This window comes from Taudactylus pleione, unplaced genomic scaffold, assembly GCF_031769625.1.
Source record: "Taudactylus pleione unplaced genomic scaffold, aTauple2 ptg000260l, whole genome shotgun sequence".
Taxonomy (NCBI): Eukaryota; Metazoa; Chordata; class Amphibia; order Anura; family Myobatrachidae; genus Taudactylus; species Taudactylus pleione.
This window is the reverse complement of record NW_028284662.1, coordinates 535,486-607,574: the sequence shown is the minus strand read 5'-3', so window position 1 is coordinate 607,574 and position 72,089 is coordinate 535,486. Positions and strand designations below refer to the sequence as shown.

General features: G+C 44.3%; 1 protein-coding gene across 1 annotated transcript; it reads right to left on the bottom strand.

Annotated features, from left to right (window-relative positions):
* Positions 1-26,257: 26,257 nt before the first annotated feature.
* Positions 26,258-34,154, bottom strand: MYCL (MYCL proto-oncogene, bHLH transcription factor). Its single transcript, XM_088481020.1, has 3 exons — positions 34,055-34,154; positions 32,700-33,157; positions 26,258-29,616 (listed from the first exon to the last, which is right to left on the bottom strand). Exons 1-3 carry the CDS (start codon positions 34,123-34,125, stop codon positions 29,057-29,059), a joined length of 1,089 nt encoding a protein of 362 aa, XP_088337146.1. The 5' UTR covers positions 34,126-34,154; the 3' UTR covers positions 26,258-29,056.
* Between the last annotated feature and the right edge of the window lie 37,935 nt (positions 34,155-72,089).

Here is a 72,089-nt window from a genome sequence, read left to right as displayed (position 1 = left end):
GGTCACTGTTACGCTCTATGCATTATCTGGCAGTCACTGTTATGCTCTATGCATTATCTGGCGATCACTGCAATATTCTCTGCATTATCGTGCGGTCACTGCGATGTTTCCTGCATTATATGCTGATCACTTTTACGCTCAATGCATTATCTGTATTCATTATTTGGCGTCACTGTTATGCTGTATGCATTATTTGGCGTCACTGTTATGCTTTATGCATTATTTAGCAGTCACTGTTACACACTATGCATTATTTGGAAGTCACTGTTACGCTCTATGCATTATTTGGCGTCACTCTTACGCTCTATGCATTATTTGGTGTCACTATTATGCTCTATACATTATCTGGCGGTCACTGTTACGCTCTGTGCATTATTTGGCATTACTGTTATGCTCTATACATTATCTGGAGGTCACTGTTATGCTCTATGCATTATCTGGCGGTCACTGTTATGCTCTATGCATTATTTGGCGTCACTCTTACGCTCTATCCATTATTTGGCGTCACTGTTATGCTCTATGCATTATTTAGCGGTCACTGTTACACACTATGCATTATTTGTAAGTCACTGTTACGCTCTATGCATTATTTGGCGTCAATCTTACGCTCCATCCATTATTTGGCTTCACTGTTATGCTCTATGCATTATTTAGCGGTCACTGTTACACACTATGCATTATTTGGAAGTCACTGTTACGCTCTATGCATTATTTGGCGTCACTGTTATGCTCTATACATTATCTTGCGGTCACTGTTACGCTCTGTGTATTATTTGGCATTGCTGTTATGCTCTATACATTATCTGGTGGTCACTGTTATGCTCTGTGCATTTTTGGGCGGTCACTGTTACACTCTATGCATTATCTGGCGGTCATTGTTATGCTCTATGCATTATCTGGTAGTCACTGTTACGCTCTATGCATTATCTGGCAGTCATTGTTATGCTCTATGCATTATCTGGCAGTCACTCTTACGCTCTATGCATTATTTGACGTCACTGTTATGCTCTATACATTATCTTGCGGTCACTGTTACGCTCTGTGCATTATCTGGCGGTCACTGTTACGCTCTATGCATTATCTGGCGGTCACTGTTATGCTCTATGCATTATCTGGCGGTCACAGATATGCTCTATGCATTAGTTGGTGTCACTGTTATGCTCTATGCATTATCTGACGGTCACTGTTATGCTCTATCATTATTTCGCAGTCACTGTTATGTTCTATGCATTATTTGGCAGTCACTGTTATGTTCTATGCATTATATGGCAGTCACTGTAATGCTCTATGCATTATTTAAAGAACACTGTTACACGCTATGCATTATTTGGCAGTCACTGTTACGCTCTATGCATTATCTGGCGGTCACTGTTATGCTCTATGCATTATCTGGCGGTCACTGTTATGCTCTGTGCATTATCTGGCATCACTGTTACGCTCTATGCATTATCTGGCGGTCACTGTTACGCTCTATGGATTATATGGCGGTCACTGTTATGCTCTATGCATTATCTGGCGGTCACTGTTACGCTCTATGCATTATCTGGCGATCACTGCAATATTCTCTGCATTATCGTGCGGTCACTGTGATGTTTCCTGCATTATATGGTGATCACTGTTACGCTCAATGCATTATTTGTATTCATTATTTGGCGTCACTGTTATGCTGTATGCATTATTTGGCGTCACTCTTACGTTCTATGCATTATCTGGCGGTCACTGTTACGCTCTATGCATTATTTGGCATTACTGTTATGCTCTATGCATTATCTGGCGGTCACTGTTATGCTTTATGCATTATTTAGCGGTCACTGTTACACACTATGCATTATTTGGAAGTCACTGTTACGCTCTATGCATTATTTGGCGTCACTCTTATGCTCTATGCATTATTTGGCGTCACTGTTATGCTCTATACTTTATCTGGCGGTCACTGTTACGCGCTATGCATTATCTGGCGGTCACTGTTACGCTCTGTGCATTATCTGGCGGTCACTGTTACGCTCTATGCATTATCTGGCGGTCACTGTTACGCTCTGTGCATTATTTGGCGTCACTGTTATGCTCTATGCATTATCTGGCGGTCAATGTTATGCTCTATGCATTATTTAGCGGTCACTGTTACACACTATGCATTATTTGGAAGTCACTGTTACGCTCTATGCATTATTTGGCATCACTCTTACGCTCTATGCATTATCTGGCGGTCACTGTTATGCTCTATGCATTATCTGGCGGTCACTGTTATGCTCTATGCATTATTTGGCATCATTGTTACGCTCTATGCATTATCTGGCGGTCACTGTTATGCTCTATGCATTATCTGGCGGTCACTGTTACGCTCTATGCATTATATGGCGGTCACTGTTATGCTCTATGCATTATCTGGCGGTCACTGTTACGCTCTATGCATTATCTGGCGATCACTGCAATATTCTCTGCATTATCGTGCGGTCACTGTGATGTTTCCTGCATTATATGGTGATCACTGTTACGCTCAATGCATTATCTGTATTCATTATTTGGCGTCACTGTTATGCTGTATGCATTATTTGGCGTCACTGTTACATTCTCTATGCATTATCTGGCGGTCACTGTTACGCTCTGTGCATTATTTGGCATTACTGTTATGCTGTATGCATTATCTGGCGGTCACTGCATTATTTGGCGTCACTGTTATGCTCTATACTTTATCTGGCGGTCACTGTTACGCTCTATGCATTATCTGGCGGTCACTGTTACGCGCTATGCATTATCTGGCGGTCACTGTTATGCTCTGTGCATTATCTGGCGGTCACTGTTAAGCTCTGTGCATTATTTGGCGTCACTGTTACGCTCTATGCATTATCTGGCGGTCACTGTTACGCTCTATGCATTATCTGGCGGTCAATGTTATGCTCTATGCATTATTTAGCGGTCACTGTTACACACTATGCATTATTTGGAAGTCACTGTTACGCTCTATGTATTATTTGGCAGTCACTCTTACGCTCTATGCATTATCTGGCGGTCACTGTTATGCTCTATGCATTATCTGGCGGTCACTGTTATGCTCTATGCATTATTTGGCGTCACTGTTATGCTCTATGCATTATCTGGCGGTCCCTGTTACGCTCTATGCATTATCTGGCGGTCACTGTTACGCTCTATGCATTATCTGGCGGTCACTGTTATGCTCTATGCATTATTTAGCGGTCACTGTTATACACTATGCATTATTTGGAAGTCACTGTTACGCTCTATGCATTATTTGGCGTCACTGTTACGCTCTATGCATTATCTGGCGGTCACTGTTACGCTCTATGCATTATTTGGCATCATTGTTACGCTCTATGTATTATCTGGCAGTCACTGTTATGCTCTATGCATTATCTGGCGGTCCCTGTTACGCTCTATGCATTATCTGGCGGTCACTGTTACGCTCTATGCATTATCTGGCGGTCACTGTTATGCTCTATGCATTATTTAGCGGTCACTGTTACACACTATGCATTATTTGGAAGTCACTGTTACGCTCTATGCATTATTTGGCGTCACTGTTACGCTCTATGCATTATTTGGCGTCACAGTGACTGCTCTATACATTATCTGGCGGTCACTGTTACGCTCTGTGCATTATTTGGCATTACTGTTACGCTCTATGCATTATCTGGCAGTCACTGTTACGCTCTATTCATTATCTGGCGGTCACTGTTACGCTCTATGCATTATCTGGCGGTCACTGTTATGCTCTGTGCATTTTTGGTGGTCACTGTTACGCTCTATGCATTATCTGGCGGTCACTGTTACTCTCTATGCATTATCTGGCGATCACTGTTTTGCTCTATGCATTATCTGGCGGTCACTGTTACGCTCTATGCATTATCTGGCAGTCACTGTTCTGCTCTATGCATTATCTGGCGATCACTGCAATATTCTCTGCATTATCGTGCGGTCACTGTGATGTTTCCTGCATTATATGCTGATCACTTTTACGCTCAATGCATTATCTGTATTCATTATTTGGCGTCACTGTTATGCTGTATGCATTATTTGGCGTCACTGTTATGCTTTATGCATTATTTAGCAGTCACTGTTACACACTATGCATTATTTGGAAGTCACTGTTACGCTCTATGCATTATTTGGCGTCACTCTTACGCTCTATGTATTACTTGGTGTCACTATTATGCTCTATACATTATCTGGCGGTCACTGTTACGCTCTGTGCATTATTTGGCATTACTGTTATGCTCTATACATTATCTGGAGGTCACTGTTATGCTCTATGCATTATCTGGCGGTCACTGTTATGCTCTATGCATTATTTGGCGTCACTCTTACGCTCTATCCATTATTTGGAGGTCACTGTTATGCTCTATGCATTATTTAGCGGTCACTGTTACACACTATGCATTATTTGTAAGTCACTGTTACGCTCTATGCATTATTTGGCGTCAATCTTACGCTCTATCCATTATTTGGCGTCACTGTTATGCTCTATGCATTATTTAGCGGTCACTGTTACACACTATGCATTATTTGTAAGTCACTGTTACACTCTATACATTATTTGGCGTCAATCTTACGCTCTATGCATTATTTGGCGTCACTGTTATGCTCTATACATTATCTTGCGGTCACTGTTACGCTCTGTGTATTATTTGGCATTACTGTTATGCTCTATACATTATCTGGTGGTCACTGTTATGCTCTGTGCATTTTTGGGCGGTCACTGTTACACTCTATGCATTATCTGGCGGTCATTGTTATGCTCTATGCATTATCTGGTAGTCACTGTTATGCTCTATGCATTATCTGGCAGTCACTCTTACGCTCTATGCATTATTTGACGTCACTGTTATGCTCTATACATTATCTTGCGGTCACTGTTACGCTCTGTGCATTATCTGGCGGTCACTGTTACGCTCTATGCATTATCTGGCGGTCACTGTTATGCTCTATGCATTATCTGGCGTTCACTGTTACGCTATATGCATTATTTTGTTACGCTCTGTGCATTATTTGGCATTACTGTTATGCTCTATACATTATCTGGCGGTCACTGTTACGCTCTATGCATTATCTGGCGGTCACTGTTATGCTCTATGCATTATTTGGCAGTCACTGTTACGCTCTATGCATTTTCTGGCAGTCACTGTTACGCTCTGTGCATTATTTGGCGTCACTGTTATGCTCTATACATTATTTGCCGGTCACTGTTATGCTCTACGCATTATCTGGAGGTCACTGTTACGCTCTGTGCATTATTTGGCATCACTGTTATGCTCTATGCATTATCTGGAGGTCACTGTTATGCTATATGCATTATCTGGCGGTCACTGTTATGCTCTATGCATTATCTGGCGTTCACTGTTACGCTCTATGCATTATTTGGCAGTCACTGTTATGCTCTATGCATTATCTGGAGGTCACTGTTATGCTCTATGCCTTATCTGGCGGTCACTTTTATGCTCTATGCATTATCTGGCGTTCACTGTTACGCTCTATGCATTATTTGGCATCACTGTTATGCTCTATGCATTATTTGGCAGTCACTGTTATGCTCTATGCATTATCTGGCGATCACTGTTATGTTCTATGCATTGTTTGGCAGTTACTGTTATGCTATATGCATTATTTGGCAGTTACTGTTATGGTATATGCATTATCTGGCGGTCACTGTTACACTCTATGCATTATCTTGCGGCCACTGCAATGTTTCCTGCATTATATGGTGGTCACTGGGATGTTCACTGTATTATCTGACGGTCACTTTGTTAAAAAATGCTTCTTTATTTGCTGCAAAATGCTAAATGGTTTCCAGCAAGTTGGTAGATGGAATAATAATGCAGCTATCATTATGTTATATTTTCTATGTGTTACTGATACAAATGTTCCTGATAGTTTGTGTTACTGTAGATAGCAGCCATCTGGATATGGATTGAAGGTTCTACAGTAAAAATGTAGACAATGTCTAAATACACACCAGATGTTAGACAGTCAATAGGTCAACAGGGACAAAAAATTGACACACTAAAGGTTGCCATGTAAGAAGGTTGACAGGTACAAATGGTCGACATGCATATGGTCAACACAAAAATGGTCAACACAATTTTTTATTTTTCTTCTAACCATAATCTTCACCCTAACTCTCCCCTTGGTGCCTAACCCTAACCCTCCCTCCTGGTGCCTAACCATAGCCGCCGGAGTAGGTGCCTGACCCTAACCGTCTCCTCTTGTGCCTAACCCTAACCCTCCGGTAAGTGCCTATCCCTAACCGTCGAGGTAAGTGCCTAATCCTAACCATTGGGGTAAGTGCCTAACCCTAACACTCCGGTAAGTGTCTAACCCTAACCCTAGAAAAAAAACAAAAAAAATATGTGTTGACCATTTCCGTGTTGTCAATTTTCACGTCGACCTTTTGACCCTGTTGACCATTTGTACCTGTCGACATTCCCACATGTTAACCGTTAGTGTGCCGACCTATTAACCATGTCGATCTTTTGTCCCTGTCGACCTATTGACTGTCTAACATCTGGTGTGTATCTAGACATGTGTATCTTTTTACTGTAGATCTTTAGACCGGATCCCCAGCCATCCCACCAAGCGGAAAGTAGGTGGAGGTCATGTTCTTATAGAAGATGGAGACTATCCTCCCATTACCGATTTGTAACCTATTTTAGTGATAATGGAAGAAGCTTTCTAAGGGTGTAAGTGGAGGTCTATGAGACCCAGTAAAACTCTACTAGACTGACCACCAAACACCCTGCTCGAACATTTTTATTACCGATTGCACATTCATTCTATTTTTATTTGGTAATCTAGACACCATGGGGAACAAACATGTAAATGGTAGGAAAACCTGCGATGCGGTGGAAGAACACCTGACTGAAAGCGTGAGTCACATGATTTGCTTAAATTCTGCCTTATAATGATGCTCCATTGACATCTAAGCCCTCTACAATTATTTGAATGCAGCTGAGAGTCCAGCTTCCTATCATTACTACTGTAACATGTATATAAGGGGCATTACTACTGTGGCATTATGTGTATAGGGGGCACTACTGTGTGGCGTAATGTAAATAAGGGACACTACTATGTGGTGTAATGTGAATCAGGGGCACTATGGTCCTGATTCACTACGGTACCTGCTGGGTGACCTGGAAACGTGAACTGTGTGGGCTCCTGAGTACCGAGTTTGAGAACCACTGTAATAGATTAATAACAGAGGTGACACACTGCAAAATGTGTGAAGACAGAGTTTAGTAATAATAGTAATAATAATAATAGTCAATATAAAGCAAGTGTGTAGAATTACCATGTGAAGTTGCAGGATGGTAGAATTGATAAGAAGTACCATGCAGGGATTGTAATGTTTGAGAACTTGTGATATTTTTGTGATTAGACATTAGAGCAGACAGGGGCGTATCTGTAATGGGTGCAGGGTGTGCGGGGCACACGGGCCCCTGGGTCCAAGGGGGCCTCGCACTGTACACCTTGCACCCATTGCATACTTACCTCTCCGGAGTCCCACCTCGGAGCGGAGGTTCGGCGCTGTAAAAACGACTGGAAAATGGCCGCCGCGGCCATTTTCCCGTCGTTTGCGCAGTTCAGAGAAAATGGCTGCCGCTGCCATTTTCCCGGTGATCTGTGCATACTCTATAGACTCTGGGCGCAGTCTAGTGCCCAGAGTCTATAACTCCAGCTGCCGGACAGAGAGGAGGGGGCCCGTGTCGGAGACTGCACATGGGCCCCCTCCTCTCTAGAAACGCCCCTGATAGCAGAGGTTCCCAAACGCGTTCCTCAAGGCTCCCCAACAGTTCAGGTTTTAGAAATATCCATGGTTAAGCACAGGTGGTTAAATTAAATTGACTGAGCCACCTGTGCTCAACCAATGATATCTCTAAAACCTGACCTGTTGGGGAGCCTTGAGGACTGCGTTTGGGAACCTCTGCATTAGAGAGTGGGGCAAAAGCCAGTCCAAATCCATTTCAAACTTCAGTTATAACACTGTATCCTTGAAATTACATCCTTCACAATGGCAGGCCAAAGCCAGGCTTGCCGACTTTCTGGCTGCTCCTTTCGGGAGGGGGCAGCCAGATCGGCATGACAGGGGGCGTGGCCAGCACAAGGAGGCTGGGTCAGTCAGACTACAAGTATTTGTGGGTGGGGCAGGGGCACACGGTCGCGTCATTTTAGCCCCACCCCCGCTACACAATGGAGATATTACAGGCATTGTGAAGCAGGGGGCGGGGCCAAAAGGACTGCCCCCCCCCATGCTGCGGGGGTTTCAAAAGTAATTGCAGAATAATTGCCTGCCTTCCCAGGAGGTCGGGGGCGGCACACGATTTTCGGGAGGCTCCCGACCAAATCGGGAGGGTAGGCAAGTATGGCCAAAGCCTGTTTATAAAAACATGCTTATTATAAACATATCAAATGTGATCTACAAACAGAATCACACAGGTGACTTGGGGCCTGATTCAGAGATAAACAGAATAGCAGAGCCGTACACAAGCGGTTGTGCAATTCCGGCCATCTAAAATGCTATTGCAGCTGGAGGAAACAGCTCTTTGCTGCACCTGTGACCCCAGTGCAGCGTCCGTAGACGCTGCCTCATTGCTTCTTTGACCAGGCTGCGTAAGCTGAGACTTACTCAGCCAGGTCGGTTCTGGGAGCATGTGAGGCCAGGAAATCTGCATCCACCGACGCAGACATGACCTCGTTCCCCAGAAAATACGCCCAGGGCCGTAGAGAGCTCTGCCGGGCCGAGGTAAAGAGGGGCGTGGCCTAATTGCGGGACGCGTGTGCTGAGCTGCTGTGTGCATAGGCAAACGCAGGCGGGGTTTCCGTCTGCTTGGAAACTCCCCTCCCCAGCACACACCACGACCACAATAGAAATAGTAATATAATAGAATTTTACTAGTGCTGCATGTTCTTCTCAGTATCACAAATGAAATGATTAGCACCAACTGTGGATCTTTTAAAATAAGTCAGCCAGTAATAAATATACCTGTGCACCAACTAGGAGATGTGGAAACATGCACTGTTAGGGGTTCACTGCTATAGACCATCAATAGGGTTAATAATTAATACTGTATAATAATACACTATCCAGTATATAAGGAGACCGATATGTACATATATGTCCAGGTCAGTGCTAGGTTCTTCTGCTGCTCCCTCAGACTCCCGGACTTGCTCCAATGCTCAGGAATGGTGCCCACATCTGAAAAAAAAACATTCTGCTCAGACAGGATGGACCTTCTGCCGCATCTAATGGATTACTGTGATCGCTGGTCCTGTATATGCTGGAATTATGCAACACAATATACTTTGTATGTAACATATTAAAGCTGGATAAGTGCTAACTATACCCTCTTTACGGACTGGCCACACTCACTCTAAAATCAAGCATTTGGAACACCCCCCCCCCCCTAGAAATCCTGCGTTTGCCACTGCTGTGGGAGAGAGAAGGGATGGGGGGCGGCGCTGGACCAGGGTCCCCGCCGGGCCCCTCAGGAACCCCGGGCCCGGGTAAACTGTACCCACTCCCCCCCCATCGGCGCCCCTGAATACGGAAGCGGTGGCCAGGAACGCCCCCACACTTCCAAAAGCTACAGCATGTCAATCAGTCTGTGGCTGGGAGGCACTGCGAGTGGACTAGCAGATGGAAGGCTGTACATACGCAATACACATCCTGCGTATGCGCAGTAATCTACCAATCAGAGATGCCCACTAACCATTGGGTTAGCGTACATCTCTGAATTAGGCCCTTCATTATAAAAAGAAAGGAAATGTGTACTGGGAATAAGAATTGTATAGAAAGCAGTTGCTAGGGAAGCTTCTCAGGGTCTTCTCAAATCACCAGGGAGGCAGCTAGGGCAAAGCTATGATGTTGTAAGTAGAAAATGTAATAGCTTAGGTGAAAGGAAACTTATATTTTCAGCATTCCATGTTGCAGTCAAGAAGAATGCATTGGCAGATTACCTATTCCGCAGGTCGGTATATCAGGAAGTCTTCCAACTGGAGATAGTACGGAATCTAAACAAACAAAGGTAATATATCCTTGCGCCAATTTTGCCAAAACAGTGGTGTTTATGTTCTTTGGTCCTGAACGTTCTTCCACATGTAAGTGTCTCTTTAATAGGATCAATAATGCTCAGCAGCAACAAGGTAAAAAAGAAACAGGACAGAACAATTTGTACTAGTGAAAATATACGATCATGCACTTAAATTTTGATAGTAGGTATAATGAAGAGCCAGGAGAATATATAGAGGGCACCAGTGTTCTTTATACATGGAAAACACCGTACCACCACTCCCAGTGTTCTCAAACAGGAATAGGATGATAATGCTCACATTTATGCTTACCTAGAAATATGTGGTATTCTTCCTATAAAGCTTGTGTAAGTGAATCATCATATACCCTTGGAAACAAAGTGTTAAACCATGTAATGGATATATAGATGCTCACACTGTGTCTTACATATAATTGTATGCTTGTACAGTACTCTTATAAAGATTTCTTTGGGACCTCTCCAAAAGTCCAAAGTCACAGGAAAACCATGTAAATACACATATAACTACTCTTCATGGCGCAGATTTTCCAAAAACAGCTTTAATTAATTCCAAATATTAAAACAAAGTAAGGGTTACTTTATACCAGATGATGAATGAAATGACCAGCATAGCCATAAACAGCTGGAACTTCATTATACCTACTATCAAAATTTAAGTGCATGATTGTATATATTCACTAGTACAAATTGTTCTGTCCTGTTTCTTTTTTATCTTGTTGCTGCTGAGCATTATTGATCTTATATTCACTAGTACAAATTGTTCTGTCCTGTTTCTTTTTTATCTGTTTGCTGCTGAGCATTATTGATCCTATTAAAGAGATACTTACATGTGGACCAATGTTCAGGACCAAAGAACATAAACACCACTGTTTGGAAACAATTGGTGCAAGGATATATTACCTCTGTTTGTTTATATTTCAAGTTGAGGTGATATGCTTAGAGGTTTGTTCGTGCTGACAGTTTGTTAGCACCTGGAGTGAATCTACCTTTATTTCATTATGCAGATAGTAAGGGTTCAGTCTTCCTCAGATGGACATAAAGGTAACAAACCAGAATGACAATATATCAGGGTTCTTCTCTCTACAAAAAGTTCCAGTTATCAAATGGGTAGATGCATTGACAATCCTATGAAGGTTTCAACTAGCCTAGGTCTTCCCTCAGCTCAGCTCTCTACTTGAATAAGTAAAATTTGCACCTTGGACAAAGTCTGCTATTGGTTGATAATCAATGTTCAAATATCCTCTGACACCCCTTTCACACTGAAAGTGAAAATCCTTGGTAATTCACTTTTGCCCAGTAATTTGCTAAACAACCCGGGATTTTTTCCTGTGTGAAAGGGTCATCCCGGGACTAAATTCCCAGGTCTCCGACCCTGTTTTTTTGCAGGGTCGTAGACCCGGGAATTAAGTCCCGGGTTGACCCTTTCACACAGGGAAAAACCCCAGATTGTTTAGCAGGTAAAAGTGAATTACCCGGGATTTTCATTTTCCTGTGTGAAAGGGGTATCAGGGAGAAAATGGCAAAAAACCTGGGACGCAAGATGCCAGGTAAAAGCTGGGTTTTTTGCCATTTTCTATCTGAAAATGGTATAAGAAGTTTTATTAGTCCAGGGTCAGTGCAACATAGCATTTCCAAACATTTCCTTAAAACCCATAAGGAGAACTGAAAGACAGTTGCTATGTGTGGTGTTTCCTTTCCTGTTACCTGGTTTTGACAGTTTTTGAGGAAGCATGCATTGTATTCATACACTAGGTACAGTATACCACAAGTACCGCTGAGTGTGAGCAGGTCATGTGGGACTTGCAATCAGCTGCAAGCTACCATGTGGCTGCCACAATGATATGCCTGATAACTTGTTTTGATTCCAGGAAGCCAACAGAGGGAAATCCACAAAGTTAAGATGAGGTCCCTTTATATCCTTCTAAAAGTGTGCAAATTTGTAATGTCATGTTTACTATGGGAACTGGGGAGCAACGCACTACAGACAAAAAAACCCATTAGTCCCAAGCACTCTGGATAATAATACCCATATCTATATAATACATATCTATGGGTCTTATTCAGAGTTGTACGCAAATGCCGTCGCTGCTGCGGGTGTGTACACAGATCCTCTGCGAAAATATGCAAATGTCACAGCCACCGGGAGATGTATTGAGACGCCCACCTGCCGCTTGCAAATCCAAACATCTGCATAAAATGTTGCAGCATCTGTGTACAAAGACGCAGCATTGGTCGCAGATCTTTAGATTATTACAATCCTGAGTGAGTCTATGATCCTGCAAAATGACTGTGAGAAATGAGGCGCAGGAGCCATATTTCTGGTCAACAGGATAGCAGATGCAGGATGTGACATGCCCCCGAAACGCACGTCAAACACCTGTTTTCTCTGTCACCACTCCCTGTTACCTCCATCAAATGCTCCCTGACTGTCAATCACACTGCGAGTAAGAGTTCACTGCGAGCATACCTTGCTGTATGCGCATTGTGACTTATACGCATGTGCGCTTTACTGATAATCACTCAACTCACATAAACATCGGAATAGCATACAACTCTGAATCTATATGTATAAAAATTTTTAAGCATGCCAACATTATAAATAGAACAAATAACTTTTCCCATATTACCCTTTTTAGTGGAGTGGTATGTACCAAATCGATTAGACCTAGGGGTAAATTTACTAAGAATCGAGATAGGTCGAGATGACCATCTCGGGTGATTTATTGATTTTTTTTACCTGCTTGCAAATTTACTAAAGGTAAAGTCGGGTGAGTTAGAGACAGATTTTTATCATCTCACTCGAAAATCTCGGGTGAGATAGCAATCTCAAATCAAATCAAAATCGGGCCAAATTGGAAGTACTTTTCACCTAAAACATACATCTCTCAAATTTACCAAAAATCGGGATGACAAGCTCGGGTGAGATAGGAGCAAACTCTCTGTCAAAATCACTTTTCAAACTCTCAACCCCCTAAGCTGCGAGATGGTCAGAAACATACACAAATCATTGTGATTTGTGTATGTTTCTTTCTGTAAATGGTTAAAATAGGGTTAACTTGTAAAAAAAAAAAGACGTGAGGTCCCCCCCAAAGGATTAACCAGCCTCGGGCTTGCCAGCCTGTCCTGGTTCTTAATTTCAAACAAAAAGTATGGTGGTCGCTCATATCAGATGTTCATGTCCCCTTGTCAAAGTAAAGTATCCCATTGAATTACCTGTAAAAAAAAGATCCAATACTCACCTTTATGTCCCTCGATGTTCTCCACAGAAAACCAATACGTGCCCCGGATACAGTGTAACAACATGCTTCTGCATGCTGTTACACTGTGCTAATGTCTGCTTGTGGGAACGAGCTGACATCGGTCCCGGGCCGCTGGCCAATCAGCGGCGGCTAACATTAGCGGGCACTCATTGGTTGGGACCTACGTGGGCTTAGCCAATGAGCGGCTCCTCCACACTGTATCCGGTGCACGTATTGGATTTCTGCGAACATCGGGGGACATAAAGGTGAGTATTGGATCTTTTTTACAGGTAATTTGATGGGATACTTTACATTGACAAGGGGACATGAACATCTGGAAACAGGTGAGTATGTGCAAGTGTGTTTATGGATGCAATAAAGCTATATTTTCACGGTGTGTTGTGTGTTTTATTAACCATTTCTTTACAGGTGAACTACAGGTACCATTGCGGCCCTAATGCCCCGCATGCTGGTACTTGTGGTTCTCCAAGTACCAGCATGCGGGGGAGGCTTGCTGTGACCTGTAGTTCCACTGTAAAGACAATGATGAAAATTCAAATTTTTACACTACACCTAACACTATCAACCCGCCACCCACCATCCAGGGGTGGTGGGGATAGCCCCGGGCTATCAGCCTAGGCCAGGGGTGCCCTGGAGAGGGTGACCCCTTTATTGGGGGGTCCCCAACTCCACAGGGATCCCTGGCCTGGGCTGACTAACGGCCACTGCTGATGCTGCGGCTGGGGGGCCCAGTGAAAAGGCACCCCTGGCTGTGGCATCAGTCCCCCGTTAGAAAGGGTCCAGGGCTGGTTTTAAATATATGGGGGTACCTCACGTCAATTTTTTTCTCCGTATATTTAAAACCAGCTCTGTCCCTGCTGCCTGTTGCTGGTTCGTAATTTACAGTGGAACCCTACGCATTTTTTTCCCTGTAAATTAAGACCCAGGACAGGCTGGCAAGCCCGGGGGCTGGTTAGTGTTTTTGGGGGGGGGACCCCACTTTTTTTTTTTTTAAACATTTATCTATTTTTTACAAGTCTTAACACACAAGCAGCAAGAACATATCTCACTGATATGTGCTGGCTGCTAGCTCGGGAGAGATTTGCAGAGCGAAAACACTGCAATCTCGGGTGAGTAATCTCCTGCAAAACGAGTTACTCGGGAGAGATATCTCCATCTGCTTCACCATCGGCAAACTCGTTTAGCCTCAAATCGGCTGTTGGTAAATTTGGTTAGAAAGGGATTAAATCACCCAAATTTTGGCGAGTACCAGCAAGATAGATCACTTTGAAAATCAGGACCATCTCGAATCTTAGTAAATTTACCCCTTAGACTCATACCCTTTCTTCGGCCATAGGTAATTCTTGCTATGTTTACATGTTCTCTTACACAGTATGAGCTTGTTCCAATAAGCACTCTTGGGGGTATATTTACTAAAGTGCGGGTTTTTAGAAGTGGAGATGTTGCCCATAGCAACCAATCAGATTGTAGCTATTATCTTCTAGAACAGGCCTGGCCAACCTGTGGCTCTCCAGCTGTTGTGAAACTACAAGTTCCAGCATGCCTTGCCAGAGTTTTAGCATTCCTTAATAGCAAAACTGTGGAAAGGCATGCTGGGACTTGTAGTTTCACGACAGCTGGAGAGCCACAGGTTGGCCAAGCCTGTTCTAGAAGGTGCTATATAAATGTTAAGTAGAATACGATTGGTTGCTATGGGCAACATTTCCATTTCTAAAAACCCGCACTTTAATAAATATACCCCTTAGAGTATTTTTCTCATGTTGGATGGCAGATCAAAGATCATGCAAAAACAGTGATGGATGGATGAATGTAGGAGCAAGATAGTAAAGGTTAGAATTCTAATAATATCATAACAATAGCATATCAATGAGAGGTAGAAAACTGGAAGCTGGTGTGGTTTTCAGCTAATATAGTCCACGTTTTAATGACATCCATGCTTGAGCACAGATAACCTAATTAGTACCAGGGCTGTATTAAGAGAGGAGAGGGCCCGTGTGCAGTCTCCGTCCGGTGCCCCCTCCTCCCTCTCCAGCGGACGGCAGCTCACTGAGTGCAGCGCCGGAGCAGTAGACCCTGGACACTAGTCTGTGCCCAAAGTCTACTGCGCATGCCAGGTCACCGGGAAAATGGTGCAGCAGCTACTTTCCTGGTGATTTTCCTACTGCACATGCGCAAAACGGTGGGAAAATGGCAGCGGCGGCTATTTTTCAGGCGATTTTTACAGCGCCAATGTGGGACTCCGGAGAGGTAAGTATTAAAAATATGTGTGCAGGGTGTGCGGCCCCCGGACCCAGGGGCCCGTATGTCCTGCACAGCCAGCACCCATTATAGATATGCCCCTGATTAGTACCTCAATTTGATTTAATCATCTAGACTCAATCATGGATATCCTTAAAACCTGGATTGTAATGGTGGAGTTTGGGAACCTCTGCTATATGTTATTCTAACTCCAACCACTTACCTCTCAGAGCACATGACACATACATCAATAAATCCCAATATATAGCTCTATCCTATTCACTTCTCAACATCTATTCATATCTGTTTATATAATTTTCTATAATTGTTTTAATGTATAACTTCTTATATTACAATTTTAATTATTATATTACTAGAACATTAACCTTTAGCATCTTGCTTCCATATGTATATATTACCATCAGCCCGATGTCCACACAGCTCTCCATGACAATGAACGAAGCAGGAATTAATAATCCTGGTGTCTGCTATATATTTTAGAGGTTTTGTTGTGTGTGTCTATTTCATCCAGAGTGCAACACATACTAGCCTACGCTCCCGGAAGTTGCCGGAGTGTCCCAATTTTTCGGGTAGCCCCTCGCATCCGCGGAAGAGTAGGCATATCTCCCGCATTCTGTCCACTTCCCAGAGAAGTGGGCAAGATGGGGAGATTTTACGGGGAATTTGCAGATCCGTAGGAGTGGGCGGGGCTAAAATTACACGAATTGCGTCACTTAGCCCCGACCCTCCTCACGGCCCGTCGAATTACTGTCTTTTCCTGTGAGAGGGTGGGGCCTCATGACGTCTACAGTCCAGCTCCTCCCCACAAAAACTAAATTAAACCTCTCAATATGTAGTGCAGTTTCATAATTTTCCTAATCATAATATTAGAAGGGTTAAAACATAGTATTGTGCACACGCAATCGGTGTGATTTACCGCCGGACCCCTGGCCGGCGGTTCAAATCCCGACAGCGGCAGCCCAACAAGGATGAAAATCCCGATCGTCCCCAGGTAAGTATTCACTAACCTATACTACCCCCTAACCCTAACCCTCCCTTAGGGGTGCCTAACCCTAACCTTCCCCCCCTAGTGTCTAACCCTAATCCCCCCTCTAAGTGCCTAAACCTAACCCCCCCCTTCCCCGCCGCCTAAACCTAAGTCCCCCGGGATGGGGTCCTAACCCTAACCCTCCCTCCCCCTAGCCTAACCCTAACCCCTCGGGGGGGTGCCTATCCCTAAATCCTCCCCGGGAGCCCCTAAGCTAACCCTCCCCCCCCTCGGCTATCCACGCTCGGCGTCACTTCGATTGGGATGCTGGGCGCCGGTCAAATAACAGGCGTCTAGAATTAGACGCCTGTCATTTAACCCTCGCCGGGATTAAGCAGTCGGGAAGCCGGCTGTCGGGATTAGGTCTGCCGGCTTCCCGACGTGCACACTCACCTCTTCTCCCAGAAGGTGCAGGAGACTCCCGTCCTAGTGAAGTGCGCAGGATGGGGAGATAATACCAGGAATCGCAGGTCTATATGGAGGGGGGTGGGGCTAAAATTATGCAAATCACAGTGCTTTAGTCCCACCCTTTCCCCACGGACCCACAATTTGCTGCATTTTGCCACGACTGGATCAGCTGCAGCTCCTCTCTGAGCTTCTCCCAGAGAGGAGAAACATGAAGTCGGCAAGTACCGGTATTGTGTTTGCATGGTTTATTTTAAATTCTGAATTTTTTGTTAGAAATGTTCCATAAACCATATGGCCTTATAGGCCTCAAAATAAATTGGGGGTTGCCAGTTGTTTCCTGAATAAGTAGAATTTGTCTCACCTAGTACTCTGTGGATGGCTTAGTTTCTTCAACTTATTATGCAATGACAGTAATCTCGGTTGAATTAAGCAAGGTTAATATATGTGCATTTGCCAGTAGTGTGTTCACCACAGGTAAAGCAAACATAAATAATTAAGTAGACTGAGGCATTATTGAACTCTATGACAAACTCTGTTTTCCCATTAGAACATATACTTTGATTAGATTCAATTACTTCGCCCCCACATGCGTTCATCTCGCGCCTGCGACTAAGTGTGTCTATATGCCATACTTGCTGATTTTTGTTCACAGCCCCATAGGTCTGTGTACAAAAACCAGCGAGTCCAGGTCGAGAGTGTTCTCACAGGCTTCAGAGGAATGTTTCTTAAATCCATTCCCAAACATTGACTGCACTATGATGGTATAACAGTTTTGAAGAATATAGTCATTTTATAACAGTCCCTGGTGAGTGCACTCTATTACTTTCTTTTGGATTTTATATATTTATATACTAGCGCCCTGCCCTGGCCTCGCACGGGAGCAATTTAATCTCGCCACAGCCCCCTGCATCTCATAACAACCTACATACACCATGCCACCACAGTGCCCTGCATCTCACCACAACCCCCTGCTTTACACTCCTGCCCTCTGCATCTCACCAATGTCAATGTCACCACAACTCCCTCTGCTGCGGCCCTGCAGCTGACTGGGGCCCGGCCACTGGTATGTGCTGGAAGGGCAGGAGGAGCTACCGTAAGCAATATTAGCACCAGGTCTCTGGGGCTGGGACACTGGTGCATATTTCCGAAGCCTCCATGCACACCCCTCCGCAGCTGTACAGGTGCCTCCTGTTCTCCAAGGGCATCTGGCTTAGCAGGAATATCACACTGGAGAGGGAGCACTTCACGGTGGAGTGGTGGTCGAAGTCCGTCTGTAGGCTCAGCGTAGGGATGGACATCAGAATTTGATGGTTACTAACCATCAATGTTTTTGATCCAATGGTAGTTATTTTACCATGTGATTCTGGCAGTCTGATGTTTGCCATAATCAAATGGAAATCATTCAATGGTATTCCGATGGTTGCTTTTTTTTTTTTTTTTTAAATCCCTGATAGCTATGCCTCCTCTGGCTACTGTGTCTGCACCAGGGCATCTTCATGGGTTCGTTGGATGCTGTCTCTCACTCTCTATCTGCCTCAGACATGAGCCTGCTCAATCCCTGACTCCCTCCCCTCTCTAGACTGCTGCTAAACTACAGGGCACATTGCTATCTCTGATTGGCTCTATCCCAGAGAGCCAGTCAGAGCACAGCCCTCAGCCCTGCACCAGCAGTCAGTCACTCACAGCACAAGTTTTTTTTTCCTGTGACTTGCTTCATTCCAAGCCTCAGTTTCAGATGCACTCTTGCTGTTTCAGCACCCTAGCCAGCTCCTATACAACAACATGGTGCAAGATTTATTTATTTTCTGTAATTTGCTTCACTAAAATCGTCACTGCTCGGCTCCCTTTTGTCACAGATGAATGGTTCACATACCTAAACCTTCCTCGACCAATGCTGTATAGAATAGTGAAAACCCCAAACAGGGGACTTTATTTTTATATAGAGAGAGTTTTGTTTTTGAAGGGGGTGCCAAAGGAACATTTTGACCTGGGATCTTCTTGGTCTAGAACCAGCCCTATCCACATTTGTACTTGTTCTTTCACTTGTATTTCTGGGAAGAGACATGCACTATTAACTATTTGGAGGCCAAGTGGCCTATGTATTCATAGTCGTGGAAATGCCACAAGTAGTAAAAGTCCATCTCGCGACAGACTTTCATGGTTTACAAAAACTCCCTGTACTAACTGTAACTCCTAGGGAAAGCTGTAGCAATAACTGCTGTTCCTGCAAGTTACGTCCCTCAACATATTAGGAGTATTTTGCATTTGTGAAAGACACTGCGCAGGCAAACAGTGTCAGTTTCTGAATCTAGATTGAGGCTGCATGAGAGGGATTGTAAAATCCCTCTCCTGCAAAAATGCCTCCATAGGCATAAAGCGGTTTACACAGTGTCAGACTGGGGCATGAAGGGCCCACCAGGGGAATGCAATCATTAGAGCCCACTAAGGGGTGTGGCCAGTCTCCGGAAGCAGTGGCTCGAAAGGGAAGTGGCCAGCCATTCTAGAAGCATCATTGTATGGATGGTGTGACTGATGGTGGCATATAAGGATGCACCAATCGGTATCACAGCTAGCTAAAAGTGGGAGTCTCTGATCTTGCACATTCAGCTGCACAGATGTACACCAGGGAAGGAGTTTGTGGTGTCATTTGCATAAACTCGCAGACTGGTGACTGGTAATAGATGCGGCTGAATGCGACTCAGAATCAGGCCCTGAGTGTTTTTTATATATTTTTACATAATTGTAGGGCTAAATTAGGAAGATTCTTCCTTGCCAGTGCACCAGGAGCCAGACAGCTTGATGCCCTTTTAGAAGTACTGTCTGTGATTTGGAAAACTGGAATACAAGTGCTTTCTTTCAGTTTTCTCTTTGTGCCTGTTGCATAAGCTCCTCGGTGGTTCTCGGGCAGGCTTGCCGACAATTTGGATGTCTCTTATGGGAGGAAGCAGTTTTGAGAGCGGGGCGGGGGAATAATTGCGTCATCGCGGGTCCGCCCCCACTACACAATGCCAAGCTTACCGGCATAGTGTTGCCAAAGGCGGGGCCACGATGATGCAATTCAGCACAAATCACGTCATCAGATGCCACAGGACTGCCCAATTATGAATGGTGGGAGCAGACACCGACGGGGATTGCAGGGGTGCGTGCAGGCCTCTAGATGTGCCAACTATTCTGGGGGGCCGGGAGCGACATGCGATTTTTTTGGGAGGTTCCCATTTCGGGAGAGTAGGCAAGTATGTTCTGGGGTCCTGGGGAGGAAGGAATAAGGACCCTATTGAGTGGGAGAACAGAGAGCTGTCCTTATACAGGTCTCTCAGTGTGAATCAGGGTAATTGGATTGAATCTCTACCCAATGCTGGACTGGTTTATTTTCTTATATCAAACAAAATCTTGTCACTCACCATCTTAAGGTGTCTACAATGCCATGTGTGTGCTGTTGGCGATGCTGCAGCAGGGCTGGGTCCGTTCATCTTCTTTCCAGATTGTTGTTCTACTGTGTGGTCATATTGCAGGTGGTTTCTCCAAGGCAAGCTCTCAAACCAGTCACCACCAGTTGTGGCTGTGGCTGGGCAGCTTCTGAGGGATAAGGTTGAACGCTGCCTCTGGTGAGCCATATCATCATGCAGAGATGCAGCATAGCAGCAGAAGGCATATATAATTCATTGGCCGCCACCAGTGTATGCAGGTGTAGCTGCTGAAAGCTACCTGGCTGGCACCCGCAGGCTTGTCCCTGACTGCCAGTGGAAGTGGGATTGGCCACACCTATCTGCAGGGAGGGGAGGGGAGGGGAGGGTGTGTGTGTGTGTGTATATATATGTATATATATATATATATATATATATATATATATATAAATATATAAATAAATACTGGTCAGCACACAGAGCAGGGTTATCTGGTATCAGAATAAAATCATTCACCAGCCAGCTACAGCGGCTTCCTGGCGGGCTGGGTGTAAATGTAATGCGGTGGACTTGGCCCCGCTCACCCACAGGAGGGGGCAGAGTCCAGGGGCCTACCAGGGCTTTCCCCGACAGCCCAGTCCAAGCCTGAGTTTACACCTACAGCACCAAACTCTGAAAAGCATCCCCATTGATAATAGTAAGGACTGCAATCTGCAGCACTAATGAGCCTTTGCTGGCGATTTCTGTGAAATCTCCTGCATTAGGCTATTAGTATATAGTGGGAATAAAATGATCCAGAAATTGCCATTTCTGCATAATTTTATGAAAAATGGGCTTGATACATAGACCCTAAATTTGAGAAACTCTAGAGCAGTGGTTCTCAACTCCAATTCTCATTGCTCCCACCAGTAGCCACCCAACCAACCAGAGGAAACATTTAGAAAGAGGAGCATGTAAGAAAGATTTAACATTCATGACTGCATATAAAACTGGGTACACACCAGTGGCGGGCTGGGCCGGGGGGCAGGGTGCCATGTGCCCCCCGGGCCGCAGCGTCCTGCGGGCAGTCTGTGTCACTGTGACACAGACTGCACCGCGTGTGTAGCGCTGACCGGACGGAGTTCGGTCAGCGCTACACAAGTGACAAACCCACAACCGCCGGCTCCGGCAGCTGTGTTTGTTTTGATCAGCAGCCAATGAGAGTCTGTCAGACTCTCATTAGCTGCTGCTGCGCCCACTGCAGGAGCCGCTCCATCTTCTGGCTCCCGCAATAGGCAATGGGAGAGGCGTCATGACGTCATATGACGTCTCTCCCATAATGCAGAGCGGCCCGGCCTGGGAAGGACAGACGGAGGAGCGGATGGCGACGGCGGGAGCGAGGATTCAGGTAAGTGGGGTTTTTTTTGTTTTTTTTTACTACGTGTGTCTACTGGGGGGGGGGGGGGGGGAGGCTGGTACTACAATGGGGAGACCACTACTGGGGGCACCACAAGGGGGGAACCACTACTGGAGGCACTGCAAGGGGGGGGACTGCCTCCCTGGAACACTTGAGGGGGGGGGCGCCGTAGCACGCACGTTCTTCGGGCTACACGCTACCCCTCTGCCAGGCCCGCCTGCATGCATTTGCCCCCCAGGCTAAAAGTTACCAGCCAGCCCCTGGTACACACCTATACAATAGTCGGGCCGTTCTTTCGATATCACAAGAGTGTGTACGCATCTACAATCATGTTTTGTCAGATGAAAACTGGTCAAATCAAAGTAGCACAACTTATGTGCGGTTTAATATCCATCCAATTTGACCGGGATATATAAGACCAAAAGTGCACTGTACACACCAGGGGATGCAACCCGGGAAACCGGCAGACGTGATCCCAACAGCCGGCTTTCCGATTGCTTTATCCCGGCGTGGGTTAAATGACAGGCATATATATCTAGACGCCTGTCATTTTCCCGACGCTGGGATGCCGGGTGCCGCAAGGGGGGGGGGGGAGAGGGGAGGGTCAGGTTAAGCACACCCGGGGGGAACTTAGGGTTAGGCACCCCCCCGGGGGACTTAGGTTTAGGCAGCGGGGAAGGGGGGGTTAGGGTTAGGCACTTACAGGGGGGATTATGGTTAGGTACTGGGGGGAGGTTAGGCACCCCTAAGGAGGGCTAGGGGGGTAAGGTTAGTATATACTTACCTGCGGACGATCGGGATTTCCAGCGCTGTCGGCCTGCCGCTGCCAGGACCTGTCCATCTGTCGGGCTGCCGGGAATCGAACTGCCGTGCGGCCGGCGGTATTTCATACCGATTCCATACACAAGAGGGTCCCAAACTCAGCCATTACAATCCACATTATAAGGACATCTATGCTTGAGTCTTGATGACCTAATTAGTATTTAATTAAATGTAACCATCTGGACTGAAGCATAGGTCTCCTTAAAACATGTTAAAATTCAGGCATTTATATTTAGAATAGTACAATATAAAATATATTTCCTTTTGTTACAATATATAAGCTATTTGAACTCCTACTGAGTATTTCTGGAGCACAAGTAATCATCTGATTCAAAATTGAATAGCCATGTATATGCATACACTCAAAGATTTCATTAAAAACAATCCACATTGCAGACCACTCGATCTGCAGATATCGGTCAGGTGTGTACCCACCATTAGTGCATCCCGCAGATCGTGATATTGGCCAATATCACGATCTGCAGAATGCACTAAGGAAGGGAGTTTGGAGATAAGTCTTTAAAATACCTGGCAATTGTATTGGAGACAAAAGGCAAAATTGTTGGAGATTTTGTAAGAAAAAAAGTAAATCAGCTGCATATAATCAAATTATGCAATGTGCACTTTTGATTTTTATTTTATCACTTAATTTTTTTTAAATTATTATATGGTGTTCTATATAAATGTGGATTGTTTTTAATGAAATCTTTGAGTGTATGCATATACATGGCTATTCAATTTTGAATCAGATGATTACTTGCACTCCTTGTTGCAATAAATAACATCAATTGTAGATCCTTAAAATGGCAGAGTTTAGGAACCTCTGGTGTACACACTTTCAGTATGAGCCATTCACTAACTTACTTCTTACAATGTGTTGATCTAGCATGAAGAGTTTGATTTTTTTTAGGTTTCTATTTTTGCTTGCATTCACAAGGCTGGTGATCAGAGACTATCAATTTGTCTCTCTAAAGTAGGGGTGGGAAATAAGCAGCCCCCCAGATTTTGTGAAACTACACATCCCTGCATTCCCTGCCAGTTTTGCTATTTGGCTATGCAATGCATGCTTGGATTTGTAGTTCAACAGCTGGGTGGCCGCTTATTGCCCACCCCTGCTCTAAAGTCTGTTGTATTTAGGATTCCATAAATATACTTTTTTTCACAAAATGTGATGTATTGCATCTCTTCTATGGAGCCTTATTATTGCCAGAAACTCCACCATTGAATTAGACACTATAGATTCAGACTAGGTTACTACTGAAGGCCATTTAAATAGTATTAGATATAAGGGTATATGTTTTACCTTATAAATTATTTCCCCTTTAAAATATTGTGCAGACTCCCTGTAAACTCATCAGGCAGGCTATTATTTGCCTATAATTATTGTGCCAATCTAAATTTTGTATGTATATTTTGTCTATTGTAAGTGGAAAACATATTTTGGGGGAAAAAAAAAAAAAATGAAGACTGTCAGCACTCACAAAATTACATTTATTTTGGACTTCCATTTCATATGGCCCAGTTGCCCTATAGCAGGGATGGGGAACCTCCTGCCCAGGGTATCATTTGGTATGGCCCTCAGAGATTTTTTTTTTTTCTACTAGCCTCATTCGGCTATCAGGGTGCCCAGAATGGCACTGTACAGCCAGAATCTATACAGCATTGCTACCTGGAGCATCCTAAGGATGCTTCAAACAGTCACACTGCTGCCCTTGCAGCTCCACGGAATATCCTCAGGATGCTCCAGGCATTGCTGTAATCACCGCTGATTGTGGCCCCACCACCATGTGACATCACATGGAGGGGGGAATTTCCTAAACCAGGCCCGCAAATAATGTTATATATAAAAATGGTCCCTGGTCATAGAAAGGTTCCCCACCCCTGCCCTATAAGATAGCGGCAAAGTAGCACTTTAAAAGGACAAAAAAAAAAGTGAGGAAAATAAACACCAATTAAATAAGATAACATTTAGTGGGGATGGAGGTGCACAATCAGTAAGAAATATATATAGGCTGTGGAGGAGAAAACTGCACTGAAACCAGTGCTCGAAGTGGGAATTTAGAGGTGGGGGTATGGAGATTGAATCTCTCCCTCTCTCCCCCCCCACTTTGGGCCCCTGCTTCCGTATAACCCCACTGTACATCTCACTTCCCCACTCTTCCCTGCCTGCTCCCCTCTGTCACACCCTGCCCTTCTCACTGATTCCCTCTCTTTCACCCCCTACAATATTAACTGCCTGCCTCCCTCCCTCTGTCTTTCCCTCTCTCACACCATCCCCTCTCTCTACTTCCCTCTTACCTGCGCTGCTGGAATGGAGCGGCCAGGAGCATCAGGTCCTCGTTGCTGGTGCAGTAGTGCGAGCCAATGAGAGGCTGCCACTTAGCAGCTTCTCATTGGCCGCAAACCCAGTGATTGGCTGGCACTGCAGCCAGTGTGTGCTGCTTAGTGCTTACAATGCAGCCGGGACCAGATGATTGCTTTGTCCCGGCTACATGCCAGCATCTCCACTGCCGCCGATCAAGATGTGTCCCCTATGTGACACATCTCTACTCATTGCCGCCACTGTTCCAGCGCTGGGATGCCATACTGCATCCCAGCACTGGTGCATTCTCTGCTGCGGCTAAAATGAAGTAGGGCCGGGAAGTGGCGGTATGTCATACCGCCCCACTTCGACCACTGACTGAAACAATAATATGAAGATCTAGGTCTGGTGGGGGAGGAGGGGCAGGACTGCTCTGCGCAGTGTGAAAATGTCTAGTTACAGCTCTCCAATGCTTTGGAACTACACACCCCAGCATGCCCTGCCACACAGTTTTGCTGTAAGGACATTCTGGCCTGGGATGTGTTTGTTGCATAGCAGCTGGTGTGCTTTTAAGTATGGATGTTATAGATCTGTTGGGAGTTAATTTGTATTAACAACGTATCTACAGCTCTTTGGTCACCCCTATCTGACCTTTACGTGATGGTTAAAAGAAAATCACCTGGAGGCATTGCCACGAGCCATAAGCTTTGCTCTGTAAAGCTGTAATTGTGTAGCTAGAATATAAATTACACAACATAACTATTTCCTATGGTTTGGATCCTCTGCAGCATCTTCAGATTTTTCTGAATACCTGTTGGATAACATGCAGCTTTTTACAGTTTGTGGATTTTTTTTTTGCGTGGTAAAACAGAATCAAGAACATTCTAAGTATTGCAAGCACACATTGATTTGGTTTACTGAATGACTGTTTAAAAATCACATTTGTAATAGTTCTAGTAAATTGCTTGCCTTTGGTGCTTGGCTCTAATGACTAATTCCTGGAAGTTAAACGGCACTAGCATTATGCTTACAAAAGCATACACAAGAACAGCTCTAGACTTACTCCCCCTGCCTAAAGTGAATGGTTTCCTAAAGAATGATGGAAAATGGGTGCAAGGGTCACTTAGAGACAAAGAGCTGGGACAGTAACCATCAAAAACCTTAGGGATTATCCCCACTGAAGAGGTATGGCATTAGAAATAATTGTTTCCAGACCCATCTGCATTTTTCATGTGTTGCAGAAAGCCTACAAATGCTAGTAAAGATACACTTCATGCACCTTTACCATAAAATAGAAGTAGTTAAAAAAAAAAAGAATGAATACACCAATTGTTGATGGGCTTAAAATGTAACAGTGATAAACACAGGTGCTGCCTATCATTTCCATTCCTATTCTATAATTACATACATGTTGCTATGCTGACCACTAACATGTATTACATTGACATCCTTGATGATGGAGGATTACAGAATAGTTCACAATGAGTAGTGTTTAGGATATAGCACCAGGAATGCTTAACACTAGGGGGTATATTTACTATTGGGCAGTTTGAGCAATAGTTTTAAAGCAGCAACAGAAATAAGTGCTAAACCAGCCTGGTTTAGCATTTATTTAGCTACTAAAAGTCTGTCAAAGCTGGCGATTGGCATCTTGGGAAAAAAAAAAAAAACCCAAGAGATCGTAAATAAACCCCTATGTGTCTTTGTCTGCAGTTATGTAACTTTTTAGGTTATTACTCACAAAATCTACACAATGGTTGTCAGCAGGGGATCCTCATTGAAAGGACATGTGTGGCCAGGTTTATTCATTACATCCTCTGTATTAGAGATATTTTGATCATAAGTTTTGAAGTTTCACATTTTAAAGCTGGGACATGAACGTACAATGCAGTGAATATTTTAGATAATTAATGGCAAGTCCAAATAATAATTTTTTTTTCTAATATCTTCTGCAATACAAATCTACACAAGTTCAAGACCAGGACCCCAACTTACATTTGCATCTGCAGGGTTACCCCATGTAAAAGAAAATATAACACTGCAGACTATGCAAATGCTATATAATACATACAATATACGATAACGACCGACTGCTACAATGGTTAAGTACAGAGCTAAATCTGTATGGTAAAAAGAAAATGTAGCAAAGTTTTCCCTATAAAGATTTCAGTATAGTAAATTCAGACTTGCAATGTAGGCAATTACCACATGTTCTTATAATCCCTTTGTAGTAGAAGTGGGCACTGATCCATTCCCCCTAAACAAAAGCTTAAGCATTCAACATCATTGCAGGCTTCATTGCATATATCAGACCCAGAGAATCAATCACATGCAAAGCTGGTTTATTTAGCAAATCAAAACAGTGGACACTCCTAAAGTAGAGAATACTCCAGGAATAAATTCCAATCCCAATGCTCAAATTTACATTACAAAGTGTTTCTTAATTAAATGTAACGCCAGCAATTGATTTGTGTCTGGTCTACATTCACCTCTTCCAATTTTCTCTGGACAGACTACATGCAACTGAACCAGAACAACTGTTCCCAGCTATGATCCAAAAACACAGGCACAAAATTGTTGGTTGGAAGTGTTTATTTTAGGGTTTGTGGTTTGTATATTTTTGAAGACTAAGTTAGCAGCATCTGTTTTTAAAAATGTATGTGTGCCTTAGAACCATAATTTAATTGCATGTTCTCCCATAGGGCATACTATGCAGCAAAAGTATCTGCCAACAGGCAATAGCTGTATAACACTAGGGCCATCTACAGGACAGATATCAAGGATAATTTGAGCTAGTGGCTAAACATGAATATCCAGATTTTTAACCAAGATTGTGACTTATTGAGCTCAAATATTGAAGCTGTGGTGCCCTGTGTAATCAGCATTAAAAATAGAACAAGATTCAGGAGAGTTTAAGCCAATACATTACATACGAACAAGGTTTTACAGTCTTCAGTTGCTAACACACATTAGGATTGTTTTGATAAATCTGAAATTTACTCAAAAGATGTACAAAAATACAGTATAAATTTTCAGTACAAAATCCAGCAGGTGGCAGCAGCAAATTCAGAGAAAAGTACAAAAAAACAAAAAAAAGTCAAACAGACAAACTAGTGTAAAGTGACGAGAGTGAGGTAAGAGTGGTTCACACAAAACTGTTCCAGTGTTCCCTCCACAATGATATGGCAGTCCTTCAGGTCAAGATTGTAAACCCCTTTTTCCCCTATAGAAGGATACAAGTTGTAGTAACATTACTACCAGCAAAAGGAATATCTGCAAAAAACACACACAAGGCAGACTGATATTCAAATCAGGAAGAGGTCGTACTTAGGGCCAGATTCAATTAGACATGGTGCTTACTGTGGGCACAAAGCTCGAGCTTTAATGCCTGGAGCTATTCAATTAGAAGCCCATTGCCACCAGATGGTAAATCCATGGCTAATGTGCATTAACCCATAGATTCTGGGCTAAGTGCCTGGAGCAAGAGGTTAACGTGCTGGTAGCAGCCATGGCAAGGGCAGAATGCCCTACTTACTGCTGATTTCTGTTGGCTCCTCAAGAGTGTGCAAATACAATTCTGCAGTAAAAGCAGCCTGGGAGCTGCAATTGAATAGCCCCAGGCATTGCTACAAGCCTGCGATAAGCACCACTTCTAATTGAATCTGCCACTTAATAAGTTTGCAAGAGGGTGAGAGTCCCAAACAAGACATGGCAAGATCAACAGTATAAAGTGCATCACAGAACTAACCAGGAGGTGACTTAATCCAATAAAGATAATAAACTTTAACAGGATAATAGTCCTGGTCATCACCCCATGCCATGTGACCTCTACACTTGGGTGAAGGATTAGCCTTTAAAATGTTAGATAAATTTGAGGTCTCATAAGAAGGCAGGTAAAACAAAAATATCAATGCAGAATTCTCATATTTAGCCAAGAGGAAACAAGTTTTATGCAGAACCCGAGGAACCGTAAAGATTCACCTGAAACAGGACAAGCCCATTCTCCCTTTTGCACTCTGTGGAGCATTCAGACCCAGAGTGAAAGTCTCACTTTTGTGCAATCCCAAGACATAACTCCAAAAATGTGCAAATGTGCCAGACAGACTGCCTTTTGTCCCTCTTAACATCCTTTTAACTTGGAGATCCTCCTCAAAAGTTGCTGGTGACGAGAACGAAGCTTCACTTTCTCTGCCATAAGTCTCTTTTCATCACTGATCAGGCCCTGAAGGTACTCTGTAGCTTTACTCAGAACTACCACCTTGGGTGGTTTGGAAGCACGAGCTAGACCAGGCACCTCCTCTCTGAGAGCCAGGAACCGTGACCTCAAGTCATTTCTCCTCTTACGCTCCATGTAGTTATGATTTTTCCGTTTAGCAAGGTCCTCACTGTCTGAACCACCAGATGGAGGAGGGGAGCTAGACAGAGGGGGGCTGTAGGGTGGTAGAGAAGGGCAGCTTACTTCACCAGGCTCTTCTTCAGTGGGAGACTGACAGTGTTGGGGAGAGATAGGGCTTGGCTCAGGGGGTAAACGTGCAGCATAGTTATGTTGCTGCTGGTGAATTGAAATGTGGAAAAGCTTGGTTGTAGTATCCAGTGGATCTGCACGAACAGTTATAGTCACTGGCTGGCGACCACGATATGATTTTCTCTTTTCCACTGTTACCACATCAATCTCATCCTCTGATGGAGGGGGAAGAAAATAAATAGTCAACATTGATATTATAGTAAAGCTACATACACTTAAAATGCTTAAAACTTTTGGTTTGATTTCTGTGCCTCTGACATAATGTCATAGCTCTATAAGAGCACATTGTAAACATTAAGGGGCCTATGCATCAAGCTTTTTTATTTTACATATAGTTTTTTGTACTGTAGTTATGTACTAAAAGAACAATGCAGGAGATTTCATCAAAATCTCTAGCAAAGTACTAATGAGCACTGCAGATCACAGACCATTATCAATGGGGACTACGATCTGACCCCTATGTACTAAACTCCAAAAGCTAAGCTCTTTGGAGTTTAGCCCCAGTAGTTTAAACCATCTTCAGATAGTGTAAACTACTGTAAGCTCATGGAGGCTCCAGAAGCACGAGAGCGATATTTCGATCTCTCTCCCACCGCCCCAAACAAGCTGCGGTAGCAGACAATGCGCATGAGCTTTCCCTGGGGAAGCCTCACTTCTGTGAAAGACTTCTACAATAAGCAAGCACTATAACTCACAGGGACAGTGGTTACCGCTACTGCTGTCCCTGAAAGTTCCCCCTTATAGTAAATAGTGGGGATATTTTCATTATAATTGAAAAGATCCCCGGCTGTATAGATAAATTGCAGCCGGTCTGCAATTATTAGTACATGAGCCCCTAAATCTGGGACTGTTTACATGCTTCAAAAAAAAAAAAAAAAAAAAAAAAAAAAAAACTTGATTCCATTCCAGACATGTTATAAATAGCTATTGAGAGATAGCGATCATTTATAATTATTGGTTTGGGAGAAGAAAGTTGCTGTATATTATAAAAAATTATATATATATATATATATATATATATATATATATATATATATATATATATATAACCACCAAAAAATCCAGACTCATCTGTAGCTAGTGATATATCCTCATTGTTCTATAACAAAGGTCAGGAGTACTCAAAGTGGTTCATTTTATGAGGAAATGCTACAATTCTATAAGCCAATAGTTTGCTAGGCTGCCACATGGGCTTTGATTTTCCAACAACCTATCCCAAGTTCTGTACATTTTAGAATACAAATATAACACCACACCAAACATTTACTGGCCAAGCTTAAAAGAGGACTGTCCCACTTGTAATAGGGAATTCCTAATTCAAATTCAGTAATGATTATTTTAGAGTATAACAAAACTGGATTTAAAATTTAAGATCAACAATTCTGTAGTGTTAAATGCCTTTGCAGCCTGCAGTACAATAGATTGTAAGTCACAACCAAACAAAGGGTTGGACAGCATAGCAATGAAATGAAGGGGAGTGTTAGATCTGGCAGCATGTGCAGGAGGCTGTACAAATGGGTGAGGCATAGGGGGAAGGGTGTCTGCAGTTCAATACAAAAGAGACACCACAAAGGATGTAATTGTGAATAGGCTCATTTCCCCATTAATAAATCCTAGTCACATGTCCAAGGACTTCAATTGGTCTAATGCTCTCAATTCAAATGCTGGGTCTCTCTCTATTGGCTGAAGATAGTGTCTGACCCCTGCCGGCTGCAAGCTGTTGCTTTTTGTCTGGCCATGTGGCTGCTCTATTCATCTGAAAGCACTTCTACATTGTGTAACTTTTATAGTGCTGGGTGGAGGGGAGGTTCTACACAATGCACATGCACTAACATTACCCTGCTTCCAAATATATTACACATAATTCCCAACTATTTGCAGTGTAACATACGTTAACACAGGAAAGATATATAAAAAAAAAAAAAAGCCACAGCTACAATAAATGTAATAGAAATAAAGATAACATTTACAAGCTGTACCAGGCAATGCACTGATTTCCTTAAATAAAACATACAATACATAAAGCAGTGCTGTATGGGGATGAGCAGCAAGACATTACAGAAACCAAGGCTCACACAGTGAACAGTATTTTGTTCACCCCTTTCACACGTTTTTAGGATTATGAAAATGCTGAATCATTTTGGGACTTAGGTGTATATTTACTAAGCAATGTATTTTCAAAACTGACAATTTGATTTTGCTGGCCATGTGTAAAAGAATAGTAAATGCTAATTCAGGCTTGTTTTGAATGAAATATTCTCGTTTAAATCGGGCAGGAAAAATCTGAAAGAAAAAAAAACTAAAAAAAAAAAATAACACAATGGTTTTCAGAAGTTTTAAACACACTTTAGAAAAACATTGATTTTTGCAGATTAGGGGGCCTGTGCATCAATGCTTGATGAGAAAGAAAATTTGAGAGAGATAAATCACCAACCAATCAGCTTCTAACTTACATTTTATTAGCGGTGTTGGAAAAATGACAGGAGCCGATTGGTTAATACTTCTCTCAATTTTCTCTCTAATCAAGCTTTGATACATAGGCCACTTTGCCTGCCCGATTTAAGATCAATATTTATTTCAAAATAAGCCTGAAATTGCAGTTACTATTATCACCCTTTTACATAAGGCAGACAAAAATGTTGAAAAAAAAAATAAAATATATATATATATATATATATAAAATAAAATCAATTACTTAGTAAATATACCCCTAAGTATTTAAAAGATTTACAGAAAAGTATTGAAGAATTCTCAATAATCAAGTCTTCTATAGCGTCAGTCCATTCAATGCAATGTTACAAGTTATCATGGGTGTACCTGAAGTTTATTAGGTCAGTGCAAGCCTACTTGCCACTGATGTTCAGAAAGACCAGTCTTTAAACCCAATGAGCAAGACAAAACAGTTCTGCACACATATGCAGTGACAGCTGGTAATGAAGGTAGCTATTTGCCTGTTGTACACCTGCTGCGGGCATTAGGTGTGTACAGACTGCAGGTACCAACTTGTCAACTATAAGGAAGTAGCATTTCTATTACAAGAGATCCACCCCAGACATGCTTCATGGCAGCTGTATACTAACCAAAGACTGGCATATACAGATGATGCCATGTGGCTTTAAATAAAAGCATTCAAAAAGTGTGGAAAATCTTTCAACACATTCGTGTCACCATTCAGTAAATGCATAATCATTCTCCCATCACCAAAATAGTTCTTCGTGTGTCCGTTCTATGCCCTTACCCGAGTCACTGGTACTTTCAGAGCCAGATGAATTAGGAATCTTTTCTGGAATGAGTGCTGGTAAACCAGCTGCTGATGTAGTCTGTTCTACAGGGCTGACTGTAGGTTCCAGTAGTTCACCATCCGGGACACATTTCGCAGTACCACTTGAAAAACGTTCATTGATGACTTTTTCCAGGTGTTCCCGGGTTGAGAAACCACTCCACATACAGTCTTTTAAGAGAACCACAGAACTAAGTCCAGAGAGTTTGACAGGGGACTCCCAACCCAAATCCATTATCTCTGACCCCCAGTTAGCATCACTGCCACCTAGACATCCTGCATTAGTTTGAGAGCAGCCAGGTACAAGCTCAAATTTCTTCCAGATATCCTCACTAGGAGCAATGCAGCGATAAAAATCCTCCTTCAGATCCACATCATAGAAATAGTGCGTATTATAACAGCCAAGATCCATTGTCCTGGAAAAGATTAAAAGGAATAATTTACCAGAAGAGTGGGGTGGGAACAGTCACAGGAGCAGTTCAGTTGTAGAAGGAACATATGTTCTCAATTGGTTATTAAAGAATCAGGGCAGCAAAACAGAGGAGAGGACAAGTATTGAAAACATTGAGGTTAATGTGATGTAGGTGTGTGGCAGGGTCAGTTACATAATACTTGAGTCTAGAGAGGGATGACAGCATAGAAATAATGGGGACAGCTATAAAGAGTGGTTACACTTTGTTTTGGAAGACTGACAGCAAAGCAGTTCCCATTATTGTTTGATTGAGGAAGTCAGCTGGCATTTTTGGGGTTGGCATCCAGTAAACAGAGCAGGTGCTTTGTTTTTTATTTGGGGGGGTGGGGGAAATAGAAGGGACAGAGGTATTGTAGCGGTAACTATTGTATCAGAGCAGGGCAGTTTTTAATATAATAGGTTTGACAGCTATATTGGGGCAGAAGTGTAATAACTGCCCAGACTGGAGGAAAGACTTATGAACATGACAGTGACAGAACGGTATTGGTGAATCACAAATGAATGAGAATTGGGACTCGAAAGAAAAAAAAAAAAAGTGACACGAATAAAAATAGGGGCTTAAACTACTAAGCAAGAGTATAGTTTGGGATACAAGAGGTAAATGAAGAGCCCTCAAAATGTGGTCACTAATCGTAAGCAAATAGAAGCAATACTGTAGGCGTCCAAAACAAAAACTCATTACTCCAAAAAAATTCCGTACACTCACTTCCTACACCCGACACTTTAGGAGCAGGATTAAGTACCTATATGCAAATACAACACGGGATTTTCCTTGCGCCTTACAAGGACGGGTCACCCTCAGTATACCTATGTTCTTCCATCACAACATGCTCTGTCTTACCCCAGAGATCCCTGCACGCTTCCTTGGACACGGCGCTGAATCTGCCCGGGTTCATTGTTCCCACACAGCATTATATCAGCTCCCAATCGCTCCTCCCCTGTAGGCGAGTCTGGGAAAGCAGGCTCCGGAGACACCTTCATAACAGGGAGGAGGGGGCTACTTTGCATAAACGCCTTGCAGAGCAGGCAGCATGTGAATGTGCCTTGTAGCCATGCAGCACAGTTATTGTTGTGGACTCGGCGTGCTAGGAAGCCCGCAGACAAAGCTTTCTTAGCTCTAGATTAACCTGCTTCTGAACAACTTCCAGCCTTTGTCCTGATAGTTAGAAGGTACATCAGAAGGGAAATGCACCATGTAGTCCAATTTATAGTTATTATTAATGTTTAAATATTTGTTGTTATTGTTTGCAGTTCTGCCGAGACAAACCATATGGACTTGGATTTTTGTTAGGCTTACCATACTATCCCTTTAAACTGGGACACGTGAATTACACAGGTTCTGTGGCTTATTAAAACCAGGTGAAATGCAGACTTGAAGTCAGCCAGCCACAGAATCTGTGTATTCATTAGTGTCCCGGTTTAAAGTGATAGTATGGTAAGCCTAATTATTGGTAATAACATATAGGAATCCATAAATCACCAACGTTTCTTATACATAGGAGCCATCTCTGTGTTCCCAATACTTGAGTATTATCATGTATGACACTTAATATGTGGATGGGGGATGTAATGGGAGCGCCACATACATAACTTTACTGAACCATTTGTGGAACTGACAGAATTTTCATGTTTATAAACTACTCGTACTTTAGTGATCGACAGCTCTTATCCCCAGTGACAAATGTTCGGTATTGCTTTCTGTTTTACAACTCTATAATGCCCCTTTTACACCAGAGCTAAAACCCGGTCGAGTGACCCAGCAATCCAACCTAGGTAACTTGCAAGGTTTAACACGGGAATAACCCGTGAAACCTTGCAGTGTAAACGGAACGATCCGGGTCACGGTGACCTGGATCCTGCTGCATACCTGCCGGCTTCAGTGGCGCTTGGAGATTACGTCATCTCCAAGCGTCCACTTCAACGCCGGAAAAGCTGGGTCTCTGTAGACTCGGCTCCGGTGTGATCGGCGCCGGCTCAGGAATATCCTGGGTCAGCGCCAGGGAAATTCCGGGTCTGATCCGGTTTGGAACCCTGTTCCAACCTGTGGGCAGACCCGGAAATACGGTATAAAAGCAGTATATTATTCATATACTATATAGATTTCCATTTTAATAGAAATATAAACTATTTATCAATAATCACATACACAATGCGATCTGGGCCTGAGATTAGCACCCATGATTGCATTACAGTATGAGATAATAGCACCTGAATGTATTAAATAGCATACACAGGGACATGGGGTCACAAAGGATCCCGTCCCTGCAATGTGCTCAGAGTTAAGTATCTGCATCAGCGTTCTTCTATACACTCTATTGGGACTACTGTGTGCGGCGGCCATTCCCAGGGAGAGTTCATCTGGAACTTTGTCCCGGTAAATTTTGCGAAGTGTATCCCAGTCGTTCTCAAACTCGGTCCTCAGGACCCCCACAGTACACGTTTTCCAAGTCACCCAGCAGGTGCACAGGTGTAGTTATTACTCACTGACACATTTTAAAAGATCCACAGGAGGAGCTAATTATTTCACTTGTGATTCTGTGAAGAGACCTGCAAAACATGCACTGTTTGGGGTCCTGAGGACCGAGTTTGAGAACCTGTGGTGTATTCCATAACGTACCTCCCAACATGACCCATTCCAGGAGGGACAAAATACTCTTTTCCAGGACTACCCTCTTAATTTATGATTGCTGTTACCAGTGTTTAACTAGATAATTGATGAGAAAGGCGTTTCAACACAGGTAACAGCAATCGTAAATTAAGAGGGAAGTCGAAGACCAGAATGGATCATTTTGGGAGGTATGCATAGGCTACAGCAGGACAATGCCATCTTTAGATGGTGTAAGCTGTGGGGTATTCCGGAGCTTGGTAAATCTGACAGCATTGCTTCCCTCCATAGAAACCTATGGGGGTTGTGGCTGCTATCAGAAATGGAAGCGATATCTGCTGCGATCCCTCCACAGTACATTAGGAAGATACTTAATATTTTGGGATGTCCCCCGAAAATGGTTATATGAATATGCCGCAAATATTTAATGATAAATAGGCCCCTAAGTGGTTATTATGTCTATACTTCTTTATTTCTTCAATTTACCCTTTGTTTAGATTTCACCTTCAGGGCCACATTTATTAACAAACATTAAAACCAGCGGGTTTAGTATCGCAGTGATATGAATGGATATACCACAGGTATTCATCCTTACTTTCCTCGTCGGCAAGGTCCGGCGGCATCCTCCTTTCACCTGCTGGCAGCCTATCATTGCTAGCGACGGGCTTCTATGTCATGCGCATGCACGACGGTCAGTCTGTGCAGACTCATGACCTTTCACCCGGCAGGGACCCGACAGTGCCTGAAAGGCTTTGCAGCTGGGTCCCCACAATGGGGACCACATTCCTCTCGCCATCTAAAGATGGCGAGCGATGCAGTGACTAACAGCGGTAAGTTTAGATTACCTTTGTTTGTTGAATACTGAAAAGATGACATAACCCCTTTAGCGAGTGCTAAAGTGTACTAAACAATTAGAATGATAGAATTGAGTTTGCGTAGTGTGATGCGTTTTCTTTCAATCAATTTGCTTACCAATGTGCTTGACAGTTTTTTATTCTCCAATCCTCACAAGGCAATTGAATTCAATTAAACAGTTTATAGCAACAATATTATACAATACAATACATTAATACATTTCAGAAAAAACAATATAATGGACACTTTTCTGAGAATGAAAGTAACTCTCTGGTCCGAGTAATATTTATTAAACAGGAACGCAGGATACTTGATCCACCTACGGGAGCAATGGGTTAAACACAAAAGAGCATACAAGATCACCTTCTTCTGCAATAATTGGACCCCAAATGACACAATTGATTACTTTCAGGTGCACCTGAACCTCTAATGCACTAATCTCTTTGTTATATCTCTGCATGCCAGAGTTAACTGTATCAGTTTGATATGGGTATACCGTTGCCTGGGATGATGTGTATCTTAAGTAGAGAAGAAGTCTATAGATCCTCAGACAATACAAAGTCCTGCAATGCTATAGATGGGGTGTAATAAATTGTAGCAGCCTTTCCTGGCTAAGTTCCCTGTAAATGGGTTGTGAGAAAATGGTAACTCCACTCGCTGTTAATGCTGTAATGAACGTACGGTGCCCTTCTGAGCTATAGATAAATTCTTTGCTAACTATGCCAAGGATAGATGCTTTTTCTTTAATTTTGCAGTCACAGGGTTAATTATGCCTGCTGAGATGACCTTACGGTTCTCTCCCTGCCCAACTCTGACCTGATGTTAGCTGAAAGTGTTCTGCTAATTCTCCTTCTGGCTTTATTCACAGTTAGGTAAACTATAGTTCACGTTATAACAGCTGTAACTGCTGGGTTTATAAGATATCCTGCTTAAGAGTCACAAGAATCTATTGCCTCGCATCTAAACCTCTCCTGAGCTGACAGGGCGAGAGTTAACTGGAAGTTTGACTAGAACTTCACTATGATGCATGTACTGAGCAGTTCATATAGTGTTAAAGTGCCAGTGTATAAAGATTTGACAGACCTGTACTGTTGGCTGTCAATCTCTGTGCAGAGGGAGGAGACCGGGCGGTTCCACTGGTGAGGCCGCTTCCATCTGTTCACGCCCCCGCAGTAGCCGCTCGGCTCCCCAGCTGTCAGTCTCTGTGCAGAGGGAGGTTTGGAGGCGGTGCCCGGCTGGTGCGACCTCCTCCGGGAATGCCTCCAGTCGCTAAGCAGCTCCGGTCCCGGCAGACGCTACACGGAGTCCTGCGGCTCCGCTCCACAGCTACCGGTAGGTCCCGCTTTCCCCTTATTCAACTCAACAAGCGCAGCGTTTCCTCCCTTACGCTGGCTTACCTCAAGCAGACTCTTCCCGGCAGTCCCCGCGGGTCCTCTTATATATTAGCGGTCGCGTGCCGGTCAGCTTCCCGCTCACAGCACGCGCCGCTCTCTCCACTGGCCACCTGTGTAACCCAAAGGGGGGAAGAATTCCCCTCATAACAGTTGGGCCGTCTTGTCCTTGGCCGCGTGCCGCTGGTTCCCTTAATGCCAAGAGTGGGCAGCAGGCTCCATTTGCTCCCCCTGCGGGGGTAGTTCACTCCAATGTTCCCCAAGAAGGGGTTAACAGGTCCAAATGCACTGTATTTGTAATGAGGCACTGTATATACATATTAACCAGTACCTGGATCCCTTATAAGCAAAGCAACATGACCACATAAATATATATTGGCAACCTCCAGTTTCCTATCCGTGTAAACACATCAACTACAGCATCCTGTCATTAAAATACAATGCATTTTATGTATTTATCTTTGTGTATATGTATGAATTTACCGGCAAGCACTTCTAAGGGTATTACAAAAGGGGTTATATATTGTTGTTATATGGGGCCCTTAGTAACATCCCACCACTTTCCTTTTTTTTTGGCTCATATTGTAAATATGAACATTGCATTATATTGAATCATCTGGTTTCTATATTATTATTAATGCACAACTAGTGCTGCGAATGACAGTTTTTATATAAGTAAACAGCTTTATTTGTGAATTTGGGAAAGCCCACATGTTTTGCCCATGCTTGGTACCCCAGGATTCCCTGTTTGGATGAGAGATTCCAGCACTAGATCAGGACAACTGATAATCCCTTTCCCAAACACACCCCAATGAACCTCTTTGCATTTATCTTACTACACAACAGAAAGTTAATGGCACTTTGCAAAAGTGGGGGCTGCTTTGGGGTCGCAGCTGATATCTCTAAAACATAAATCCACAAAATCCTTAGTATTTGTGGATAGCCCATGAAAACGGGTGTTTTCAGTTGATATCCCACAAATATTGTTTGATAAATAGGCCCCAAAGACAAGCTTGGGACAAGTCATATTTGTTCATCCTCCATCCCATAGAACTGTATGGAGAAGCTAACGAGCACAAACAGTAAACAAAGTAAGACAACAGTGAAAGTAATTAAAGCACTATATATGCGCTTACCAAGGCTTGTGTATTCTTTCTTAAATACCATTATGTTATCAGTGTTACCATATCTGCTGTGTTAACTAATCTGTAAAATAAACGCCCATGTGTAAGCAGACTTAAGCTGTACATACACTGGTTGATTTGACTACTGGATCTGAGTACTTGACTGCTGGATCTATGTCAGATATGGCCATACATGTACATTGGACCAAACTGCCTTATTGGCCACCTAAATCAGAGAGGGCTTTGCAAACTATGACCCTTGGGGTATAATGTGTAGTATGGAGAAATGTGCTCTTTCACTTAACACTACCGTTCAAAAGTTTGGGGTCACTTAGAAATTTCTTTATTTTTGAAATAAAAGCACAGTTTTTTTCAATGAAGATAGCATTAAATGAATCAGAAATACACTGTATACACTGTTAATGTGGTAAATGACTATACTAGCTGCAAACGTCTGGTTTTTAAAGATATATCTACATAGGTGTATAGAGGCCCATTTCCAGCAACCATCCCTTGAGTGTTCTAATGGTACATTGTGTTTGCTAAGCGCGTTAGAAGACTAATGGATGATTAGAAAACCCTTGAAAACCCTTGTGCAATTATGTTGGCACAGCTGAAAACAGGTTTGCACGTTAGAAAAGCTATAAAACTGGCCTTCTTTTGAGCTAGTTGAGTATCTGAAGCATCCAATTTGTGGGTTCGATTATACTCCCCAAATGGCCAGAAAAAGAGAACTTTCATGTGAAACTCGACAGTCTATTCTTGTTCTTAAGAATGAAGGCTATTCCATGCGAGAGATTCCCAAGAAACTGAACATTTCCTACAACGGTGTGTACTACTCCCTTTAGAGAACAGGACAAACAGGCTCTAACCAGAGTAGAAAGAGAAGTGGGAGGCCCCGGTGCACAACTGTGTAAGAAGACAAGCACATTAGAGTCTCTAGTTTGAGAAATAGACGCCTCACTGGTCCTCAACTGGCAGCTTCATTAAATGGTACCCGCAAAACGCCAGTGTCAACATGTAAGGCAACTCTGGGATGCTGGCCTTCTAGGCAGAGTGGCAAAGAAAAAGCCTTATCTGAGACTGGCCAAAAAAAGGAAAAGATTAATATGGGCAAAGGAACACAAACATTGGACAGAGGAAGATTGGAAAAAAGTGTTATGGACAGACGAATCGAAGTTTGAGGTGTTTGGATCACACAGAAGAACATTTGTGAGATGCAGAACAAGTGAAAATATGCTGTAAGAGTGCCTGACACCATCTGTCAATCATGGTGGAGGTAATGTGATGGTCTGGTGCTGCTTTGGTGCTGGTAAAGTGGGAGATTTATACAAGGTGAAAGGGATTTTGAATAAGGAAGGCTATCACTCCATTTTGCAACGCCATGCCATACCCTGTGGACAGTGCTTGATTGGAGCCAATTTCCTCCTCCAACAGGGCAATGACCCAAAGCACACCTCCAAATTATGCAAGAACTATTAGGGAAGAAGCAGGCAGCTGGTATTCTGTCTGTAATGGAGTGGCCAGCACAGTCACCAGATCTCAACCCCATTGAGCTGTTGTGGGAGCAGCTTGACCGTATGGCATGCAAGAAGTGCCCATCAAGCCAATCCAACTTGTGGGAGGTGCTTCAGGAAGCGTGGGGTGAAATTTCTTCAGTTTACCTCAACAAATTAACAGCTAGAATGCCAAAGGTCTGCAATGCTGTAATTACTGCAAAAGGAGCATTCTTTGACGAAAGCAAAGTTTGAAGGACAATATTATTATTTCAAATAAAAATCATTATTTCTAACCTTGCCAATGTGTTTACTATATGTTCTATTCATTGTGCAACTCATTTGATTAATAAGAGTCAGTTTTCATGTAAAACACGAAATTGTCGGGGTTACCCCAAACTTTTGAACGGTAGTGTATATTGGGACGTTTTCATGGAAAGATGTGAAATTGTGTCTTGAATAAGACGAGTACATTAGTAATATAATATAGGTTAGTCGGTCTGGAGGCTTGATGATGTGAATCCCGTCATCAGGGCCACCCACCCACCCACTTCCTGATGCCTCAAATTGCAGCTTTCCACAGTGTGGGCTGGGCTGTGATGACACTATTCTTTTTGCTATGCCCCTGCATCTCCCACCTCAACCTGCTCATCGCATATGCGATTAGTATCGCAAAGGACAGCTCTTGCGATAAGAGCTGCCCTTTATGAAGCAGCCGATGCCTGGTGAGGGGGGTCTCCGTGGGACTCCGCCCCCTCCGAGTCCTGGGTACTTCCTGCTGGTGACCTGTGCAAGAAGTCCCGGGCTCCTCCTCCTTCTCCCTGCACCCGGAAGACGATAAGGAGGCGGAGGACCCAGGAGGAGCACGGGTCGGCGACCAGGAGACTAAGGTGAGTGGGGGCGGCGAAGCGTCGGGTGAGGGATGCGGTAAGAAGCCCATAGGCTTCTATAGGGTAATGGCATGTTTTCTGGCATTACCTTCTGCACCGATAATAGGGCGGCCGGGGCTTAGTACATACGAAAATGCGGTAAAACCACCGAAAACAGGGTTTTTTACTGCATTTTTCCTTTAATTACATTTTCGTTTTAACTTCAGCATCGCAGTTTGTGCCAGAGGTGTAACAATCAATCATTGGGCACCAGAACACAACTTGGGAATGTCCGTAGATCATGGTTGCCGATATTCTGGCTGCCCTTTCCAGGAGGGAGCAGCCAGATCGGCATGGCTGAGGGGTGTTGCCGGCACAAGGAGGCCGGGCTGTATGGCTTACTGTCATTTGTGGGCGGAGCGTGGGGGAGGCCAGGTGATCACGTCATTTTGCACCCGCCACACAAAGCCGATATTACAGGCGTGAAGCAGGGGGCGGGGCCAAAATGACGCGATTCAGCGTGAATCGCATCACCGCCACTCCCCCCCTGCTATGGGTGTTTCTAAGGTTACCACGGGGTAGAAGAGGGGGGTCGGAGGGGTCAGCGGCCGCCGGGAGGCTTGCCTGCCCTTCCGGGGGGCCGGGAGCAGCACCCGATTATCGGGAAGGGTAGGCAAGTATGCTGTAAATCCACCCTAGAGTACCCCACTTTTCTGTTCTGAGAGTGTGTTGATGCCTCCAGACTGGATGGACCAGCATCCCTTGGCTCAGTGTCGTACTGTAGATTATTGGGGCCCTAGGGCAGCTCATTGGTATGAGGCCCATATAAAAAATACTAGGCTAGTTTTTTATAATGCAATGAAGACTACAATATTTGCATTTTTTATTAGGAAAACATTAAAAATATATAAAACATACAAAGTCGCACAACATATAATTAAGTAACAGGGCCTGTTTGAGAGATGCACACAGCGTCAATGTTGGACGTATACGAAGCGACTGGTTATCAACGATATTCGCAGAGAGGATTTATTTGCAAAGTGAGTGACAGGGAGCCAGCATTTATGGCACGTAACGGGGTGGCTAGAAAAACATAGGTGTGTCGGGACCGCTTTCTGGGTACCTCCTAATTATCCTCTGTGAATTCCTATGCAGCAGGAGAGGCCCCCGGCGTCTTAAGTGATCGTAGTAGTGACAAGCATTGCGTGCTCCTCTCAATCCGCCCAATACATAACATTTATGGATCTAATACTAACTGAATAAAGGCAGCAAATCCAAATAATCATTCATTTTATTTCCAAAAGGGGGTGTAACATCTTTTAGAATGTAAGCTCTTACGAGCAGGGCCCTCTACCCTCTTGTGCTTCTCTCTACTTTAGTCTCATCTACTTCTTACTCACCACTAGGGTACCTAACACTTGTAGTGTTCACTCTAGCTCCTGCGGCAAGCAGGGCGCCGGAGCTAGAGAGGGCGTTGCCACGCGCGCGCTGGAAAAGGGCATGGCCATTGAAAAGGGTGTGTGTCTATAAGACGTGTCCCCTTTTCGTTGCTCTTGGGGGCGTGCCCGGCACTTCCGGACACGCCGGGCAGCCCCCAAGCGCTGCCAACAGGGAGAATAGATGCCGGGCACATGCGCCCGGTGTCTATTCTCCGACGGTGACCGGGTCACCGCATATTTCCCCACCCGCGGGACACTGCGACCCGCGGGTGAAGACGGCACCCGCAGGCTGTGAGGGCAGGGCGCTTTTTGCTCTCTTTCTGGAGGGCAGGGTGCCGTGCCCCGCTAAAACAACCTAGCGGGAACGCTAACTTGGTTGCTTATGCTCTTTTGCTTATCTCTTTGTTATGGTCGCTAATGTAGCAATGTTTATTATCCATGTCCTACATTGTATTGTATTGTTCTGTAAGTTGCTTGTCTACAATTTGTTTATGTACTATGTAAGGCGCTGCGGAACACTTGTGGCGCCATATAAATAAATGATAATAGTAATAATAGGCAATTGTAAATTGAACATCAATAGGTAGTAGAACATGTTTAATTATGGAAGGTCTCATCATAGTATAGCCCATTCGGGCATCATAAAATATTACAAAATATTTTCTTAACCTTTATGATCATGCCGTCTACATCAATTCAGATGAATATGTGGACTGTATAGGTGGTGATTGTGAAAACCATGAAGTCACCCAATGGAACATTTGCATCTTTTTTTCCTCTTTCCTGTCTTTTTTTTAGCACCACCCTGATATGGTTGTTACGTGTTTAAAACATAAGTCGTATAAAGAACATGGAAACTTATCACTTCACTCAGGGCATGATTCAGAGGGGGTTATTCAGCTGCGGACACAGAGGTTATTGCAGCTGCTAACGTGGTAGCATTAATATGACAATGCAACAGGAGGCGTCGTGCCTCCTGCATGCATTACTGATCCGAGCTACGTCCTAGGACGCAGCATCCAATCATCTGCACTACCATCGTCCGGCTGAGAGACCACCCTGAAACGGCAGCAGACTGTCAATCACTGACAGTATGCTGCCGGACTGCATGGGTGATCACACACCCGCACATGCGCAGAACAGGTCCTGCGAATGCGCAGATTCTCAAACATCGGGAATCTGTGATCGGCAGTGCACTGCTGAGTCAGGCCCAGAGTTAGTAATAGGGATGGTTGGCAACATCGATGTTCCCCACTCAATGGAAATTGTTTTTCCATTTGATGCCAGCATCACATGCTTGTTTCTGATGGCCATTCAATGTTAATTAAGTCAATACGGCTGTGGACATACAGAAGCAGTGTTCACAGCACAGAACCTCTGAACTATCGACTGGATGCCTTGCAGCGACTAGATGCCACCATAATGCATGTTGCAATGGCAGTATTGCTGCCACTATTTGATTTACTTATTTTATTGCTGAAAGATGGCAAACATTTGCACCTTGTCATGTGGCCCTCATGGGGGTGGGGGACAAAGTTAAATATAAATCTTGATTGCAGTGTAAAAATAAATTTGTCCAGATATTTGTAGCATCTTTTGCATTACAATGTGGTTTATCCAGATGCTAATTTGCATTAGGCCTCAATTATAAAATAAAAGCAGTACAATTGCAGTGTAAAAAGAGAGCAGTCTTGCGTTTGTGCGCTACATGCAAAAGTAGCCAGTATTTTCCCTGTATGCAAAACAAATACAGGTTGAGTCTCCCATATCCAAAATGCTTGGGACCAGGAGTATTTTGGATATCGGAATAGTCCGTATTTTGGAATAATTGCATATTATAATGAAATGTCTTGGGAATGGGACCCAAATATACACACAGAATGCATTTATGTGTTATATACACCTTATACACACAGCCTGCAGGTCATTTTAGACAATATTTTTTATAATTTTGTGCATCAAAAAAAGTTTGTGTACAGACATGAAATTAATTTATGTTTCATATACACCTTACACACAGCCTTAAGGTTATTTTATACAATATTTTTAATAATTTGTGCCTTAGACAAAGTTTATGTACATTAAACCATCAAAAATCAAAGTTTCATTATCTCAGTCATGCTGAAAATATTCCGTATTTCGGAATATTTGGATATGGGAGACTCAACCTGTAAATCCATGTCCTGGATATAAGAAGGAAGGGACTGCAGCAGATATCTTTGATATTTGTTGTGGTCCCTCAGAGAAAGGGAATGGCGCTATGTGCAATGAGTGTGGGGTGTATTTTGTAAATAAATACACCCACTCTTTTTCCACATAGCGCCATTCCATTTCCCTTTCCCTGTTTTTGTTTGGCTTTCAACCATTGGTCGGCAGCTTTGTGCCCAGTTAGTTTGGTATATTACATATGTTATCTCTTTGTATCAACAAGGCTCCACCCAGTGCCTTGGGTGCTATTCTACTGCTACATTTATTATTTGTTTAGTAACACCTCTATATTGTTCTTCATCAAAAACAAAATCTGTTGCTAACCACTATATATAGTGGCAGGGAGGCCACTGTGCCACAAGACAGAGGCAATATTCACCACTTGATTACCTGAATTTAGGCTGGTTATCTGGTCCATTCCAGGTTTTGCAGGTTGTTGGGGTTCACAACCAAACAATCAGCACCATCTGTGAGCTGTGCTTAAGGCTTTGCTGGAAGCAGAACACAGTGCTCCTGACGCTGGATAAGCTGGCCAGGCGATAGGCTGGGGTGGTGGTTAGTGTTAGGATGCCAGGATCTGGAAGGTCCACATATCTTATGCTTGCTGTCTGTAAGTCAGAGTGGCAAACCTGGTACTGTTACTGCTTCTTCTTGTATGGTGTTTGTGACCTGCGGTAATACCAGACTTGCTGCTTGTTGTGCAGTGGCTGCTAAGCTGGAGTGAATAAACGATCCACTGTTTTACCATACTGCTGGACAGGATTCTTCCCGCCATGTGACATTTGGTGGCCCGTACATGGAGCACACTTGCTGGACGCATCCTGTGCGGTGAGGACCTGCCAATGAATACAGCACCAGAGACCAAGGGTAGCTGTGGCGGTCGGCTGTTTTCCGGCACTTAGTGTGGTGCCGGGTGGAAGCCCGAGCCACACAGCAGCTGGGTGGGTGAGTAGGGTGAACCGACACGCGGAAAAATTGGTTTTAACATTTTTAATTTTGTGCTCTCTCCTGCAGTTACACCAGCATGGAGAGGGTTATTTGCTTATCTGGAATAAAATCCTAATTGGTTTGTGTGCTTGGTTAAAGTTGGGATGGACTCCGACTTGTTCGGGATCGGATCCGGAGGGCCGAGAATTGGAGATCCAGAATTATCTAGAAGAAAAAGTGGTGACACAGTCTCTTGACTCTGCATTTACAGGAGCAGAATTTTCTGCTGCTATTAAAACCTCCCCATCTGGCAAAAGTCCTCGTCCTGATGGGTTTACGGTGTCCTACTTCAAAGCATATCAAGAAACCCTTTTGCCTTTGTTATTACAGGCATGTAATGCTGTATCACTGCATACCCCGCTCTATGATCAGTCGCTCGGAGCACACATCACAGTGATTCCCAAGGAGGGCAAGAATCCATCCCTGCCAGCGAGCTATTGCCCGATCTCTCTTTTGTATGTGGATGTCAAGCTATATGCCAAACTTATAGCTAATCATCTCAAGCCACTTCTTCCGACTGTCATTCACTCTGACCAGCTGGGCTTTGTCCCAGGTAGAGAGGCTAAGGACAATACCACCAAAGTCAATGATTTGATAAACCACGCAGTTTTCTTAGATATTCCAGACTTCCTATCTTAAATATTCTGCTCTCTGACACTGGCCTCGGCGCAAAAAGAAGATGAGAGGTGGCCTATGTACTCTTGGGCTCTGGCTTTCCCTTGCGGCCAGGAGAAATTACCTGATGTAGACAGCGTCTGCCTAAGGACTGGGTGAAAGGTGAGTTACTTACTAACAGTAAGGAACAGTATTCATATTTCTCTCTCTCTCAGTATTCATAATTCTCTTCTCTTCTCTCTCTCTCTCTCTCTTTCCCTTCATGTCCCAGTCAACCCTTCCAACCCAAATAACCCCCTTTACACCCTCCTACAGTGGCCTTGCTTACCCTCTGCCCCTACCCTCACCACCTGCCTCTCCCTGTCACCATCACCCACTGCTTCTCTGTGTCACCCTCTGCCTCTCCCTGTCACCCTCTCCCTTTCACCTTTACCATGTCCACCTTCTTGTCACCCTTACCCTGTCACCTACTGCTTCTCCCTGTCATCCTCTGTTTCTCCCTATTACCTTCTCCCTGTCATCCAATGCTTCTCCCTATTACCCTCTGTTTGTCACCCTCTGGCTCTCTGCTACCCTCTCCCTGTCACCCTTTCCCTGCCATCCAATGCCTCTCCCCGTCACCCTCTCTCTGGTCAAACGTCTGCTATATGACACTCACATTGGTTATATTCTTTCGCAAACAGGCGACCTCCGAACCATGTGATCTCCCTCGTGAAAACAATACTGACTGCAGTCCTAGGGATGAACAACTTCAAAGGTTCCCCATTGCAGAGAAAACATACAGGTAAGGCAGACTCTTAAACGACTGGCCTGTGCCTGCCAGGGACTCTGGGATGGGGGGTGGCCCTAAAAAAATGTGTACTGGGCCCAGTGATTTCTGTTGCCGGCCCTGGGCGCAGACCAGCAAGCCCAAATACAATTGCTGCAATCCCATATGCAAATTCAACTGGAAAGTAATAAGCTGATGCATACAGAGCAGTTCTGGAAGGCAGGACAGGAGCAAAAGGTGTTGCCGAAATTGACGGCAACTGATGATGTTGTCGCATATTTGCACACTTGCCTGGGTTGACAGAGGGAAGAATGGGTCAATAAGTTGGCCCCATATTTAACCGGGGAAGCTCAGAAAGGATATATTGACCTGCCTGAGCAGCAAGCCACTTATTATACCCAGCTGAAGACTGCTATACTTGCTAGAATAGGGGTGACAGGAGTGAGCAATGCTCAAAGGTTTCATGACTGGCGATTTTCCCCTCCAGAAGCACCCTGAATTCAGCTATCCGAATTGGCCAGGCTGGGTAAGGCCTGGTTAAAGCTAGAGGTAAATACAGTGGGGTAAATTTACTAAGATTCGAGTTTGTGTGAGTTTGCAAACTCACGTGAGTTTAGGCATTTTTTTCATCTCGCAAATTTACTAAAGACAAACTCCAGTGAGTTTGAAGTGAGTTTTCTTTTATCACTGTTAAAACTCATGTGAGTTTGAAAACTCGAAAAAACTCACCATCGGCCAAAATAGGAAGTACTTTAGATTAAAAAGAAGCAACTCGCAAATTTACTAAGAATCGAGTTTCCAATCTCGTGTGAGATTGTAGCAAACTCACTGTGAAATAGAAGTTTCAAATAGACCACCTCCTGAGCTGCGAGTTTGGCAGAAACATACACAGATCAGTGAGATTTGTGTATGTTACTACCTGTATATGTAAGATAAAGTGTTTTTATTTAAAAAAGAATGACATAGGGTCCACCCCCCAAAAGCATAACCAGCCCCAGACTTGCCAGCCAGTCCTGGTTCCTAAAATTAAGGGGAACAAAATGAATAGGGTTCCACCGTAATTTAAGAACCAGCACCAGGCAGCAAGGCCAGACCTGGTTTTAAAAATAGGTTGAAAAAAAATGGCGTGAGTTTCCACCTATTTCTAAAACCAGCTCCAGACCCTTTCTAGCAGGGGACTGATGCCACAGCCAGGAGAGCCCTTTCACCAGGCCCCCCAGCTGCAGCATCAGCCCAGGCCAGGGATCCCTGGGGAGTTGGGGACCCCTACAAAAAAGGGGTCCCCCTCTCCAGGGCACCCCTGGCCGAGGCTGATAGCCTGGGGCTATCCCCGACACCCCTGGGCAGGGGTGGCAGGTTGATAGTGTAGGTGTAGTGTGTAAAAAATAGAATAATTACACATTGTCTTTACATTGGAACTACAGGTCCAAGCAAGCCTCCCCCACATGCTGGTATTTGGAGAACCACAAGTACCAGCATGTGGGGCATTAAGGGCTCAATGGTATATGTAGTTCACCTGTAAAGAAATGTGTAAAAAAAACAACACATCGTGAAAATAAAGTTTTATTACATACTGTGATAGAAGCACTGGTAAAGTGGCCAATGGCAGGTACGTTTGTCCTAGGTTTTTGGCCTATGTGTTCTAAAAACCTCCAGGAGAAGTCTGTTTTGTGAACAGACCAGAGTATCGGCTTTCAGAAAAGCCGGTTTGGGTCCTGGGGGTGTGGATGTGAGGAAAGGGAGGGCTCCATCCACAGGCCACACCAGGTTTTGGGCCTTTCAGCCTGGCAGCAGGCTCATTAGGGCTTACACCTGGAACTGGCTGATTTAAGCTGTGTTCAGTTGTAGCTTAGTGTCTCATACCTGGGAGAGCAGGCCGCAGATTACCTTGCTCTGAGACACTGTTGGCTGTAAACCAGAAGGTACTGGGGACGGGGATTTTGTTCTGTTAGATAGGGAACTTGCTGTCTAGTTAGTACCCAGCCGGGCTAGGGTTTATTTTATGTTTTGTTTATTTGATTGTTGAAATTGCACAATAAAAACTGGCACCGTACAGCTTGCACGAAAATTCACGACTGGAGTGCTGTTTCCTGGCTTTTGTGTGTAAGGTGGTGTCCATCTACCCCAGGAGAGGAACCCGCTACCCCGACCTTATCACAATACATACATACACATCAGGGGCGTTTCTAGAGAAGAGGGGGCCCGTGTGCAGTCTCTGACACGGGCCCCCTCCTCTCTGCCCGGTAGCCGGCAGCGCACTGAGCTGTGCGCGGCCAGTGCCGGAGTTATAGACTAACGTTATGGGTGCAGGGTGTGCGGTGCGGGGCCCCCCTGGACCCAAGGGCCCATGTGCCCCCACACACCTTGCACCCATTATAGATAAGCCTCTGATACACATACATACTCACCTGCCCCCAGATGTTCATGTCCCCTTCTCAACGTAAAGTATCCAATGGTTGTACCTGAAAAAAAGATAGAATACTTTCCTTTTGTCCCACGATGTTCTCCGGAGTATTCCAAAGAGGGCCCTGGACACAAGAAGCTACAGCATATTGTTACAGTATCACTAATAACAGCTCCGGGCTTGGGGCTGCTTCCATTAGTGGTTGCTCATTGGCTGGGACACATGTGGACTTAGCCAATGAGCGGCTGTCATTAGCGATACTGTAACAATATGCTGTACCGTCTTGTTACAGTGTCTCCGGGGCCCTCTTTGGAATACTGTGGAGAACATTGTGGGACAAAAGGTGAGTATTGGATCTTTTTTTCAGGTACAACCATTGGATACTTTACGTTGAGAAGGTGACGTGAACATCTGGGAACAGGTGAGTATGTATGTATGTATGTATGCAATAAAACTTTATTTTCACGGTGTGTGTCTTGTTTTTTTTTTACACATTTCGTTACAGCTGAACTACAGGTACCAGTGGCCCCTTAATTCCCCGCATGCTGGTACTTGTGGTTCTCCAAGTACCAGCATGCGGGGGAGGCTTGCTGGGACCTGCAGTTCTACTGTAAAGACAATGTTGTTAATTACATTTTTAACATTACACCTACACTATCAACCCGCCACCCACCGCCCTGGACAGGGGGTCCCCAACTCCCCAGGGATCCCTGGCCTGGGCTGACTAGCGGTCAGGGCTGATGCTGCGGCTGGGGGGCCAAGTGAAAGGGCACCCCTGGCTGTGGCATCAGCCCCCCGCTAGAAAAGGTCCAGTGCTGGTTTTAATTTTAGAGGTACCCCTAGCAAATTTTTTACCCCTATAATTAAAACCAGGACTGGCCCTGCAGCCTGGTGCTGGTACCTAATTTACGGTGGAACCCTACTCGTTTTGTTCCCTGTAATTTTAGGTACCAGGACAGGCTGGCAAGTCTGGGGCTGGTTAGGCTTTACGGGGGGACCTTATGTAATTTTTTTTTTTTAAATTATTTAACCCGTTTTTTTACAGGTCTTAACACACAAGCAGCTTACACATATCTCACTGATATGTGTAGGCTGCTTGCTCAGGTGAGTTTGGAAGAGAGAAAACACTGCAATCTTGGGTGAGTAATCTCACCTAAACTCTCTTTAAACTCTCCTTAAACTCACCTCTAAACTCGCAATTTGGAAGAAAAAACTCGATCTGCTTCACCATCGAAAAACTCACTTTCAGCTAAACTCACTTCTTAGTAAATTTGCGAGTTTGATAAGGGAAAACTCACCCGAGTTTAGGTGAAGCAAAGTGAGTTTAAAAACTAAAAAACTCAACCAAACTCGAATCTTAGTAAATTTACCCCAATGTCGTGTGGTGGAAATAGTAGCCATAGATCACTGTATATAGGGTTTGGATCGAGGAGTACAGAGGTGGGCTCTGCAGGCTGACCCCCAGACCTTTGAGGAATTGGCTACAATTATCGAGCGGTACCTCACACTGGGGAAAATGACAAAAGTGCCTGACCGGGACCCACGACCTGTACCCACGCCATGCACCTGGGGTCTAATGGAAGCTATTGTAAGGAACCCCGTGGTAGACTTTTATGAATGTGGGTACCCAGGACATATTCGTCATGATTGTCCAAAGCAGTCCGAACCCATGGAGTGCATGACAGGCAAAGTGGCTAGACAAACTATCAGTATGTGCATCGGGCTTTCTTCCCCCAAAGAGTCGACCTTGTTCCGAGTGTCAGTAAAAATTGAGAGTCGAGAGGTCTGGGCCCTTGTGGATACCAGAAGTGAACTTTCCATCGTATCAAAAGGGATAGTTCTGAGAAAAGTGGATCAGGTATTACCACCTGTAAGAGTGCTTTGTGTGCATGGGGCCATGGAAGAGTATTCCCAGGTACAATTTCCGCTGTTAGTTAACAGACGAGTCCTACACACTGAGGGCCTGATTCAGACTCGGACGCTATTTGCGGACGCTCGATCTTAAAAAGGGGCCGGATATTTAAATTGAGCGCTCGCTCTTTACGGTGTGTTGACGCCTCTATGTCTGAGCGAGCGTCCGAAAAATGTGCTCGCTATTTTGTAGAGATGCCCCTTTGCCGTTCGCATCACACGTCATCTCCGTTATTTATTAGATTAATCGGGAACATTGAAAGGCATCTGAACTGCTCGCAGTGCTTGTGGTAGGATTTACTTCCCACTATCACTGCGAGCAGTTCAGGCTAAAAGACAACCAAGTGACGTGATCGATGACGCTCCTTTACTAATTATGCATTCCCATTAAACGCCGTTTTGACCGTTAGGCACGCCTGGGTTCGGATCTCCACTCCCCCGTTTTCAAGCACCTTCCCCTGTTACCACCCACAAACGGTACATTCTGTCAATCAAATTAGCAGCCCCTCGTTGTTTTACGAGCGCACGATTTCCGACCGCAATGACTGGTTTGCGCATGCGCATTGCGAACCATACGCATGCGCAGTTGTGCGAACATCGCTCAGAGCGAACGAGCGGCCGCTTACGAGCGGCTCTGAATCAGGCCCTGTGACCGCAGTGGCTCCAAAATGTCCATACCCCTGATATTGGGAAGGGATTTTCCCTTACTAAAAGAGATGTTGGCCAGCCAGGCCAATGAAGGACCACCAGCGATAACTGTCAGCGTGATCCGTCTCTTCCAGTGTATTCAAGGAAAAGAGGTTAAAAGACTCGGTAAGCATTCCAGAGATGGAAATTCGGCTGACGCATCGTCTTGCTCCCCGACCAGGAATATGGCGAAACCAGTAATGGTCACCGAACGACAAGAGGACAGCAGCCTGGAAGATGACTGGTCGCCTGTTGACAAGGACATGTCTTTGTGAGACTTTGCACGCAATTATTTAAATGATGGTAATCTAGCGAATGCTTTTTAAGGTGTTGTAGAAATAAATGGTAAAATATGGCATTCCTTGCCTCCAAAAGGCACACCATATTTTATATTGAAGAATGATTTATTGTATCGTGTAGCCTATGTGCAAGGCAAAAAGGTGGAACAGTTGTTAGTTCCCAGAGTGCATGTACCATTGGTACTTAAGGCTGCTCACACGCAGCTCTGGGGAGGCCATTTAGGGAAAGAGAAAACCCTCCAGCGAATACAATACAGATTATTTTGGCCTGGTATACACACTGCGGTAAAGAACTATTGTCAGGAATGTCTCTACTGTCAGAGGACAGCTCCCAGACCGCAGTTTATAGCTCTCTTGGTACACTTGCCAGTCATTTCTTTTCCATTTCAATGGATTGGAATGGATTTGATTAGTCCAATTGAGAAGTCGGCTCAGGGTCACCAATACATACTGGTAATATTAGATTATGCTATTAGATATCTCGAAGCAATACCTTTAAGAAACATTAAATCCAGTACCATTGCTCGAGAGCTTGTAATGCTTTATATCCATGTGGGCATACCTAATCTAACTGACCAAGGAAACCCTTTTATGTCCAAATTAATGAAAGACCTGTGTCGGTTGTTGGGGGTAGAGAGAATAACAACCTCGGTTTATCACCCCCAAACTGATGGTCTAGTAGAGAGATTCAACCAGACTCTCTCAAGAAACTGAATAGACGGGCTGTCAATCAAGACAGCCGAGATTGGGATTTACTGTTGCCCTGTTTGATGCTCGCAATACAGGAAGTGCCACAGGCTTCTACTGGTTTTGGCCCATTTGAATTCCTGTATGGGACACAACCCCGGAGAGTACTAGACCTGTTAAAAGAGGGGTGGGAACAACAACCCATTCAAGAACTCAACGTGGTACAGTTTGTTTCACAACCGTACACCTTAACAGCGACAAAAACGCATCTATGATGTAACTGCCGTAGTTCGGTCCTTCAACCTTGGAGACAAGGTGTTGGTTCTAGTTCCCACTGCTGCGAGCAATCTGTATGTTTATTGGCAGGGATCATATGAAGTTATCAAAAAAGTAGGGCCTGTTAATTATAAGGTCCACCGGGAAGGAAGACGAAAGGCTGAACAGATCTACCATATTAACCTGTTGAAACCTGTTGAAACTGTACTTGAGACGTAAAATGTTGCCACGAGAAAAGAGGTATGCAACATTAGAACAGGAGTATCTCGCAATTAAGTGGGCCATCGAGTCCCTGTGATCTGTTGGGCAAGGAATTCCTGTTGATAACATATCATGCACCTCTTCAATGGATGCATACCAACAAAGAAGTAAATGCTAGGGTGACTCGTTGGTTTCTGGCATTACAGCCATTTCAGTTTACAGTACAACATAGGTCTGGAAAATTGCAAGGTAATGCTGACGTCCTGTCTCGAAAGTTCACACCACAAATTTTCCCAGAAAGGCCCATGGTGAAGCTAGGGGAGGGGGAGAGTAGGAAAAGGAGAGGAGGTTTACAAGTACAGGCTCAAAGTAGAATAGGCTTACAGGTGAGTTCGCTTGGCAAATTGTCAGCTTCACCAAGGGGGTTGAAGCTTAGGGGGCGGGTATGTGGCAGGGAGGCCATGGTGCCACAAGGCAGAGGCAATACTCACCACTTGATTACCTGGGTGTAGGCTGGTTGTCTGGTCCAGTCCAGTTATTGCAGTGTGCCTGGGGTTCACAACCAAGCAATCAGCACCACCTGTGAACTGGGCTTAAGACTTTGCTGGAAGCAGAGCACAGTGCTCCTGACGCCGGATAAGCTGGCCAGGTGATAGGCTGGGGGGTGGTTAGCGTTAGGATGCCAGGACCTGGAAGTTCCACAGATCTTATGCATGCTCATGTAAGCAAGAGTGGCAAACCTGGTACTGTTACTACTTCATCTGGTAAGGTGTTTGTGACCTGCAGTAATACCAGACTTGATGCTTCTTGTGCAGTGGCTGCTAAGCTGAAGTGAATAAATGATCCACTGTTTTACCGTACTGCTGGACGTGATTCTTCCCGCCTTGTGACAATATATATACATATATAGTGTGACAAAATCACTGGGAAGTTGTGGATGGGAGCTACGTATGTCCCAGGTTTCTAGCTTCTGTCTGGTGGTAATCAGGTGAGTGAGCAGCCTTGATTGACAGACCACCTGTGAGAAGCTAATAAAGGTGTGTCAGTTTTTCAAGTCAGTTTCTAATCGCTGCTGGCTTGCTGACAGTCACCATTACTACTTCAGGTGAGCGCTGTGCTATCTTGCTGTTATTTTTTTATATGTGGACAGTAGTTCCTTCCACTCGTAAAGAAGGAATCATTTTGTATTAGTAATAGCAAGATAGTCTACGATTTATGGGGTTTTTTTTTGCTGCAAATAAAAACAGCTGAGGCTATTGTACCAAACACCCTGAACTGATGTGCTGTGAATTTGCTGCTGAGTGGAAAACCCTACCGCCTACCCCAGGTAATGGCACCCCATACCCGATCTTGCCAATATAACTTTAACTTATATATGTAAATCAATTAGAATTGCAGGTGCGCTTTCACTTGACCACTTTTTATGTTAATGTGCACTTGTCACAAGTGGTTGGGTATGAAATCCCGGCTGTCGGGATGCCGGCTGTCACAATCCCGACAGTCACAATCCCGACACTGCAAGGTAAGTTCCCTACACCTAACCCTTACCCCTAACCCTTCCTCCCCAGTGCCTGAACCTAACCTCCCCCCTAGTGCGTAAACTTAACCTTCCCCTTCCCACACCCTAAACCTAACCCTCCCCCCTTATTGCCTAACCTTTCCCCTAGTGCCTAAACCTAACCCCCCATACTTACCTTCGGGATGCTGGTGGTATGGATTCTAGAGCAGAGATCCCGACGCTGTCAGGATTTCGGCGCCGGTATTTAGACTGTCAGCATCCCATCTGCCGGGATTCTGACTACATCCCTTCCACAAGTTTATAGTCAAATCTGTTACCAAAAAACAGGAAATATTGCTTTAAATGTATGACACCAGGTTCTTGTTGGATGCACAGCTCCCCTTTTCTACAGTGAATCCCGGATTCCCACTGGAGATTTAAGAACATATAAAAATATAAGAATAAAAGGGTGTGCTCCATAGCTTTTAAATGTTTTTTATAGATCTGATTAAACCATTTAAAAATCAAGCATGATTTTGCAGTAAAAGAAATTTACATTCGCAACAACATTTAGAATGATGAAAGTATATCACCAATCCACAGCAATTGATCAGCACACTGGACCTGCTTGTCACTATTAGCTGCTTCCTGGACATCTGTGGAATTTTCTTGGGTCACAGACCACACTCTTAAGCTGGCCACACACTAGACCAACTTACAACCAACCAGCCAACTTGTTGATTGGTTGGAATGAAAATCTGGTAAGGAATGGGAGTAAATGATGATCAGCAATTTGCTCCTAAATGCCACAAAACAGATGAAAATGGTTGTCAGACAAGTTTGTTAAATGTTTGATCTAAACAATTTGTTCAAACAACAGTTTTTGTTCATTTTCCGGCTTTTGGGAGCAAATTGCTGATTGTCATTTGCTTTCATTCCTTACCAGATTTTCATTCCAACCAATCAACAAGTTGGCTGGTTGGATGTAAGTTGGTCTAGTGTGTGGCCAGCTTAAAGCTCCTTCCCACAGCCCTGTACTACTTCCTGAGGGTTCAGTTCTCTGGTCATTTGGGCACAACCTCTGTCCCTGGCACTAAGCAGAGAAAAATCCTGTTTACTGCAAAACAGGGTTTTTCTCTGCTTTATGAATAGTCCCCATTGTTTGTCTGTTCTATGGGCCAGTATAGTTAGCCAGAGTTGCCTATGCAGGGCAATCTATTAGCCAGAATTGCCTATGCGGGGCAATCCCTCCTTTTCGGTTCCATTTTCTCGGGATGGAGCAGGCTTGGCTGCAAACTTCTTGGGAGATGCGGGCCTGCCATGTGGCACATCCGTTTGTTGTTGGGTGGTTGCACTCATGGGTGCATTTATTTATTTTTTTTAAAAGACAGAGGGGCCTATTTAGTAACATTATTTTTACTAAAATAATGTGAAAATGTGTGCTTTCACAACTTTTAGACATTATTTTAGTAACACATAAATGTACTAAAAGGCAAGGAGTAGTTTTCGTGAAAAACTACCCCAATCCCTTCAATTCACACATTTTAAGTAAGCAGATTGCATTTCCTATAATTGTAATGTGAAATGCGATCTGTCTGGTAGTTACTAAAAATAAATTGTATAAAAATAAATAGGAAAGCCATGTGATGATGATAACGCCACCTGGAGATGACGTTACTAGGGCTTTTCCCTGGTCCCCCAACTCCTGCTCTGACAGGCAGAGCCGGGAGCCGGCCCCAGTGATCAGCTGTGTGGTCTAAATGGAACACAAGCTGATCACTATAAAAAAGACACAAATAAAATCCCAATGGGTTACAAAGCCCCCGTTGCCCTCCTCTGCCCTAGCTGCAATTTACACTACCCCTAAACACACCCACTGCTGCTGCCTCCACTGCCGCTGCCGTTGAACCCTCTGTGGCTGCTGCCCCTGGTTCACACTTACCTGTACTGGGAACCAGCGATCCGTGATCTCCTCTGACCGGCCAATCAGCTGATGACTGTTGTCAGCTGAGATGCAGCAAAGTGCGAGCCGGCAGCTGCCTACACTGGAATTTCACCCCCCAGCGGGGGTGGCGAGCTGAAATGAGCGAAAAGTGACCCGTTTGGGCACCCAAGTGGCACTTTTCGCAATCTTGCCCAGCACTTTGGTCGGGTTTAGCCATTTTACATGGCTAAATCCAACCTCTTTGGGTGAGATTGCTGTGATAATTTCACCCTGCGATCTCCCATCACTTTAGACGGGAGATCGGACACAATAATACAATTGACTACCGCCCAAGGTGCAACTACATAGCTCTGCCCAACTGCTTTATTCCTCTTTTAGCTGTTTATCTTCAATAGCCCATAAGGCCACGGGTTAGTTAAACACAGGGCTATTTTTTTTAGCAGGAACCCAATTGCTGAACCTCTCATTAACTATGAAGTCTCTTTTGAGTACCTTTGTTTCTAAATTTTATATATATATATATATATATATATATATATATATATATAAAAAAAAAAAAGCGGTGATCCGGCACTCACTAATGAATTGTAGAAATACTTGCCAGGGTGCCCTCCTTACAGGGAACAGCGTCCCCACAATATACCAACACAAGATGCGGCTCTCAAGGTCCAAGCAAATGGTGAAAAAAATGTGCTGGTTTTATTCGTACATCATAGTCTCATCGACGTTTCGGGGCCACATGCCCCTTCATCAGGATGACAACGATGAAGGGGCATGTGGCCCCGAAACGTGAAACCATAGATGTCCAGAAATTAAGTTATGTGTAATAATGTGAATGTCACAGTGCGCCGGACACCGGCTATTACTTAACTGGTCCGGCAGCACTGGAACCTCCGTCGGCGGGCAGCGGGCGGGAAGTCCCTGGCGCCCGCTGCTGTGGCGTCCGCTCCAGGTCCCCCTCGCGGTGGTCCTGCAAGTACAGGCTGCCGCGGCTCTCCTGGGAGCATGCGCGCCGACCTGCAAAAGCATTTAATGGGACAGGCGTGAGATTTGAACTTCTCCCTTTAAGAGGGAGTCTCTGGCACCAGACAGGTGCCAGAGTATAGGCACATTACCATACTCCAGCGTTCCGTGCATATCCTGATTATTGATACTGACCTTGGCTTTGTTCATGACTCCGATTCTGTTTGATCCCTGGTTCTGCATTGATATCTGGTTCTGACCTCGGCTATTCCCTGTGACCCGTTTACGCCTGCTCCCTGGTACCGTCTCGTCTGTTTGGTTTTGACCTGGCTTGTTGACTACGCTAAAGTCTCCTGCACTCCGTCCAAAGTTCACCAGCACCGGTATAGGGAAACCTAACCTGAGGGCCGCGACCTGTGGGTCGGACACAGCCAAGTCCATACCTTCTTGCGAGGGTCCCTGGTGAATAGACTCCGCGCCTCAGGAATAGGTCTAGCCAATTCCCTGCATATGGGTTGCATCCATAATCCATCCGAGAGTTGTGACAGTGAAATTACACAGGGTCAAAGATCTTCGAGGCGCACTCCGCCGTGAGGTCCGACTGGGACCCCAACCACTCCACTAAGCATTCCAGACCAATTACCCCTCTGTGAAGTTTTTTCATTAAAATCCATCCAGTGGAAGGCCCAGAACAGGCTCCCCGGTCAAAATTCTGCCCAGCATCCCTGGGTCAAAGTACTGCCCAGCGTACACCAACAGGAAGTCCGACCAGGACCTTAACCCCCCTAATATGTCTTCTGGATTTCAATGTTACCACACTGTGACGTTTTCGTCCAAATCCATCCAGTAGAAGTCTCAGAACAGGCTCCCGGGTCTTCTGCCCAGCATACACCAATGAACCAAACAAAGAAGACTACGTCAGTCGAACCTCAGCTTCACAATAACCAGCATAGCGCTGTCACGTCTACCTATAGGACAGAAAAACAGAGGCAGTCTCATTACTTTTCAGTCAGCCCTCGTATAATATATACATAAAGCCCCACCCTCAGTAGCTCCAACCACAGTTCCTGAACCTATTTTTCCAGAAAAATAGCCCTGGTTAAACATAAGCGCTACATCAAACACCTTGTGGTAAAAATCTACGTGCAGCAAATGGAAGCCAGCGAGGGCCTCCAGTGGTTAAACAGAAGTAATACAAGAATAATTGTTAAAGAGGATTGAGGTCCACTGGGTGTAAACTAACTGGAGGAATAAAAGCAAAGTTTCAGGTAGGAGGGATGAGTCTCTCAATGTCTATACAGCAGATTAGGAAGCACAGCAGAGGGGATCTATGGGCATCTAGGAGACTGGCAACAGGGGATGAGGAGAATGGTGTGAGTATTCCAATAGTCACTAATAATCAGTGTAGTAACGTGGGGGGGTCGAGTAGGGCATGTGCCCTGAGTGCTGGCTGCACAAGGGGCACCGCTGGCCACAGTCCAGCGCACGCCTACAGCGGTGTGTTTGTTTTAACACTGCAGCCAAAAAGAGTGTTATTGGCTGCTGCACCCAAGGCCGACGCCAGACTGGAGCTCACTCATGAGCTCCGCCTTCCAGCTCCCACACTGGGTGAGGGGAGAGACGTCATGTGCACAGTGCCGAGCGGGATTGGAGCAGTGGACAGCGGCAGCAGGCGCAGGAGTGGGGATTCTGGTAAGTAAATTATGTGTTGTGTGTCTTATGTGTAAAAGGCAGTACTGCTGGGGGCACTGTATATTGGGCCATATATAAAGGGGCACTATATATTTGGCACTACTGGGGGCACTATATATTTGGCACTACTGGGGGCACTATATATTGGACATTTCATGAAGGGCACTGTATAAGGGTCACTACTGGTGGCACAATATATTGGGGACTGCATAAGGGGCACTATATAATGGACACTACTGGGGGCACTGTATAAGGGTCACTATATATTGGGCACTGCATAAGTGGCACTGCTTAAGGGGCATTAATGGGGCACTGCATAAGGGGCACTACAACAGGGGGCATTGCATAATGTTCACTACAACAGGGGGCACTACTACTGGGGGCACGGCACAACTACAGGGGTCATTGCCTAAGGGGCACTGTTACTGGGGACATTGCATAAGGGACACTACTACAGTGGGCATTGCATGAGGGACACTACTACTGGGTGCATTGCATGATGGGCACTACTACTGGGGGCATTAAGGTGCATATAGAATGGAATTGGATGTTCCCAGAATGACAAGAAATGGTGGTGAGTCATTTTGACACACTCCCTTTTTTCAGTGGGCACGCCCCTTGTGGCATGTGGTCATGCCCACTTTTTCATCATGCGTACATGGGGGGCCCAATTTCCTATGCCCCTAGAGAGGGGAGCTGCTTGAGTGTAAAGCAGTAGGAGAACCTAGGAGGGAGGCAGAACACCAAGCTGCGAGGATAATTCTGTTACGGTTCCCACTGAAAACAGTAGGAGTCGCGGCAAGGAAGCATCAGCTGTAAGGTGGGACCGCCCGGCACCTCTGAAAGTATTCCAGATCGTCCATGTCGGATGCCAGGGAGCTGCAGACACTATAAATGGCAGGGAGAGGCACTGAGTCCAGGGAGAGCTGGGGCACCAGAGAGAAAGGCCATCCAGCTCCGAGCAAAAGCGTGGGTGGCTGCAGCTACAATATCAGCAGGTGGGCACAGAAGTAGGCTGCGGAGAGAGAGGAGCAGCTGGGAACACCAGCCTGATCCCAGAGTCCAGATAATTGGAGGTCCGCAACAGCAAGCAAAGGAGGCTAATTCCTAGCGCAAATCGTCGTAAAACAACGAGGATGGAAGCTGATAGAAGTAGGCTACCAGTGGAACTCAATAACTATTGTAACATTATAGTTGGCTTCTAAGCCATGCCCCCTCCATCTGCAACGTTAACTTACGATTGTCATTTGCGTATGTCCATGTCCCCGACTTTTGTTCCTGCTGGAACTATGGTGCACTGCTCAGTATTGTGGGTGATTCTATTTTACTTCCTGTGACTTCCCTTCCATCAGGGCTTCAAGGTTGCACATTACAGTATTGTAGTCAAGGTGTCCAATCAGTTTGTGTTTGAACATCTTCCTTGGTCGGTAAGTTTTGGTATATTCCAGCATGTGGCTCCTTCTGGACTTTGTTTCAGATTACAGGCTCCCGATGGTTGAGTTGTACTCTTTCATCCCCTTTTGGCTTTCCAAGGCTAGTTTTCTTTGGAGTATTGGAGGCGTTTCAGCGGCTCCCTCGGTTAGCCTGTGGAGACTTACTTGGAGGGTGGCGTTCTGTTGGCCATTGCTTCCGCCCGGCAGGTCTCGGAGCTGGCAGCTCTGTTTGCTAGTTCTTTTCTCATTTTTCAATTTGCTCATGCGATGCTCTGCACTATGCTGTCTTTCATTCCTCTCCGAGTCTTGGATGGTATCCTGGCACTGTGGTTCTGTGGCTTAGGCCTGGTCCATTTGAAGCCTCTCGGTCATTTATGACTGAGGGGTGATACCAAGGTGCTGGCTCCCCCTCAGTGACAGGAGCCGGGTGCTGCACTGTAGCATTAAGTGCAGCATTCGGCTCCTGTCACAGTGACGGAGCCGGCACTCCACACCTCCGGCACCCCCCACCACCCCAGTGATGATACCCACGGCATGGGTCGGGGTTCAGGCCATGCCCTGTTGATGAGGCCACGCCCTGTCCATGAGGCCACACCCCCTTTTGGCAGCTGTGCCGCTTGCATGGCATCATTTCCCGCACAGTTAGGTCTAGACTTGGGTGCTGCAAGGGACTTCTGATGTCACACCCATATGACCCGCAATCAAAGGGGGAGGGGCAAGGGGCCAAAACACTCGCCACAAAAATATATTACCCCTCTATGCCCACGTGGGTGGTAACACTGGAGCAGTCCGGCCCTTCTGCAGCGGTCACTTGGTTACGACGTCAGAGAGGTCCTTTCTCCAACTAGGATCTAGCAGCAATCCTCCCCGCACCCGGTGTCACAGCGGGGAGGGACGCCATTGCAGGAGAGCTGTCGTGTGACAAGAGGGAGGAGACCAAGAAGGGCAAGAGAGAGGTGTGAAAGAACCTGAGGGTAGTTTGAGGGATTGAGAGACACAGTAGTGAAAAGAAGAGGGCTGGGAGGACAATTGCAGCTGGGAAGGTGTAAGAGCTGAGTAAAAGAGTGAAGCTGTTATAGAAGAGATACTTCTCTTTGTCACCTCATATATGATTTGTACAGTCCAGAGCTTCATGTAGACAGGAGGTGGCATGTCTCCCAACGTTTTAACTTTGTATACAAATTCCTGTCTCCATCTTTTTGGCATGGTGTGTCGTGGTTGTAACTAAAATGCTAAATTAAAATTAGGCACTGTTCTTTGTATGCTATGGTGGTCACTAGGATGCTCTATATTTGTGTTGTATTTGGGTATATGTTAAATAAATATTCCTTTGACAATGTAGTTTGTCTGACTACCTGTTTAATATTTACCACCTAAGTTCTCTTGTGCTTGATGACATTTTGCTCTTCATTTTAGGCCATAGTATTGCCCCCCACTACTATGTGCCCCAGCTACCAAAATCGTATTCCAGCTCTGGGAAAAGCTGGCAAAGAAGTGGAGCCCAGTAGATTGGAGAAATAAGGAAATAGGAGCCAGATAGAGAAGAAGATTGGGGAGGAGGAGCAACGCATAGTGCTATTGCAATTGCGATCGCAATAGAATAGCAGTCGCAACCATGAACGATAGCAATTGTTCCTAGGTCCTGTATTGCTAAGCATCTCAAATAGTCTTTTCAAAGCATTTGATGTTATGTTAGTATTGATTGCTTGTTGTGCACACGCAATGAATGCTAATTGTACCTTTGATCTGGATAATTTACTAATTTATAGGCTAATGACCTACATGAAAAGATCACAAAGGTTATTTTATTTCCCTATTAATCTGTTGTGTTAGGAACAACAGATATGTGTAATAAATATATGTGTGTGTGTACAACATATGTGTGTGTGTATGTATACATATATATAAGGAATCGGTATGAATTACCGCTGGACCCCTGGCCGGCGGTTCAAATCCCGACAGCGGCTGGCCGACAGAGGAGGAAATCCCGATCGGCCCAAAGGTAAGTATAAACTAACCTATTCCCCCCCTAACCCTCCTTTAGGGTGCCTAACCCTAACCTCCCCCCCTGTGCCTAACCCTAATCCCCCTCTAAGTTCCTAAACCTACCCCACCTTCCCCGCCGCCTAGACCTAAGTCCCCAGAGGGGGTGCCTAACCTCCCCCTGAGGATACCTAACCCTCCCTCCCCCTAGCCTAACCCTAACCTCCCGGGGGGTGCCTAACCCTATGTCCCCCCCCTAACCCTAACCTCCCGGGGGGTGCCTAACCCTATGTCCCCCCCCGCGAGCCCTAAACCTAACCCTCCCCCCCGCGGCTGTCCGCTGCGGTGCCCGGCATCCGCTCGATCGGGGTGCCAGTCTCCCAGTGTCAGTAAAATGACAGGCGTCTAGATTTAGACACCTATCATTCGGCCTTCGTTGGGATTAAATTGTTTAAATTGTCTGGAAGCCGGCGGTCGGCATTCCGTCCGCCGGCTTCCTAAACGTATACCATTTATTATATATATATATATATTTATTTACACACACACATACCTATATGTATATATATGTACATACACACAAACATATACCTCTATATATATATATATATATATATTCACACAAGACCTTTTTTCAAAATAAATTGTGATTATAACCCTTTTTTTAATCATTTGGGCCACTTTTGTGCAAAGCTGAATGCAGATTCCACATTATAGAGAATCTGCCTTTGTGCGGGTACCATTCTGCAACTGCAGAATGTGTCCTGTGTATACACATGCAGCCCCTCTGATGCCTCTGCTTGATTGACAGGCAGAGGTATTTGTTTTTTTAACAGTGATGGGGTAGGCTGTTGTTACTTTGAATGGGTGCCTGACCGCCCTTTTAGCCAGCAGTGGCAAGGGCCGCAACTTTGTCGACAGAAGCACCTTCCAGGTTTATCAAGCTGGCCACTATGAGTAAGTTGAGGCTTACTCAACTGGCAGGTGTCCTGATGCCACCCACCATCCCAACCAATGATCGCTATAGTAATCCCAGCCTATGACCTTTGGCCTTGCAAATGCGGCAAGGGGTGTCAGACACCTCCTGCACCATTTGCATAGTTTCAATTTTCAAATTTGACAACTGCCTGTGTACCTTTTATAGTTATTAATGTCTATTGTTTTTACATGATGTATTTAAAGTTGTGTGTAATATGTTTTTTTTTTTATTTTAATATGTGTATTGTTAATATATTCTGACTTCTAAGCTATACTACACTAACATATAAGAAATACACAGCACATGATTACAAAATCAATTTTTTAAATAAAAAATAAAAAATCACTGGAGGGCATCGCATTATAACATTTTTTCCTTTTTTGCACATTTTAAACAGTTTTACTGTTTGTTTTAATTATATTTGTATTTTCTGTTCTCTATCCTATACATGCAGCAGCTGCTGCTCTTATCTTTCTTACTTCACACTTCACTTTTCTCTTTAGAGCGATGCCCTGGGGTAGCTCGGCTGAGCTGGTTTGGGGGTGTCCTGCGCTCTGGATTTGAACCCTAGTATGTTAGGGACCTACCCTACAGAGGTTACCTGGATATGTTGGGTAGGCCCATAACCTTGGCCATGATTATGCTAAAACCTCTATTGATTGCAAAATGTTATTGCATAATGTATATATAAATATTCAGTAAATTGGAGTTGTGCACCTGTGATCTGTCTGTTTCTGTGCCTACAATAATAGTCTCAACAGGTAGCACCTCCCATTATATATATTCAGGGTGTGTAGTCCAGGACCCTTTCTTATACACTAATATTGGACTTACACAGTATATATCATCGGAAATAATCATATCTGCCGGGTACCTGGGCTCAGGAAGTTAAATTGGAAAACTGGAGGATTGAGCAATATTTATACCTAACCCCTTTATTGTGCTGGACTTACTACCATTTCTATTTTACCATTTACTCAAGTGCATTAGACATTTGCACTCTGGTATCATCAGAGCTGGTCAAGTCTACATATTTTGACATTGTTTGTATTCCTTCCTATGTCATTATCATGATATGTTTTTATTGATATTTTTATCTGTTTTATTCTGATTAAATGTTCAATTATTTACTTAACTTTTTATGATTATTACTATTATTATTTCTCTTACTGATTAAAAATATATTATATATAGGGAGACACCATTTTATCACCCTTAGCACTGTTAATTCTACTCTGAATTAATTTCTTTATTGGGGGATTGACTCTCCCCCTCCTTTACAGCAGCTCATTTGAAACAACAACACACAGCTGCGCCAGATCCCATATACTTTATATATGTTCCTTTACATCTAGATATGTACAAATAAAAGGTTACATACCATGCAATTTCATTAGAAATTACACACACACAATTATATGCCATTAAGCACTAACAAATCCTACAGACTCTCATAGCTGCCTTTAATGTGTTATGACCCAAAATGCATGTGGACTACACAGCATAGCAATCCAAAGACATTTCAAATGGCCACTCAAAACATGAAATGGAGGTTCCAAAGTCACAGCTCCACATGCACACCAATACATTCCCAGGCAATCAGCAGTGTGCCCACTCGGTAGGGCGTGTGAACATTAGCACATCATACTGACATGCATACACATAGTTATGCATACTTACCGCGCCTGATGTGGGCCCGTAGGCGGGCCAGGAAGTCCGGCTGCCGGTGTCTAAAATCCGACCACCTCGAGTTGAACTATGGTGCGGCGGTACCCCAGTCTTTGGAGGCATCTCCGCACCTCGTGGAAGGTGGCTACTTTCACACGGTTTCCCACGTAGGGCACCGCATGCCCAAGTCGGCGGTCCATCATAACGATACTGGATTTAAACCTCTATACGCTCCTGCCTATACCTTCTAAATCCTGCCTATATCTTCTAGAATTGTCGCTATTTGCGTACGCAGTCATACAGTAAATAAATGCCTTTAGACTTTGAAATGTGTTTCCACAAAGGTTATTATTCAACATAAAAACAGTAGGTTACACGCTGTGATCTAAAGACAATTTAGCGCAAAAAAATCATACAGACCCAAGCTACAGTTACATACGCACGCGCTCTGGGACCAGTTACTGGCATCAACAAGAAACCTCCGTCAACAGAATCCGCAAGAAGGCTCCAGATTGGGGTCTGAACGCACATATATACCCTTACAGGGATAAGCAATACAATAGGCAAGTTTGGCATGATTCCATTGGTTCTCCATCACGATGCTTCTGTTACAGGACATTTAACAGGTCACTTCAAATGGACACAGGTCAGCCTCCAACAGCCTTTTGTCTCCTTTTTCCCCCTGCAAGCAAATCTAAGCTGCTAACATTACAGAGTACATTTTTAATGTTTTAACTCTCTATAGTCCATAGTTTGCAGACGCAGGTTCCGATCTTCTCACCGATGGTACCGGGAATCTGTGGAGACACAGTGGATCAGTACAACACCAGACACGGTCTGCTTACCATGTACTAAACCTTAGCTATCAAATAACCTTTATTACACAACATTAATAATCCCTGAATAAACCTTGAATATTACACTTTAGTAGTAGGGAACCTTTCATGTAATTTGTATATGTGTAAGCGTAAGAGAATATTTATTTATTTATTTATTAACAGTTTCTTATATAGCGCAGCATATTCCGTTGCGCTTTACAATTGTAAACATTGATAGAACAAAACAGGGTAATAACAGACAGACATAGAGGTAAGAGGGCCCTGCTTGCAAGCTTACAATCTATAGGGAAACAGGCATTGATACACAAGGATAGGTGCTATATATATTGCAATTTGGTCTGGCCAGAATGCAGAGTTTCTTGGTGGGCTGCATGATCCAGTCACACAGGAATGTCGGCAAAATGTCAGGAGTATGTGAAAGAAAGACAATATGTGAGGTTATGTGTGGACTGTGAGAGGGGATGTGATAAGACATGGAAGCTATGAAGGTTATGTGGTCGGTTCTGGAATCTGATAAGCTTGTCTGAAGAGGTGAGTTTTCAGGGAACGCTTGAAGGATTGAAGAGTAGAGGTAAGTCTTATTGTGTGTGGTAAGGCATTCCATAGAGTGGGTGCAGCCCGAAGAAAGTCCTGTAACCGTAAATGGGAGCAAGTAATGCGTGGGGATGAGAGACGCAGTTCTTGTGCTGAGCGGAGAGGTCGGGTTGGGAGATATTTTGAGATGAGTGAAGAGATGTATGTTGGTGTAATTCGGTTAATGGCCTTATGTGTAAGTAACAGTATTTTGTATTGAATACGGTAGAAAACCGGCAACCAATGGAGGGACTGACAGAGCGGGGCAGCAGACGATGAACGTTTGGCAAGGAAGATAAGCCTCGCAGCTGCATTCATAATGGATTGTAATGGCGATAGCCTGTTTTTGGGAAGACCAGTAAGGAGACTATTGCAATAGTCAATGCGGGAAATAATGAGTGCATGGATTAGAGTTTTTGCAGTGTCTTGTGTGAGATATGGTCGAATTTTGTATATGTTTTTTAGATGTATGTAACATGATTTTGAGACAGATTGAATGTGGGGAACAAAGGACAATTCAGAATCAAGGATGACACCAAGGCAGCGAGCTTGTGGGGTGGGGTGGATTGTTGAGTTATCAACAGTGATAAAGAGATCAGATTGGTAACTGTTATTGGCTGGTGGAAATATAATTAATTCTGTTTTAGAAATATTAAGTTTCAGGTAGCGAGATGACATCCAAGATGAAATGGCAGAAATACATTCAGTGACACGGACCAATACAGATGGTGATAAATCTGGAGAGGATAGGTAGATTTGAGTATCATCCGCATACAGATGGTACTGAAATCCAAAAGAGCGGATTAGTTTGCCAAGAGAGGTGGTATAGTTTGAGAATAGCAAAGGACCTAAGACAGAGCCTTGCGGTACTCCAACTGATAGAGGTAGTGAAGAGGAGGCAGAATCAGAAAAACGAACAGAAAAAGAGCGATCAGATAGGTAGGAAGAGAACCAAGAAAGGGCTGTGTCCTTAAGACCTAGGGATTGTAATGTTTGTACGAGAAGAGAGTGGTCAACAGTGTCAAAAGCAGCAGAGAGATCTAGAAGAATTAGAAGTGAGTAATGGCCTTTAGCCTTGGCAGTGACCAAATCATTTACTACCTTAGTCAGTGCTGTCTCTGTGGAGTGCTGGGAACGGAAGCCAGACTGAAGTGGGTCCAATAAGTTGTGGGTGTTAAGAAAGTGTGTGAGGCGGGTGTAGACAAGTCTCTCCAGTAGCTTGGAGGGGTATGGGAGCTGGGAGATAGGACGGTAATTAGAGAGAATGTTAGGGTCAGAATTTTGTTTTTTCAGAATGGGAGTAATCACTGCATGCTTGAACAGTGATGAAAAGATGCCAGTAGAAAGAGAGAGATTACAGATTTTAGTTAGGGTTGGGATGAGCACAGGAGACAGAGCTTTACTAATTTGTGAGGGTATAGGATCTAGAGGAGAGGTAATAGAGTAGGAGGATGAGAAGAGTGTAGATACTTCATCTTCATTTGTGGGGTCAAATGAAGAGAATGTGCCAGAGGGTTCAGGTAGGGAATTGAGTAGGTCACTAGCTGAGGAAGAGAATAACATTTCATTTCGGATATTATCAATCTTGTCCTTGAAATAGGAAGCAAGATCTTGTGCACAGATAGTAGCAGGTGGCTTGGGTGAGGGAGGGGTAAGAAGCAGTTTAAATGTATTAAAAAGTCGCTTGGGGTTAGAGGCTTGAGCAGAGATAAGAGATTGGAAATATATTTGCTTGGCAGTGTCCAGAGCAGTACGATAAGAGTTGTAGATAGACTTATATGTGAGGAAGTCACTTGGAATGTAAGACTTTCGCCACTGACGTTCTACTTTACGTGAGAGTTTTTGTAGATGCCTTGTTAAGTTAGAATGCCACGGTTGACGTCTGAGTCTACGCGGAGTGTGATGGGTAGCTGGAGCTACTTCATCGAGGGCTTTTACTAAAATCTGGTTTAGCTGTGATGCAGCAGTCTCAGGAGAAGTGAGTGCAGAAATTGGTGAGAGTTGTTGTTGTAGAGAGGTAGATAGTTGTTGAAAGTTAATCACATTAATATTTCTGCGGGTTTTAGGAGGTTTGGTTGATTTCACTGACATTGAGGTTGATGTAATGGAGGAAAGTGTGCAGGTGATAAGATTGTGATCTGAGAGAGGGAAAGGAGCATTAGTGAAATCAGAAACTGAGCATAGTCTGGTAAATACAAGATCAAGGCAGTGGCCCTCCTTATGAGTAGAGGAGTCAGTCCATTGGGAGAGGCCAAGAGAAGAGGTTAGAGAGAATAGTTTGGAGGCATGAGGAGATTGTGGACTGTCAATGGGGATATTGAAATCACCCATAATGATGGTGGAGATGTCTGAGGATAGGAAGTGAGGGAGCCAGGCTGAAAAATGTTCCAGAAATTGGTGCGGTGGCCCAGGCGGGCGATAGATAACAGCAACTTGCAGAGAGAAAGGGGTGAAAGTCCTGATAGAATGTACTTCAAATGATGTAAATGTGAGTGAAGGTACCTGTGGGAGAACTGTGAATGTGAAAGATTGGGAGAGTAATATTCCTACCCCACCTCCTTTACAATTGCCAGGCCTGGAGGTGTGTGAGAAGTGTAGGTTACCATGTGAAAGTGCAGCAGGGGAGACAGTGTCTGATTGTGTTAGCCATGTTTCTCTTATTGCCAGAAGGTTGAGGTTGGTTGAAATAAAGAGGTCATGGATGGATGTTAGTTTGTTGCAGACAGAGCGTGCATTCCATAAGGCACATTTTAGTGACTTGGATGGTGAAGGGAGGCATGCAATATTTATGAGGTTAGCTGGATTTATAGTTCGTTGTGGGTGTGGCATGTGGGTTGGGCCTGGATTTGGAGATATGTCACCAGCTAATAGAAGAAACAGGAGCGAGATATAAATATATTTGTGGGATTTGACTGAATGTTTGTTATGGCGAGAGGTTGTGGATGTTATTGTCAATGTGTTTAGATAAGTTAAAAGCTCATATGTGTTTGTAAGAGAAGAGGAAAGTACTGAGGCAGCAATATGTACAAAAGGATGAGCTGCAGGGAGAGTAAAGGATGTAGTAGTCTTAGAGATGATTCCATGGAGTGAGATCATTAATAGAAGTTTCTGATACATTTTTGCAATACATTCAATAATGTACAACACACAAACTACTGGTAAGGAATGATATTGTAATTACCTTGTTGTAGATGTTGTTCATTGTTTGTTCAACTGTTTTTTTTAACTGTTATATAATTACAGTTTGTGTTATAACACACTTAGTGCTTATAATACACGAGTGAAACAGCACAACTGTGCGTAATGTGCGGTGTTTATGCATGTGAGTTTCACTCTCAAACAGGGTGGAGACCCCCAGCTGACTGCTGGTGCCATCCTGTTTGACAGTGAATTCAAAGGTTTTTTTCTGCCTATTTAGGATACCTTTGTCAGTTCTTTTCAAGCAGATTTCTTACCATTGTTCATTCAGCAGTGTCTGGGCCATATTTCAATTGCCACAGCTACACATGTCCACATGTGGGGTCTCTCCATTTACATGCAAAAACACCCACAGTATCCCGGTGTATTGTTTTTCTAATTACTTTTCTCAGGAAGCTGTTTTACTAACCCTGCATATATACTGTGTTTGTTATGGTATTTTTTTATGCAAGGTTGTCCTTAGAATGGGCTTGTATACATCAGGGTATGGTTTCTGAAAGGATTATTAAAACATTGCCATATGTACTTAGCTCGTGAGTTGTAACTTAAAATGGCGCTGGGTGATCAGTCGCAAAATGGCGTCTTGCAGATTCCGATTGTAAACAGATTCTGTCTCAGCCGATTATCCAGCTTTGACAATCACCTCGGTGAGGATGCGTAGCTCCCGCCGACTGAAACATGCGGCTCTCATGATGGCAATGGAGATTATTACAGTATGCATACTTTATAAAAACTCTGTTGCTTTCTGATTGGCTGTCTACATAAAAATGGCTGCTTATGAAATATCACTAGTTATGATTTAACCAAGTTATAGCACCCTCTATGTGTAATTACAATCCCCACTCAACGGTGTCTTACCAGATGCCTGTGCAGTTATTCGCATGGGCGGCTTTTCGGAGATCTCATTGACAAACTATGCTTCTGCCTAGGGAGAAAGGTTTTATAAACGTTTGATTGCAAATTAGTTGCGTACGGGCGTAATCGCTCCTTCCCACGTACACTTGAGCATGTTTTCCATGTCTCCTCACTGTATCACAAGTTAAATAATTAGCTCCACCTGTGGATCTTCTGTCAGTGAGTAACGTATACACCTGTGCACCTGCTGGGTAACCTGGAAAATGTGAACTGTGTGGGCTCTTGAGGACCGAGTTTGAGAACCACTGATATAAACCATAGTGTGTGAGCTGATATTATTTCTCTGACCAGTGTACTGTCTATTATATGTATTGCTTTTCTTGTAGACCACAGGTTCTCAAACTCGGTCCTCAGGACCCCAAACAGT

Coding starts and splice junctions, on each gene's coding strand:
- MYCL (XM_088481020.1), bottom strand. CDS start 34,125: ATGCTGTGTGGGAACAATGAACCCGGGCAGATTCAGCGCCGTGTCCAA. Junction 33,158..34,054: donor AGCGTGCAGGGATCTCTGGG/GTAAGACAGAGC, acceptor AATCTTTTCCAG/GACAATGGATCTTGGCTGTT. Junction 29,617..32,699: donor TGAAAGTACCAGTGACTCGG/GTAAGGGCATAG, acceptor CCCCTCCATCAG/AGGATGAGATTGATGTGGTA.